The sequence below is a fragment of the Dryobates pubescens genome, chromosome Z (assembly GCF_014839835.1).
Source record: "Dryobates pubescens isolate bDryPub1 chromosome Z, bDryPub1.pri, whole genome shotgun sequence".
NCBI lineage: Eukaryota > Metazoa > Chordata > Aves > Piciformes > Picidae > Dryobates > Dryobates pubescens.
The window spans coordinates 71,828,806-71,900,894 of record NC_071657.1 but is presented as its reverse complement, the minus strand read 5'-3'; the positions used below and the strand labels follow the sequence as shown (position 1 = coordinate 71,900,894).

The 72,089-nt window shown below is 41.6% G+C and overlaps 1 non-coding gene across 1 annotated transcript; it reads left to right on the top strand.

Annotated features, from left to right (window-relative positions):
• The first annotated feature begins 20,763 nt into the window (after positions 1-20,763).
• TRNAK-CUU (transfer RNA lysine (anticodon CUU)) lies at positions 20,764-20,837 on the top strand. The gene has a single exon. It is a non-coding gene; the product is annotated as a tRNA-Lys (tRNA).
• Positions 20,838-72,089: the final 51,252 nt, after the last annotated feature.

Here is a 72,089-nt window from a genome sequence, read left to right as displayed (position 1 = left end):
ACATTTTTTTACCTCATTATTTTGTTTTCATCTTCTGCAACATGCAGAGACTTGCCTGCCCCAAAAGGACATTGAATACATCATGAACAGTTACCCTGATGCACAAACTGTTACTCTTCTTGAAGGTCTTTTCCAACCTGGTTAATTCTATTCTATTCTATTCTATTCTATTCTATTCTATTCTATTCTATTCTATTCTATTCACACAAGCACAAATAGCATGAGGCTATGTCTATTAAAAAACCTCCAACAAACCAAACCCACAAAACATAGACATAGAAATAGTATGAAAGTGCAGGCAGCTCACAGAGAACTAATGGTTCTTTAAAAAAAAAAAAAATCAGCTTTTCTTTGGAGGAAAAGTGTGTGTGGGAAAAAATTATGAAGCTCTGCATGTAAGCTTCATAAGAGGGCACGTCAAGCTTAGTTAACAGTCTGCCTTTTTATCTCCTGTTTCCAGCTACACATCAATATAATTTTGTGAGCTGCTGTCATTAAGCATAGTTGACAGTCTTTACTGGCTCAAACTTGAACTAAGCCTGAAGCTAAAAAGTTCAGTATTGTGGAAAAGTTCTTGCTTTCACAGTGAAATTTCCTTTCCAATTTTTTTAAAGGGGTTTCAGTTTGCAGGAAAATGTGTTTTGAAGCTTGCTATAGAAAAGAGCATTTGAAAATAAAGCCAAACCCTCTTTTGAAATAATCCTAATGTTGCGTTAAAAATTATTTCTTCATTTGCATTAAATGTAAGCGCAAGTTTCATTCAGTCTTTCTTACTTTGTACAGTTATATGAGATTTCTTATGCAATTCTCTGGTTTCTTCCATCACCTACTGTCCTCCAGTGACCTTTGTGTGCACATCAATTTAAAAGATATTTAGATTTACAACGGAAATGCAGTAATTTATATGAGAAATATATAGAATAATTCTACTGTAAATAATATGGTCCAAAAGTACTTTTTTTGTTGTTTTTCTTTTAACTTCGAACATATTTTGTAGCTGAATTTTATCAACTCTTGAACTATACAAACGGGATTTTGAGAAAGAAAAGGTGGAAAGTGCAGAAATGTTTTTCCTCAAAAATATGTAATCTAGAAAATGTTGGTTTACCTTCCAGCAACAGTGTAGCTATAGTCATCAATGCATGCAGCACTGTGCAGACACCAGTAGATGTTCATGCTCAGTGAGAACCCAAAGAATAACTCCTTGAAAGGAAAAGGGCAACTTTTTCAGCATGGGTTCATAATTTCATAGAATAGTTTGGGTTGAAAGGGACATTAAAAATCATCAAGTTCCAACTCCTCTGGCCATGGGCAGGGCCACCTTCCACTGGACCAGGCTGCTCAAGGCTTCATCCAGCCTGGCCTTGAACACCTCCAGGAAGGGGGCATCCACAACCCCCCTGGGCAACCTGTTCTGGTGCCTCACCACCCTCGCCATCAAGAATTTCTTCCTAATCTCCAGTCTAAATCTGCCCTCCTCAAGCCTCTATCCATCCCCTCCTATCACTCCAAGTCCTTGTAAAAACTCCCTCCCCTGATTTGCTGTAGGCCCCTTTCAGGTACTGGAAGCAGTGTGTCTCTTTGGACCCTTCATTTTTGTCTAGCCATCTCTGTCACTATATCCTTCACTTAACACAGCATTCTGCATTCTGCCAAGTATGTCTAAAAGCCAGAAGGGAGATAAAGTAGCCACATTTTCTTTAAACCACCTTAATTTCAGTTTCCTTGGAGTAAAAAGTTATCATGGCTTTAGGGAAGACTTTTAGATTTATCTTGAAGATTTACATATATTTAATTAACAGGGAAATTATAATAATCTCTAGAATGCCTAAATTGGTCTGTCTTCCGATCAGAACCACACCTATTTTGACAGATTTTTCCTTTCTATGTATGGCAATTAAAAGGAACACCTGCCATTAAAACATCAAATCCTACACATTGAAATCGGGGGGGAAACAGAATAGCATTAACAACAAACTGGCTAGATTAAAGCACGTGTCTAAGTCTATTGATCAGCCTCAAACTTTGGATGTAGCATTACCACAGAATCACAGAAAAATTCAGGTTGGAAAAGACCCTCAGGATCACCAAGTGTAACTGACAACCCTACTCTGCAAGGTTCACCCCTAAATCATATCCCCAAGGATCACATCCAAATGACCTTTAAACACATTGAGGGTTGGTGACTCAACCACCTGCCTGGGCAGGACATTCCAATGCCTGACCACTCCTTCTGTGATTTTTTTTTCCTACTGTCCAGTCTAAATCTACTCAGTTGTAGCTTGAGGCCATTCCCTCTTGTTCTATCGTTAATTACCTGTGAGAAGAGACAAGGACCAACCTCTCTACCTTTTAGGTAGTTGTAGAGAGCAATGAGGTCTCCCTTCAGCCTCCTCTTTTCCAAAATAAGCAGCCCCAGCTCCTTCAGTCACTCCTCATAAGACTTATTCTCCAGGGCCTTCACAGCTTCCTTGCCCTCCTCTGCACTTGCTCCAGCACCTCCACATCTCTCCCGTATTGAGATGCCCAAAACTTGACACAATACTCAGGGTATGGCCTCACCATAGCTGAGTACAAGGGGACAATCACCTCCCTATTCCTGCTGGACACAGCATTTCTGATACAAGCCAGAATGCCATTGGCTTTCTTGGCCACCTGGACACATCACTTCCTCATATTCAGTTTCTTGTCGATGAGAACCCTCAGGTTGCTTTCTGCTGGACAGCTTTCCAGCTACACTGCCCCAAGCCTGTATTGTTGCTTGGGGTTATTGTGACCCAAGTGCAGGACCTGGCATTTGGCCTTGTTAAATCTCATCCCATTAATGTTGGCCAGGGATCCAATCTATCCAAGTCCCTCTCTAGAGCCTCCCTACTCTCATGCAGATCAGTAACATGTTTGCCAAAAGGGCATATAAAACAATAGTATCTCATAGTGTTCTGTGCACATGAATGGTTTCCAGATCATGGCCTTTTGAGTCAGAGGTGATATTGCCCTCCTGAACTATATTTAATAGATTTTTTTTCTTCCATTAATTAAATAGATTGGAGCTTATATAAACACCTACTTTTCACTGTATCATATGACAGAGTATGACAGCCTGCATTGTCTGAAGCAGCACTGTTTTTTCTTGTTTTGAGCCTACCACTTGCTATTTCCTATCCCTAATTCACCCTCTCCTACAACTTTGAAAATTTTAGACTTTTAACAGGCCCTGAAATATTTATGTCCACACTGAAGAGTTTAGATTATTTAATATTTTACCATGGATTTTTAGCTATAACAATCTTCAGTGACAGAACTCTTGTTGGAAAGAAATAGACAGAATAGGGAAAGAAGTCACTATTCCACAAATTAGCATGCTATGGATTCCAATTTTGGGGAAAAATGTGGGCATTTGACTGTGAGAACAAGATGGATGCTGATGTGGTCCAGAAAACACAGAAGCAAAAGTAATATACAAAAATACACAGTGTGGATTGTTTATCATTTTTTTTGCCTTTGAAAGATAGCAAGATCTTAAAGGCTAAGAATTTGGGTTTGGTTGTTTTTTTAAATAAGTTTTTTAAAGTGCAAAGCAAATGTAAGGAAAGGTGCATTAGACATCTTTAATTACCTTTTTTAATTTTTTTTTTGTTTTCTTACGGGCATTAATCATGATTATTAGAAGATACCCACATGTAGGTTCCAAACCATCAGTAAAAGAAAAGGCTTTTCAAGGAGAGGAAAGTAATAAAAATGAGAGGTAAAACACTTCAGCAGCTGCACCTGGTTCACAGTATGGCTCACTCATGACTGCAAGACAGCAGAATTCACTGAGGATTAATTGGATTTTAAGGACAGAAATTATTTTCTTATAACATTAGTCAGAACCTAATATTTGATTGAATACACTTTGACCAGTGCCATTTTGGATCAGTACTTCGTTTTTTCTTCATTTTTTTCCTTTTTTTTTTCTTTTTTTTTTTTTTTTGTATCAGAGTTGGTTTTGACAAATAAAAAACATGTAACTTAAGACAATGAAAGATTTTACTGCCTAGCTTCACCACAATTTTTATATGAAATTCCCTTCCTCTGTTTTTCACTTGTTTAGTTGGTTAGTTTTGGTTTGGTTTGGTTTCAGTTTTAATTTGTTTTTATTTAGTTGTTTTTTTGGTTTTTTTTTTTGTTTTGTTGTTGGTTTTGTTATTGTGGTTTAATGGGACATGAAAGTTACTATACAGAATACAATCAGGACTCTAGGAAGCTCTTTCAGTATGTGCATTATTTACCTTGTTTATCATTCTGTCCCTGAAAATTCATTGAGTTTGTCACTGACATTCACCTGAAAAGTGCAAGAATTTCTTTGAGAGGATGAATTACTAGTGAAGACATAAAAATGACTCAACATACAGGCAATGAAGTAAAACTCAATCTATATTGTCTCCATTTCTCATACTAACCAAACAAGCCTTGTCCTATCATTCAGTTTCTGCTTGGGTGTGGTGGGTTGAAATTTCCCATTCACATTAACTAAGCATGACAGCGGGAAGCAAATGGAGGCTGTATTTACAAAGCAAAAACTACACTCTGCAATAGAATACAATGAATGTGCACAAAATATGGGGGCAGGTGTTGATCTATTAGAGGGTAGGAGAGCTCTGCAGAGGGACCTTGACAGGCTGAACAGAGAAGCAGAGTCCAAGAGCATGAGATTTAACAAATCTAAGTGCCAGGTTCTACAGATTGGTCACAACAACCCCATGCAGTGCTACAGGCTGGGGTCAGAGTGGCTGGAGAGCAGCCAGGCAGAAAAGGACCTGGGTGTACTGGTTGATAGTAGGCTGAATGTGAGCCAGCAGTGTGCCCAGGTGGCCAAGAGCACCAATGGCATCCTGACCTGCATCAGGAACAGTGTGGCCAGCAGGAGCAGGGAGGTCATTCTGCCCCTGTACTCAGCACTGGTTAGGCCACAGCTTAAGTCTTGTGTCCAGTTCTGGGCCCCTCAGTTTAGGAAAGATGTTGACTTGCTGAAACGTGTCCAGAGAAGGGCAATAAAGTTGATGAGGGGTTTGGAGCACAAGCCCTGTGAGGAGAGGCTGAGGCAGTTGAGGTTGGGTAGACTGTAGAAGCGGAGGCTCAGGGGAGACCTTCTTCCTCTCTACAACTACCTGAAGAGAGGTCTACGAGACAGGCGGGGGCTGGTCTCCCAGGCAACCAGCACCAGAACAAGAGGACACAGTCTCAAGCTGCACCAGGGGAAGTTCAGGGTGGATGTTAGGAAGAAGTTCTTCATAGAAAGAGAGTGATTTGCCATTGGAATGGGTTACCCAGGGAGGTGGTGGAGTCACCATCACTGGAGGTGTTTAGGAAGAGACTGGATGGGGCTCTTGGTGCCATGGTTTAGTTGGTTAGATGGTGTTGGGTGATAGGTTGGAGTCCATGATCTCAAAGGTCTTTTCCAACCTGGTTAAATCTATTCTATTCTATTCTATTTACAGTATTTACAATATTATACAGATATTTAAGATTAGAAAACAATATGGAAATCCCCCTGTACTCCCTCTGGCTTTCACAGAGAGTAGGGAAGCTTCCCCACTTCATCCCCCACACCTCCTCTCCCCTCCCTGTCATAGAAGAAAAGAGGAGCCAAGAAGAAGGAATGTTGGCTCAAAGCAGCAGTGTTCTTTTCTTTCCTCAAGGCCAGCCAGAAGCAGATATTTATCTCCCTGAGCAAAGCAGAACAGCCAAGACCACAGGTGAAAATGAAAAGGAATGATAATAGAAGTGAAGTGTGAAAGATTGTTAGTGTACATCTACATACATCCCACACATTTTATCCAATGAACTTGTTTAGAATAATCTTTTGTTTTCCTTTTTTACACCCAATAGTGAATTATTTATATTTTTCTACTTTTCTGCTCAAAATCTGCAGCTAATTTTTAAAGGCATAGCCTAAAACTGCCACATCAGGCTGAAGAATTTAAACTTTATTCAAGACAAAAATAATATAAAATTTATAAATCCCTGAAAGCTTTCTATTTGTTGTGAAAACATGTAGAGACAAATTAGAAATGCTATAATTTCTTTGTATAATAGATGCAGCGATCTGAAAAGAAAACAAAAATAATATATTAACAAAATTATTTTAAAAAGTATGTATTTTTCAGGTAAAGCTTCGGTACAATGTAAGTAGAATGATTTGTTTCCACCAATTCAGAACCCTGTGGTAGAAATCTTTTCTTTCACCAAATACAGATTCTGGTCTCAAAGTTATTCTGAAACTGAATTTCAAAGGATATCTCTGGAAGATGGACTCACCCATTCAGATCTTCTCAGTTTCAATTTTCATAGGTTAGGAAATTTAGCATTCAGTCTTCTATTTTTGTTTTGAACCAGAATAAATAACATCTTACAGGTGGAGAGGAGAAAAAGGAGCAAAAATCTGAAGCAAAGAACCTTAAAACAAACAAACCACATGGAGAAGATTGTTTTTAATTCATTTTCTATTAAGAACAAGTGATTTTATTAGGCTCTACATTCTACAAGTCATTTCAACAGTAAAATGCAGTTCCATTTTGCTACCAATGGCCTGTAAAATCTCTTAAACAATGGCTAGGTTGCAAATAATACATAATGTTCATCACAGGGAAATTTCAAGCAGTAAAAGATAGCATTGTTAGAAAACTGGTCATCATTGCTCAGCCCCAAAATACAGAGACAGAAATTAAAAGAGTCACAGTAATGGAGGAGAATGAAGAGTTTCTGGTTTTCATTACTCACATTTAGGGAAAATACTTTAATAGCTACTTCACTGAAAAGTATTTGGAGGAAGATTTTAAGGACACAGTTTAGTGTTCACACATCAGTGCTGGGTCAAGGCTTGGTCTCTTCCAACTAGATGTTTTCAGTGATTTAAGCTGCTTTACTTTTAAGATGACATAATTTAGGTTTTTGAAACTCATGATTTAGGTTTTTGAAACTCAAAATTATGAGTCATCTCATAATTTTGAATTTGTTCCTTGAGACTGAAGAAAACAAATAATAAAAAATAAAATCTAAATAAACAGAACATTTCCAAATCTGAGAACAAAACAGATGTTGCTGAAATTTAAGCAGTGTTTTTGCCAGATCAATACCTTGTGAAGGGAGGGAGGTCTGTACTGTATATCAGTATGGTCATATGCAGCATATGGATGAACTACACCACATCTGCTGAACAGATGTAGCGATGCGATAACTCTGAAATACAGCAGTAGTTGAGCTTCAGATTCTTTATTCAGTTCAGATCATGTTCTCTGAGGGGGGCAAACACTATTAATCGGCAAAATGTGTAATTAAAGGATGGTATAAATCTTTACCTTTCTGTCATTTTTAATATTCTCCCTGCACCTAAAAAATAAACCTCTCCATTTCTCATGTTTGTCGAAGACTTGGCATTTGGCAGTGGAATTAAAATGGAATGACACAGGATCAAACACAATGCGAGAGTAGAATTGGAAAATCAAGTGTTTGTACTTGCTCCTCCAGTTGTAAAAGAAACTTGGAGATGTATCTCCGTGTGTAACTACCTAAGAACTTCTGGATCCTGCAGCCACAACCAAAATGACTTTTAAGTAAAAAGACTTTGGCTGAAACAACTCCGTGCAGTGCTACAGGCTTGGGTCAGAGTGGCTGGAGAGCGGCCGGGCAGAGAGGGACCTGGGGGTACTGATTGATGGTAGGCTGATGGTAGGCCTGCAGTGTGCCCAGGTGATGGTAGGCCTGCAGTGTGCCCAGGTGGCCAGGAGGGCCAATGGCATCCTGGCCTGCATCAGGAACAGTGTGGCCAGCAGGAGCAGGGAAGTCATTGTGCCCCTGTACTCACACTGGTTAGGCCACAGCTTAAGTGCTGTGTCCAGTTCTGCTGAACATGTCCAGAGAAGGGCAACACAGCTGGTGAGAGGTCTAGAGTGGCTGAAGGAGCTGGGGTTGATTAGCCTGGCGAAGAGGAGGCTCAGGGGGCACCTTATTGCCATCTACAACTACCTGAAGGGAATAGGATAGGATAGGATAGGATAGGATAGGATAGGATAGGATAGACCAGGTTGGAAGAGACCATCAAGATCATCTTGTCCAACCTATCATCCAGTACCACCCAACCAACTAAACCATGCAACCTAGCACCTCATCAAGTCTCCTCCTGAACACCTCCAGTGATGGTGACTCTACCACCTCCTTGGGCAGCCCATTCCAATGGGCAAGAAGAAGTATAGGGGACGAGGAAGATGGAATCTAATATTTCTTCACTACCTAACAACATACAAGTTTCTTCCAGTTAAGACTGGTTTCCCACAATTGCATCAAGAATTATTTCACTGTGATAATACTTTTTTTTGTTTTCACTAATCCTGATTAATCACAGCATATTAAAACAAATACAGCCAGTTTACTTAAAGATCCTGTGTAGGAGAAAAAAGTGGTTGTCAGGGATCTGCAAGTAAAGCAGCCAGCATCACTCAGAAACCAATATTGTTCACAGTTACATTACCATTACATGTCGTTGCTTTATAAAGCATCTTGATAACTTGTTTGACAGTAAGTGCAACTTGCTTTCCCATCTCAGTATTCCCTTTTCTATCTCCTATACCTAAATGGTAAGGTAAGGTGATTTAAACACTTGGCGGTCTGAGGGCTCTGGTGTTATCACACTGTATTATCATTTGCCTTCAGTAAGAGCAAGGATTTTCAGTAAGTTTTGGGGTTTTAACTAACTTGGACCATGAACTCTAGCTGCTTTCAAATGGTGGGGTTCAGAATTTGGTGAAATTCACTTTCTATCAGAACTTCACTGTTAACTTGAGACAGATTGTTAAAATGGAGCATTTGCTGTACAAAAACCTGATTTTTTGATTGTCCAGTGCTTGGGATACTGCCATGTGGAGACAATGATGACTATCACTTGGTCCTTGCTTGTGAAAATAAACTAGTAAACACCTCTGTGTAAAACTTAAGAGTGTTTCCCCTAAAAAGAGCTTTAATCCTCCCAGGTTTCATTTAAAAACCACCTGATATATGGCTGAGACTGACCTCATACTTAAATAAAAGTCATCAAGTAAGTTCCAGCTTTGGCTAACTAAGAGCTGTAGATCAAAAGCAGGAGAAAGTAATCATCATTGAGCAGTGGGCTGGTATTCTGGTGGAGACAGGAATTTGTTCCTGTGTCATTGACTGCATCTGGTGATTCATAGCACTTCTCCAGCTGACTGATTCTGACAGAACCTTGAATTTCTTGTTACATCTCAGATGAAAATGTGTCATAACAGATCATGCACAACCTGATTTCAAATAATTCAGTTTTTTATTTAGTTCTTTAGTGCCTGGTGTAAGCAATAATTTAATGCATGCAGACATGAGAGAGAATAGAATAGAATAGAATAGAATAGAATAGAATAGAATAGAATAGAATAGAATAGAATAGAATAGAATTAACCAGGTTGGAAGAGATCCTCAAAATCATCATGTCCAACCTATCATCCAACACTATCTAATCAACTAAACCATGCAACCAAGTACCCTATCAAGTCTCCTCCTGAACACCTCCAGTGATGGTTACTCCACCACCTCTTCGGGCAGCCCATTCCAATGGGCAATCACTCTCTCTGTGTAGAACTTCCTCCTAACCTCCAGCCTAAAACTCCCCTGGCACAGCTTGAGACTGTGTCCTCTTGTTTTGGTGCTGGTTGCCTGGGAGAAGAGACCAACCTCTGCCTGTCTACAACTTCCTTTCAGGTAGTTGTAGACAGCAAGAAGGTCTCCCCTGAGCCTCCTCTTCTCCAGGCTAAGCAACCCCAGCTCCCTCAGTCTCTCCTCACAGGGCTTGTGTTCCAAACCCCTCACCACCTTTGTTGCTCTTCTCTGGACACATTCCAGCAAGTCAACATCCTTCCTAAACTGGAGGGCCCAGAACTGGACACAGTACTCGAGGTGTGGCCTAACCAGTGCAGTGTACAGGGGCAGAATGACCTCCCTGTTCCTGCTGGCCACACTGTTCCTGATGCAGGCCAGGATGCCATTGGCCTTCCTGGCTGCCTGGGTATGGACGACAACAAAGATTAGAATCAATACAGCTGATCAATATGATCTAGTATTGTTCCTTTATTGCTTCAGTGTTGTTGGATTATAATGCAAGCATAGTACAGAGCAGAGAGTAGAGCTGACAGGCTAGTAAGAAGTGCGTAGGAGAAGTGAGTATTAAGAAAACCTTTACAATTTATATAAACTCGTATGGCATTGCTGGCGTGGCTTCATTGGTTCCTCACGAGTGACCACACACTGTACTACTATTGATTATTGGTTGAACTAGTAATAACACGCGAGGTTGTTGATGCACATGTGTGTCCTGTTATTCCAAGATAACTCTCTGCGTTTATAGCTACCAGTGCCCTGCTTTAGTTACACGGTGCAGGCACAGCACTGTTCTGCTACACTGCTAGCTGCTTCCGCACCCATGCTGGACACGGCCTACCACCATGTCAGGCTCTAGGCCTACACTGCCAGATTGATCACACTGCTTATTGCAACCATTACCACATCTGGGCACACTGCAGGCTTGTGTTCAGCCTATCATTGACCAGAACCACTAGGTCCCTCTCTGCCTGGCTGCTCTCCAGCCACTCTGACCCCAGCCTGTAGCTCTGCATGGGGTTGCTGTGGCCAATGTGCAGAACCCGGCACTTGGATGTGTTCAATCTCATGCCGTTGGACTTTGCCCATCTGTCCAGCCTGTCAAGGTCCCTCTGCAGAGCCTCTCTACCCTCCAGCAGCCCCCAGCTTGGTGTCGTCAGCAAATTTACTGATGATGGACTCAATGCCCTCCTCCAGATCATCAATAAAGATGTTAAAGAGCATGGGGTCCAGCACTGATCCTTGGGGCACACCACTGGTGACTGGCTGCCAGCTGGATGTGGCACCATTCACCACCACTCTCTGGGCTCGGCCCTCCAGCCACTTCCTAACCCATCGCAGTGTGCTCCCATCCAAGCCATGGGCTGACAGCTTGGCCAGGAGTTTGCTGTGGGGAATGGTGTCAAAGGCCTTGCTGAGGTCCAGGTAGACTACATCCACAGCCTGCCCCACATCCACCAGGCGGGTCACCTGATTATAGAAGGAGATCAGGTTGGTCAGGCAGGACCTGCCCTTCCTAAACCCATGCTGGCTGGAGAGGTGTTAAACTTATTTTATTGAATTCTTTTGATTGTGTCTCTGTCTGTGTGCATAGTGGAGTGGCAGAAGGAACCACTGAGATTTACAGACTATATTTTCTGATAAGTCTTACAAAAGAAAAGGTCAGAATTTTCAACAGGCTGGAATCTAAAACATACAGAAAATTCTCTCTTAAAAATGCTAAATTTAGGATTGTTTTCATCAATATGCCCTACTATTCCCTTGTGTTTAAAATTCATTTCCCCCCCCAAAAATATAATTATTTTTAGTCCTACTGTATTCATTAGTTTTAATTTAAGCATACTTTTGGTTCAAGAAGATATACAGATTTTCTTATCTATATGTTATTTTGCTTCATTTTGTTTTCATTAAGCAAACTTAGTTTGCAAATGTCAGACCTTAAGTCTGCCTAGAAAAGCTCTTATGAAAAAAATAGAAGGGAAAGAAGAATTCTGCAACATGAAGATGGCAAAGTTCACCCAGAATGAAAAACAAACAGAAGAGAAAAAAGGCAGAAAAATATATTAGTTTTACCCACAAAGTCAAATGAATTCATTAAATTTTAGGAAGTTCCATAGAAAGATTTATCCTAATTCTAGCAGAATTTCATATGATCTTAACCAATTAAACTCTATCAGCAATACCAGAAGATTAGTAAGATCTGAGAAAGGAAGATGAGGTTCCAATTTCACATGAAAGCTATCTGTAAATGCTACAGCACTGCTATTAAAGCAGGTACTAAAAAAGCATGACAAATTAACATTCAGTTCTGCCTATAGCTCTACAACTTCTTCATAGACAGTTTACATCAGATTAAGACAGGCAATCCCTGTTCATTAGTTCAGATAAAAAAAAAAATACAGGAAATGAAAACACAAGTGAAACATAGAACTGAAATCACCAAATGCAACTTGAGAAAATAAAATAAATCAGCAAATAAAATCAAAATTACAGTAAGCAAAATGAGAAAAGTTGCTTAGGAAATCGGTGAAGAAATGAGAAAAAAAGAAATATATTTTAACATTTAATGACATTTAGATGTCATTTACTAAGACACTAATTCATTTGCAATGCATATAGGGAACACTGTAGCAGTTTGGGCCAGGTGCCCCCATGCTGTGGCCACATGAGACACATCTCTGGTGTCCAGAAAGGTCCAGCCCAGTGGGTGGACACAGGAAGCTGAGTATTTCATCCCATGATGTCCTGCCCCCTACAAAAGCCATCTGCAGGGTCCTGCACTTCCTCTTTTCTTCCCTCACTGGTACCTGGTAATGGGGTGAGCCATTCCCCACCTTCTTGGGCCTGGCTTGGCCCAAGGCTTGTGGGGGGGAAGAAAGAGCCCTGGGAATTTTGGGTGTACCCTCTGGCAGGGATGGGATGCCTTAGGGTGTGCTTTGGGATCTCTCTTTTGTCACTGTGCTTGTGGTTCTCTGTAAAATTTTCATTGTTTTTCCATTTAAACTTTCCACCACTCTTGCAATCCATTTGTCTGAGTCTCACTTTTTGCCTGTGGTGGGAGCGTCAGCCTTTTCAACCTATCAGAAACATCTACACTGGAAACTAGTTAAGGCTGGTTTTATATGTTAAGGCAATCTATTCCTCAACATTTTTGCAAGAGAAGCATAATAATAATAATAATAATAATAATAATAATAATAATAATAATAATAATAATAATAACAATAATATTTAAATAACAGGTTGGAAGAGACCTTCAAGATCATCGCGTCCAACCCCTCAACCAATCCAACCCACCTAAACAACTAAACCATGGCACCAAGCACCCTATCAAGTCTCCTCCTGAATGATGGTGACCTCCAATGATGGTGACTCCACCACCTCCCCAGGCAGCCCATTCTAATGGGCAATCACTCTCTCTGTATAGAACTTCTTCCTAACATCCAACCTAAACCTCCTCTGGTGCAGCCTGAGACTGTGTCCTCTTGTTCTGGTACTGGCTGCCTGGGAGAAGAGACCAACATCCACCTGTCTACAACTTCCCCTCAGGTAGTTGTAGAGAGCAATAAGGTCACCCCTGAGTCTCCTCCTTTCCAGGCTAAGCAACCCCAGCTCCCTCAGACTGTCCTCATAGGGCTTGTGTTCCAAAGCCCTCACCAACTTCATTGCCCTTCTCTGGACACGCTCCAGCAAGTCAACATCCTTCCTAAACTGAGGGGCCCAGAACTGGACACAGGACTCAATGTGAGGTCTAACCAGTGCAGTGTACAGGGGCACAATGACCTCCCTGCTCCTGCTGGCCACACTGTTCCTGATGCAGGCCAGGATGCCATTGGCCCTCCTGGCTGTCTGGGCACACTGCAAGCTCATTTTCAGCTTACTATCAACCAGCATCCCCAGGTACCTCTCTACCTGGCCGCTCTCCAGCCACTCTGACCCCAGCCTGTAGCTCTGCATGGGGTTGCTGTGGCCAATGTGCAGAACCCGGCACTTGGATGTGTTCAATCTCTGCTTTCAGACACTGCCCATCTGCCCAGCCTGTCGAGGTCCCTCTGCAGAGCCTCTCTACCCCCCAGCAGATCAACTCCTGCCCCTAGCTTGGTGTCGTCAGCAAATTTACTGATGATGGACTCAATGCCCTCCTCCAGATCATCAATAAAGATGTTGAAGAGCATGGGGCCCAGCACTGATCCCTGGGGCACACCACTGGTGACTGGCTGCCAGCTGGATGTGGCACCATTCACCACCACTCTCTGGGCTCGACCCTCCAGCCACTTCCTAACCCATCGCAGTGTGCTCCCATCCAAGCCATGGGCTGACAGCTTGGCCAGGAGTTTGCTGTGGGGGACAGTGTCAAAGGCCTTGCTGAGGTCCAGGTAGACTACATCCACAGCCTGCCCCACATCCACCAGGTGGGTCACCTGATCATAGAAGGAGATCAGGTTGGTCAGGCAGTGTTGAACTTCGTCTGTCTTGGACTGTGCATAGATAATTATTATTTATTTGTTTTTAAGTAGAAAAAAAATATCACTGGGTTCCAACAGAAAATAGAGGAATGTAGAAATTTGGGAACAAAACAAGTTTTTTGATTTTTTTTTTGTTTATTTGGGGCATTGTGCGAGTGTGTTGATTAGGTTTTGGGTTTGGCTTTTTTTGTTGTTGTTGCTGTTTGTTTCTTCTGTTGTTTTGAGGGGGTTTTGTTTGGTTTTTTGTATGGCATCTTTTTATGTGGCATGTTTTTGTGATTTGGGGTGGGGTTTTTTGTTTGGTTTGGATTTTTGTTGTTGCTCTGTTTTGTTGGTTTTTTTTAAGTTTATTTTGTCTTAAATATGTGTGGTAGGTTGAGAGAGGGCTTAGCTCTCCCTCCTCCACAGAGTAAGAAACCACAGCTAACTCAGTCGAAGAGCAAGCTATATATTTACAAGCATATATGGAAAGCAGGTTATATATAACACAATATATACAGGTATTTACAATATATACACAGAAATACACAGCAAAGACAAATAACACAACAAAAATCCCTCCCTCAGGGAGGGATCCCCTCTTTGGAACCCCCTCTCTCCTCCCCTTACCTCCCTTTTTCCCCAAAAAGGGGTTAGAGAGAGAGAAAGGCAAGTTACTAAGGAAAAGAGTTGTTAGCAAGCTTCAAAAGCCCATGCAGGATTAGTGTTTGCTTATCTGAAGGCCAAGTCCAGCAGTTCGCAGAAGAAGCAGGCAGGGAGAACAGGCTGAAACACCAAACTCCCCCAACTCCCAAACCGAACTGAACTGAGGAAAAAAAAAAAAAAAATTTCCAACCGCTTCACAATCTAAAGCTGAATTTTTGTTTATCAACCAATGAAATTCGTTTAGAATATCAGAATGTTTTGGTTCTAGTACCAAAAACATTAGCCAGTGTGTTCCAGCAGTGTTTGTTCTTAAAGGCACAGCCTCAAACGACCACAGTCCACCCCTTTCTAAACAATTTCATTGGCTGTTCGTACTGTCCATCCAATCCAGAACAATATTTACAGTTCGTAAGTTAAGTTCATCGTCCATTCCGGCTATACTCAGATGTAGATGATTCAGAAGTCCAAGAAAATCCAAAATCAAGAAAATGGAAAACAGTTTGTCTCTCCGCAGACGAAGCGAAGAAAAAGGGAAACAGGGACTCAGGGACTCTCAGTTGACTCAGGACTCTCAGGGTTCGTGCACCGTAGATTCCTCAGGGACTCTTTCCTTTGGACGCGCTGTAGCTGTACAACATTCTGAAATTAAACTCTCTCAGCTAAAGTTAAATCTCTTTGTGGAATACACTGAATTTCACCATTCTCTTGCATTACCCAATAAGTGTGACCCGGACCTTCTGCTGAAACCACCCCTCGGACAGGTTTAGCCTCTCCTGAGGGCGAAAATACCCAAACAGTTTTACCTAACAGATTCTTTTCCCTAACAACAGGAACTCTATCACCTTCTACTTTCTGTAGCAGATCAGAATGTGCAGGTCCAGCTCGGTTCACTGAACCTCTACTGTTCACCAGCCAGGTTGCTTGTGCTAAATGTTTCTCCCAGTTTTTCAAAGATCCACCTCCCATGGCTTTGAGAGTGGTCTTCAACAAACCGTTGTAGCGTTCAATCTTCCCTGCAGCTGGTGCATAGTAAGGAATATGGAAAATCCACTCAATACCGTGCTCTTTTGCCCAGCTCTTTACAAGGTTGTTCTTGAAGTGAGTTCCGTTGTCTGACTCAATCCTCTCTGGAGTTCCGTGTCTCCACAGGATCTGTCTCTCCAGACCGAGAATGGTGTTGCGTGCAGTTGCATGTGGGACTGCGTAAGTTTCCAGCCATCCAGTGTTTGCCTCTACCATAGTAAGCACGTACTGCTTACCAGAACGAGAACGTGGTAGAGTGATGTAGTCAATCTGCCAAGCTTCACCATACCTGTATTTGGACCATCTGTCACCATACCACAAGGGCTTAATTCTCTTTGCCTGCTTAATAGCAGCACAAATGTCACAGTCATGGATGACTTGTGTGATGGCATCCATGGAAATGTCTATGGATCTGTCACGAGCCCATTGGTATGTTGCATCTCTGCCTTGATGTCCTGACGAATCGTGAGCCCACCGAGCTAAGAATATCTCACCTCGGTGTTTCCAGTCGAGATCAAGTTCAGAGTCCTTGTCTACTTGAGAAACTCTTGCAGCTAGATCTGCCTGATGGTTGTGCTGCTGTTCCTCAGTAGCTTTGCTCTTGGGAATGTGAGCATCAATGTGTCTCACTTTCACTGGAATTCTCTCGATTCGATCAGCAATGTCTTGCCACAGTTCAGCTGCCCAGATGGGTTTTCCTTTCCTCTGCCAGCCATTCTTTTTCCAGTTCTTTAGCCAACCCCATAGAGCATTGGCTACCATCCATGAGTCGGTGTAGAGATAAAGCTTTGGCCATCTCTCACGTTCAGCCACGTCGAGAGCTAGCTGGACAGCTTTTACCTCTGCAAACTGACTGGATTCTCCTTCTCCATCCTTCGCCTCTGCAACTCGGCGTGTTGGACTCCACACGGCAGACTTCCACCTTCGCTTGTTCCCGACGAGACAACAGGAACCGTCTGTGAACAAAGCATATTTCTTTTCATCATCAGAAAGGTCATTGTAAGGAGGAGCTTCCTCAGCACGAGTTACTCTCTCCTCTGGAGGTTTAGCACAGTTGGTATCTTCAGGCCAACTTGAGATCACCTCCACCAGACCAGGTCTTTCAAGATTTCCCATTCGAGCTCTCTGTGTTATCAGGGCCATCCACTTAGACCAGGTGGAATCTGTGGCATGATGTGGTGTGGAACCTTTGCCTTTGAACATCCAATTCAAAACTGGCAATCTGGGAGCTAAGAGAAGTTGTGACTCAGTTCCAATTACTTCAGAAGCTGCTTTCACTCCTTCATAGGCAGCTAGAATCTCTTTCTCTGTTGGAGTGTAATTAGCCTCTGAACCTCTGTAACCTCGACTCCAGAAACCAAGAGGTCGTCCACGTGTCTCACCTGGAGCTTTTTGCCACAAGCACCAGGTTGGACCATTGTCACCTGCAGCCGTGTACAAAATGTTCTTAATGTCTGGACCATCTCGCACAGGTCCCAGACCCACTGCTTGGACTACTTCTTGCTTTATCTGGTCAAAGGCTGCTTGTTGTTCAGGTCCCCAGTGGAAACTGTTCCTCTTTCGAGTCACATCATACAGAGGTTTCACAATCTGACTGTATCCAGGAATGTGTAGTCTCCAAAATCCCACTATCCCCAAGAAACGTAGAGTTTCTTGCTTGTTCGTGGGATTTGCCATGGTAGAGACTCTATTTACCACATCCACTGGAATGTGTCGGCGTCCATCCTGCCACTGCACTCCCAGAAACTGGATCTCTGTGGTAGGACCTTTCACTTTGTCTCTCTTGATGGCAAAACCTGCATTCAGGAGAATGTCCATGATTTTGTTACCTTTCTCGAAGACTTCCTCAGCAGTTTTACCCCAGACGATGATATCATCGATGAACTGGATGTGTTCTGGAGCACCACCTTCCTCCAGAGCATCGTGGATTACTGCATGACAGATGCTGGAGCTGTGGATCCAGCCCATTGGCAGTCTGTTGAAAGTGTACTGGATTCCTCTCCAGGTGAAAGCAAACTGAGGCCTGCATTCCTCTGCTATGGGAATAGAGAAGAAGGCATTAGCAATGTCTATGGTAGCATACCATTTGGCCTCTTTGGATTCCAGCTCATACTGGAGTTCCATCATGTCGGTACTGCTGCACTCATAGGCGGAGTTACTTCATTCAGGGCTCGGTAGTCCACTGTCAGACGCCAGTCTCCATTCGGCTTTCGCACAGGCCACACTGGACTGTTGAAAGGTGAATGAGTTTTGCTGATGACTTTCTGACTCTCCAACTGACGAATCAGATTCTGAATGGGCAACAAAGAGTCACGGTTGGTTCTGTATTGTCTGTGATGCACAGTCCGAGAAGCAACCGGCAACTTAATGTCCTGAATCTTGTGTTGTCCCACAACTGCAGATTCATCAGAAAGCTCAGGTCTAGCAGACAGCTTCAGTTTTTGTCCATCAATTTCTACAGAAGCTACTCCAAAAGCCCATTTGTAACCTTTAGGGTCTTTGAAACGCCCTTCTCTCAGAAAATCAATTCCCAAAATACAAGGTGCATCAGGTCCGGTCACAACTGTATGCTTTTTCCATTGTTTACCAGTTAAGCTTATATTAACCTCCACTTTACTTAACTCTTGAGATCCACCAGTGACTCCCAGAATAGTTATGGACTCTGATCCCTGATAATTTGATGGCAATATGGTGCACTGAGCTCCTGTGTCAACCAAGGCCCTGTACTTCTGAAAGTGTGAAGTGCCAGGCCACTGGATGTACACATCCCAATAGATTCTGTTATCTGTATTACCCCTCTCCTCCCCCTGGCGGGAGGCAGGGCACCCCTAGTTATGGGGAACATGTCCACAGGTGCAACGAGCACACTGTGCAGTGTTAGAACTGGAGCCACTGTTGGAGCTACTAGAGTTGTCCTGGGGAACTGTAGAAGTAACAGCTACCCTTCTGGTATTGCTACCTCGGGTTCTGCCACTTTGCAGTTCTCTCAGTCTCCTGAAAAGATTAGAAGTTGGTTGACCATCCCACCTGTTCATGTTCTCACCAAACTGATCACGCAGGGTAATCCAAATAGTCCTACGTGACTGCCTTGGTGGTCTGTTTTGGTTTGATCTGTTTTGGAATGACCTCCTTGGAGGATGTCTATTCCTCACAGATGAAACCTGTACCCACCTGGAGGAAGAATTGGAATCATCTCTTTGTGCCAATTGGGAGATGGTGTTTTTAAATTCATCCTTCAGCTCTTTCATGCAATTCTCCAGTTTTCCAGACAGAGTTTCAATGGCTGAAACCAAAGAAACACGTGTCATGCTATCATCCAATTGTCTCAATTGATCAGTGAATTGGCCAACCGTAAGAGGAGCTCCACCATAATTTCTTGCTACAATTCTGCTTGCCAGAATGTTTGCATAATTAGAAGGAGCAAGCTTGATGAGCTTTTTAGTAAGACCATTTCCTACAGGAACATCATCAGGATTCAGAGATTCATGTTCACCATAGAGTACCTCTCTAACAGCAAATTCTCTCAGACGCTTGATTCCCTCATCTATGGTAGTCCAGGGCTTAGGATTCCATGGAAGATCATCTCGGGAAGGGTATCTCATGAGAACCGCCATTAGAAGGCGTATCCACAGATTAACCTTACCGAGAGCCTTGCCTAGATGTCTATCTATTCCATTATCCTTTGAGAGAGTTCCTAGCTGGGCTGCTGACTTGTCTCCAACCATTAGAGCTGGAGCACCTGTATCATAGCATCTACCAAGCCAAGCGAGAACTGGCTCCTTATCTGCTCTGAGATAGTCTTTTCTTACATTTCTAAGCTCCTCCCGGGGTGAAGAGCAGTCGGTTATGTCATCTTGTTGCTCTTCTGCCTCCTCTTCCTCAACTTGTGGTCCAAACAACCTTTCTGTCACTCTCTCAAGGATCCCTTTAAGCTGAGAGGCACCACCACTAGCTGCTGTCCTACCAAGAGATGCATCTCGATCCTCTGATGATCTCAATAACTCAGCTATATTTTTAAGACAGATTTTCTCTTCCTCCCCAGCAGAAGAACCTTGCTGTGCATCCCCGTCAGCTCCTGAATCAGCTTTAGTCTTACCCTTCCTTGTTGTTAAAACTGCTACTTGCTTTACTGGAGCTGTGTTTGGGTTTCCAGCTGCCTTATTATCAGAAGCTGATAAGCTTTGAGACAGATTAGTTGCTTTGGAGGACGCTTCCGCTCCTGCCATGGAAGAAGGAGGAAATGACTTTGCCTCATTAATGGTGGCTGCCTGGGACACAGGAGCCGCCATGTTTGGGGCTACTGTAGCCCCTGGCTGCTTGCCAGAATCATCACCATTGCTATTCAGAGCTGCCTTGCCGATTGACTTTTTAGCTTTATCTTTAACTGACACAGATTCTCCATTATCATCCTCACTGGATGTTCCTGAAACAGAGCTAGGGTGGCGTTTTCGTCTCTTTGTCCTCCGTCTAATAACAAAACATGCCTTATAAACTTTTCTCTCCCGGTACAGTGTCACTAGCAAATACACATTACTTATCACCAGCAGCAGGACTACACACATCAAGAAAATCAGCTTTGGATCCCAGCCATCACTTAAAATTACCCTTTCACCGAGCGGAATCTTAAACTCTTTTATCTCAATAGGGAGTGTGCTAGATGTAACATTCCTGTACTTTTTAACATAAAAGAATTCCAGGCACTGATCATACAGAAGCCGAATCTTGTACTTAAACCACAAATATAATTTTTGCATTATATATTTACCTATCTTATCGATAATCATACCCAGGCAATACTTGTAGATCAATACACCAAAGACCGAGAAGAACAGACGCTCAAAAAGCCAAAACACCTTCATGTTTGCTCGTTCGACTTAAGCAAGCAATAAATCAAACTAATTTGTCAGCAAGCCCCGAGTTGGGCAGCCAATAAATGTGGTAGGTTGAGAGAGGGCTTAGCTCTCCCTCCTCCACAGAGTAAGAAACCACAGCTAACTCAGTCGGTAGAGCATGAGACTCTTAATCTCAGGGTCGTGGGTTCGAGCCCCACGTTGGGCGCCAATAAATGTGGTAGGTTGAGAGAGGGCTTAGCTCTCCCTCCTCCACAGAGTAAGAAACCACAGCTAACTCAGTCGAAGAGCAAGCTATATATTTACAAACATATATGGAAAGCAGGTTATATATAACACAATATATACAGGTATTTACAATATATACACAGAAATACACAGCAAAGACAAATAACACAACAAAAATCCCTCCCTCAGGGAGGGATCCCCTCTTTGGAACCCCCTCTCTCCTCCCCTTACCTCCCTTTTTCCCCAAAAAGGGGTTAGAGAGAGAGAAAGGCAAGTTACTAAGGAAAAGAGTTGTTAGCAAGCTTCAAAAGCCCATGCAGGATTAGTGTTTGCTTATCTGAAGGCCAAGTCCAGCAGTTCGCAGAAGAAGCAGGCAGGGAGAACAGGCTGAAACACCAAACTCCCCCAACTCCCAAACCGAACTGAACTGAGGAAAAAAAAAAAAATTTTCCAACCGCTTCACAATCTAAAGCTGAATTTTTGTTTATCAACCAATGAAATTCGTTTAGAATATCAGAATGTTTTGGTTCTAGTACCAAAAACATTAGCCAGTGTGTTCCAGCAGTGTTTGTTCTTAAAGGCACAGCCTCAAACAACCACAATATGAATTCACCAGTTTCACAGGGAACAATCTGGATCTCTACAGTTTCTAATAGCTTGGGATGATTTGCAGCTCTCTCAGCTAACAATTTTAATACTATTGTTTTTTAGGACACTTGATAGTGTGGCGATTTTATAGCACAGCTCTGTAGTTAATTTTGTGCTTTCTTGGATTGCAAGACTCTAGTTGTGCAAAGGTCTGGCTCAATACCATCTAAAGAACATGAAAGTGCAGAAGTCCATATGACCTGATGACATCTACCCACAAGTCTTGAGGGAACTGGTAGATGAAGTTGCCAAGCCACTGTCCATTATATTTGAAAGGCCATGGCAATCTGATGGAGGCCCTGATGATTGGAAAAGAGGAAACAAACTTCACAGTATCACAACATATTAGAGGTTGGAAGGGACTTCAAGTGATGCGGCTTTCTTACAGTGCCGCTGCTCACAAATTTTGCCTCATAGTAGCTGTGTCTATGGACACTTTAATTCTGGCAGGTCCTTTTCCTTTGGATCATGCTGCATTATCCACAAACTGGATTATAATACCTGCAGTTCCTGGAGCCTCTCACCAACAGTCAGCACCAGAACAAGAGGACACACTCTCAAGCTGAGCCAGAGGAAGTTTAGGCTCAAGGTGAGGAGAAAGCTTTTCACAGAAAGAGAAATTGGCCATTGGAATGTGCTGCCCAGGGAGGTGGTGGAGTCACTGTCCCTGGAGGCATTCAAAAAAGGATTGGATGTGGCACTTGAAGCCATGGTTTAGTTAGTCGTAAAGTGTTAGTTATTAGGTAATAGGTTGGACTGGATGATCTCTGAGGTATTTTCCAACCTTGTTGATTTTATGATTCTAACTAATCTTATCTTGCCTCTGTAAAAGACTCCTGTCAATTCTCCTTCAGTGGTCAAGCACCATATTGCACCAGGGATTCTCTTTCCCACATATTTTCTGGTTTGCTTAAAATTGTTTAAATTTTTATATTGCCTAAGTATTGTACATTCCTATTGTAAATGTTTATTCCAGCCACACATCAAACCTATTAGTTAGTTTTTGAGTTTTTTTTTCATATTAATAAATATTTATTAATATATTTATTAATATTGTGCTTGTCATATAATTTTTTCTTCATAATCATACCTATTAGAAGGAGCAAGGGAAAACATTCATGTTGATTGAATAAATCTAATAAGCCAATAGATGGAACAATCTATTTTGGTACACGTCTGTCTGGCAACTCTTCAATTGATACAAGAATAGAATAGAATAGAATAGAATAGAATAGAATAGAATAGACCAGACCTTCAATATCATCACGTCCAACCCATCACCCAACACCATCCAATCAACTAAACCATGGCACCAAGTATCCCACCCAGTCTCCTCCTAAACACCCCCAATGATGGTGACTCCACCACAACCTCAGTCTGATAATCAAAGTGGAAAATGGTTTGTACCTACCCCTGATCTTCCCACAAAAGTACAACCTTTGCTAGGAAAGTCTGGGCTGCAATGGTAACACATATTTTAGAGACTGCTATCTCACCAGAAAAGTTTGTGTAGAAATGTGTGTGGCTGAACATGCAAATAATACAGCAGAGACTGAAGAAAAAACATATAGAGAACATTCAACAGCACAAAAGACTGTACAAATTGAGGACACTGTAAGTCAAGAAAATAACCACAAAAATGGATGTATAGTGGTATTTAGCTGTTATACAATGGGAAACTGAAATAAATGGTTATTAAGTTTTAAATTAATTTTTAACTTTCCCCTGAGCAGCCTTTTTTATTACGAATTGAAACAAGGTAGTACAAGTTACAGCTGTGGTACAAGGCAGGTAAACCTCTGTTGTACCATATTGCCACAGTATGTCATTACTAAGACCCAAAGGCCTTAGTGAGGTTTATAAAAGCTTTCACTGGCATAAGTTACCTTGGTCCCTAAAGAATGAGACATCATTGCTGATCTGCCTCTCTTTATTTTCATAGAGCCAATGTTGTGCGTAATGCACATTTGTTTGTGTGTTCTTTTGCGTAGAAACTCTCCTGGTACACAGCTAAAGAAAGAGTGAACAAGGAACAGATAAAAAAATTAAACTCCTCTGAGTGTTACCACAGGAGGAATCTTAGTAAAGAGCAAACATTAACTCAACCATCCTCTGTTAGATTAATAGTGTATTTTGACCTCTTTACATGGAACACTGCTCAGTTCAGAGGAGATGAGAACTTCATGTTTCTTTCTTCCACCCATTAGCTGGATACCTCCCACTGCACCTTCCTTTCTGTTAATCTAGTACACCAGCACAGAAGGGAAAAAAAACTAAACCAACAAACCAACACCAACAACAAATAGTCAGCATATTTTTCTCAGAGCAAAGAAAGAATTTATTGCCTTTGTGTACTTCAGCAATCTTACTTCAGTGAGCTCCAACAAGCTTACTTCAGTAAGCTTCCAGACTTCCACATTCTCAGCTTGGCTAAAAACTGCAAGCCTTTCAAAATCTCAATGTAAGTTTTTATTCTGCCAAAACCAAAGATCCGTGTGAGCAACAGTGATTTAAAAGCTTTCTGTGATACAGAATGGAGACAAAGTCCTGCAAGACAAAAGACCTCCTAGGTCCATTGGCTTAATACGAATACCACTAAGCATTGTGTTTCTCCCAACCCCATCTGAAGCATCCTTTTCAGAATGTGAAAAACATAACAAAATAATATTCTTATGCTCTCCTAAATCACACTTCTCATCTGTGTTCTTAAGATATAGTTATTATATCTATATTATTCTATCCTGAGAGATATTTTTATTTCTATTGAATTATCTGTGCTATGTTTATCTGCTGACCATTATTTATGTACATTATCGAGGTAGAATATCCAATCCCATAAGGTTGCTCAGTTGTTTTGTCAGTAAATTGCAGACTTGGCCATGAATTAACCAATAAGTAGTATGAAATAGTATTCTGCTTCTCAGCTTGGATTAAATGCCAGCTGCTTTGATCAAACATGTAAAAAAATCTATTAGTTTCTAATGAACATAATGTTCTACAATCCACTTGATTTGTATTATGTAGGGAATTATGGTTTTACTCATTGTTGCTGGGAGTGATATATTCCACTACAGCATCATTCAGGCCTCAGAGATAAGAGGCTTTAAGAGTTTAATTAGAAAGATTCTTAGTCTTAAAGATATGCAAAGAAGATTAATACCAGTGGATTTGAAAGCTACATGTGATCTCTGATGACAACTGCTGCTTTGAGGCAAATACTTGTTTTCTAATTAAAACCCACGGTACTAAAAATGCTTTGAAGAGGCCTGTGCAGCCACTTATTCTCCAGTCACAGTGACAATCAAAATATTGACACTAATCTGGAGCTCTGCCCTCAGAGGCAGGGAGAAACAACTGAGATCTACAGCATTTGTTCATGGAAATTTCCCACAGACCTAATGTTTTCAGTATCACAGTATAACTAAGGTTCGAAGAGACCTCGAGGATCATCAAGTCCAACCTGTCTCCACAGACAGCTACAGTCATCATCACAATCTATACATGATCATGACATACACAAGCTATTACTAAAGGAAAACCACATGCATCAGATATTTTTGGTCTTATTGATAAAAATTATTGTGTTTTCTATATATGCATCAATGATTAATAATTAGGAAGGCCTAACACTACCTCAGGACCAGTTGTAAAAGAGCCAAAAAATGCTATTAGTAATTAATGAAATACCATTTTGTCACTTGTAAGCGTTATAAAAACCCCACCAGAAGGATACAAAGATTTTGTGAACTGCACCACTAGAACAGAGATCTTAGGACAAGCACACTACAGTTTGTAATATGGGCGCAAGTTGAGCAATAATTACGCACAAACTGAGACAGGAATGATGAAATCAAATCTAAGAAGCAGAATGTGTGGAGAATAACAGCAATCCAGTCTAATGAGTCTGTGAACTACTTTTCTAAATGCATTTTGTGCTTATGCATAACAGAACATAACACCACAAACCCTTCATATTCTAATCTAGGAGCCTTCTCATATGAAGAATAGTTGTGGTAGATACACCTTGTTCACACAAGACATTAAATAGAAAGCTTTAACAGATGTCTTCCTGGCACTGTGAATGCTGCAAATGTTATAATAAACTTGGCAGATAAATAGTCATAATTAGATGCCAAACAAGAAGTCCTATTTGAATAAATAAAATTTTTCTGTGCTCCAAATATTACATCATAGTGTGTTAAATTTCTATTCTGAAGGGAAAGAGATGGAAATGATTTTGCTGGTGCAAAATGGCATGTCTTACCTATGAAAGCTTTGTATCTGGAAAGTGTAGACACCCACAGGAAAAGAAGTAGCCCACAAGGTGCAAGTGTTTTCTACATCTAGGGCAACTGCTGTCAGCATTTTTAAAAGATGAAAAATGAACAAATGAAGAAAATCAAAACCAAACCCACACAAATGATATAAAAACAAAGTCAGTCTTGTTTCTGTGTGAAATAAATGACTTAAAAATTACTTAATACTAGCCAGAAGCATAAGAAGTTATTTAACTTCCTAAGGGAAAATAATAATAACAATAATGATAATAACAACAATAATAATTAAAAAAAAAGTAGCAAGGGGAAGCTAAACCACTAAGTGATAGATGAAGCTTTTGAAACTTACTGTACTTTTCTTTCCTCCCTATGCATGCACCATGCATGTACAGGCAGCGGACATGAAAACACTTTTGTTGGCTTTTCAGATGACCAGTTGTTCCCAAAGTAATAGAAGAGGAGGAAAAAGGCAAAAAGATTAGATATCAAGGTCACCAGAAATACTACTCTTGAAAGTCAATAAGGATGGCAAAAGAGGTGCTCAAATCTGGTATCAAGAATGTGATAGGTTACACCCATCCTGGGTGGAGGTCTGAAAGAGCCCTGACCCCCTCCCAGAGGACAACAATAACCTGACCCAGGTGAGCAAAGAGGGACTTGCTTTCCCCCTCCCAGGGGGAGGGGTCCCCCAGGTCATAGGTGGTCTATTCCACTCCCCCTTCCTGTCCAGCAAACCTATAAAAAGGAAGACATTTGTTGCCTTTACCCTCTTCTGCCTTGCCTGCTCTAAAGGATATTAGCTGCTGCCAGTTTTCTGCACTGGCCACGTGGTCAGGCCTGGTCCTCTCTCCAAGTTGCATACACACTTTTCTAAAAGAGTGAATCCACTTACATCCAGGGAAATACAAGACCATCCAGGCACAGTTTTATATTTTTTTCCTATTTATCCCTATCCCTTACCCTTGTAAATCCTCCCTGTTACTGCTACATATATATTTTGTTAAAAAATTTACTTCTCTTACTTCCAAACCAACTCCAGATTATTTTTTGTTGTTCTTGTAGATTCACGTCCTTCCATTTTCCCTACCTCTTTTTTTAAAATATTTTCACCTTTTTAGTTTCCCTTTCCTTATCAGGAAAAGGGGGAATGGGGGGCGGGGGGAGGGATTCTCTATTTGTTATCATCTGAGCTCTTAATCTCCAGTTAAGGCTCAAATCGGCACAAGAAGGCATCTTCATCCACTACTGTTTTATCCAAATTAGGATGGTAGGTATTTGTCCCAAACTGTAGGTACTAACTTACTAAAATAGAGAGGGCTGAAGCACCTGTCCTAAGAAGACAGGCTGAGAGAGTTCGGGTTGTTCAGTTGGGAGAAGAGAAGGCTCTGAGGACACCTTATTGTGGACTTCCAATATTTGAAGGGGGCCTACAAGAAAGCTGGTGAGGGATTTCTTAGGGTGTCAGGTAGTGATAGGACTAGGGAAAATGAATCCAAGTTAAATGAGGGGAAATTTAAATTAGATGTTAGGAAGAAGCTCTTCCCCATGAGGGTGGTAAGACACTGGAACAGGTTGCCCAGGGAGGTGGTGGAAGCCTCATCCCTGGAAGTTTTTAAGGCCAGGCTGGATGTGGCTCTAGGGAACCTGATCTAGTGAAGGGCAGGAGAGCTGGAACTAGATGGTCCTTAAGGTCTCTTTCAACCCTGACAATTCTATGACTCTGGAAAACTTGCAACTGCCAACAAACAGTGCTTTATGTTCAAGACTAGTGCCTATTAAATTTCTTTTAAGATGCATGTCAATGATATTAATTCATAAGTAAAACTAATGTGTTTGAAGGATAGATTCCATGTGAAATGCTGAGTACAAACCAGCACATCTCATCAAAGTGCCTAACTTAAAGCAATAGCAAACAGGAGTGAGGAATTCCTTTCCACTAAGAGTGAAGTTTTTCTCTGCCACAGAGACACCCACTCATTGGATTACATTGAGTCCATATAGATAGATAATATGCCTGAACACCTATGGCTACTATTTCTGATTAAATATCTATGCATGTAAAAATGTTCATCTTTTTTGTTGTCATTTATTCTTGACATCTGGTTTTACTTTGCAGTGAGGGAGGAGCTCCACACAGGAAGGGCATTGTACTTAGTTAAAACATGCTGAGTCCTAATAGCATCTGAACTACAGTCTTCCTGAAGTACACCAGCTTGTACAACTGAAGTACACCTCATCAAATGGAGGAAGAATTCCAGTTTAGATAAGACCAGCCCCGGATCTTAGTCTTAGTACAGATGTAGTACCTTAGAGGAGATAGAGTGCAGGGTTCCTTCACAATACTATTTGAACAGTTTGATTCACTGTAGTGATTTGGTGCTGGCTGGTTGCCAGATGCCCACTAAAGCCACTCTATTGCTCCCTTTCTCAGATGAACAGGGGAGAGAGAAGAGGTAACAAAAGGCCCACGAGTCAAGAAAGAAGTAATTTACTAGGACAAAAAAAGACAAATCAAAGGCTGTGCATGGAAGTAAGAACAAACAAAGATCTTATTTTCTGCTTCCCATTGGCAGATGATGTTTGGTCACTCCCTGGGAAACAGGGCTTCAATATGCATAGAAGTTGCTCTGGAGGACAGATGCCATCAACTTATGTCCCCACACTTCCTTCTTTCACTTGGCTTTTATATCTGAGCTGATGTTACATGGCATGGGATATCCCTTTGGTCAGTTTGGGTCAGCTGGCTATACAGTATCCTTTCCCAAGATCTTCCCCATCCCTCAGCCTACTGTTGGCAGGGTGGAATGTTGGAAAAGCAGCAAAAGCTTAGCCAGGGTGCTCGAGGCCAAAAGCTTCAACTCCCCACCAAAAAAATAACAGAGAGATAAGAGCTTGTCATGCTAAGAAGAGACCAGAGAGAGAAAAAGGGCAGAACAGCCTGTGCTGTCCATTTATATAGGGGAGATGCAGGCATGACGGGATGAAATAACAAAAGATTACACTTTCTGGTGTAATCTTTTGCCAACTCATGTCCACTTTTTCATCCACCTGTGTCCCCAAGTCCTTCAACAGCATTTCTTCTCTTCTCTTTTTAAAGAAATTGTTTATGGATGCTACTACCCTAACATTAAATTTGCACAGATGGTGGTAGCACTTTATTTGCTTACTCTTATATTTTCATCTTTCTCTTTCAGGTACATGTCACTTCCTAGTTGTCTTACAATTCATATAAACATAATTCTCCTTGCTAATTAAATCACTGGACTGTTACCATAAATTAATAAAGTTATGGAGGAATTTCCTAGCACATCACAAATAATGTTCATTTTGTGTATGGTCCTAGTGAGGGTGAAAACAATCATAAATTTCAGGATAACACTATACATGGCATGCTGGCTTGCATGTAGTTGGTAACTACAATTCAAGCAGTTAATAACTGGCATCATTTCAAAGCATAATTATCTTTAATGTACATATACATGTAATTATGCAATGTGTAAAACAGATTTTAAATCTCTTCTTAATTAGTAATGGCTATGGGAATTTTCAGATGCCTTGGAAAAAGGTTATGAAATCATCAAGGAGAATCCAAATGCTGGAAAGCATCACCAGGTCTGCATGCTTCCTTGGCATTGGCAGAAACTTCTGTACTCTTGGCCAAGTCATTAAGCTGTGAATGGTTATTGTTCACAGCATTACAGTATTTATTCTGAATGCATAGAAATATTGTACAGCTGGCAGCTCCAGTGCATCAGTTTACCCCTCATTAATGATAATATTTATCTTGTTAAGAGCAAGCTACTGAAAATCCTGTATACATAAAAACCCTGGCATCTACATAAATCTTCAGGCCATACAAACTATTGCTTGCCTCTGATTCTCTTTCCCATTATTCACAGAATCATGAAATAGTTGAGGTTGGAAGGGAACTCTGAAGATAGAATAGAACAGAATTAACAGGTTGGAAGAGACCTTTGAGATCAAGTCCAACCTATCATCCAACACTATCTAATCAACTAAACCATCATATGGTACAAGTCTTACCTGAGCAGGATGAACCAGAGCCAGTTGCCCAGTACTATATCCAGAGGGCTTTCGAACATTTCCAGGTTTGGAGGCTTCACCACCTCTCTATTCCAGTGCTCAGTCACTGTCATGGTATTTTTTTTACAAAAGTATTTAATTTACTTGCTTATTAAATGGGATTACTTTTGGTTTTGAAAGTAACAGTTGTTATTTCAGCATAAATTAATACACAATGATATGACTATTGAGTAAAATGAATTTTTGAAGTGCTTACCAGCATACATAGAGTTAATTAAAACAAAACAGACAAACAAAACCAACCAAAAAAAAAAAAAAGAGAGAAAAATTATAAAATTAAATGAGAATAAAATAGAGGAAAAGTCTGTTGGAAATACTCACTGAAGGTACTAGAGACTGAGAAAAACAAAATTCCTACTAGCTGAGCTTATTTCAAATATCTGAAAGACAGGAACATGGGAAAGGCAATACAAGGGAAGTCTGAGTAACTTAAACAGTGAACATATCCCCATAGATTAGTTTCCCAGTGTAACAACATGTAACTTGCAAGAGATTTATTCCCAGTTTAGGAGCAACACAGGATACTTGGTTGTGATACTCTCTGCTTCTTCCTGTCTTGCCAGATGTGTCACATTTGGTTGAGTTACAATTTAACCTAGCATCCTACGGCAACTCTGCATTGAGTAAGAAGATATTCTTGGCAGTGTTCTGTTTCTAGTTAATTTAGTACTGAGAGACAGGAAAATTAGAAACACAGTAGTGTATAAAAGAAGAAAGGTAGAGAAACAAAAATCTTTCAAGACAGTTTACTTCAAGTATGTGCCAAAGACAGATGAAAGAAATCCATCAGAGATTAAACAAATCATTGGAATAATCATTATTTTATATTTATATAAAATCCGAGCATTAAATACCAATGGAATAAGTTCTACCTGAACTTATAGAAAATTTATGAAGTATGTTGGAAACAGGGAGATGGGGTGAATTTTGAAAGACAAGGTTTGTGTGCTTGGTGCATACTGGTACTCAATTCGCTGCATGGTGAAGACCATGCAATCTTTCATCTTGGTTATAATCTATGACTCATAAAATGGTGGGTTTTGTAGGGATGTTCTTCCATACTTATATTTCACTCATTATCTGCACTTAAATAATCATAGTAAGAGGCTTAAAAATGCAAAAATTTCAGTTTTGCATTATCTTGTTTTATTATTTAACTCAAAATCAAACAGGTGAAGGAAAGCATCTTCTAGAAGAATTCTGAACAAGACTCTTTACTGTCAACCTTACCACTCATTAAAAAGTAAAATGAAAAACTCAAATAATTATTAAGTGATCATATTGAATGAAAGAAAGTAACAAAATGTCTGTTTATTGTGATTTCTGTATTTTTAATAGGTTTATGTAGACCTTTAGATGGCAGACATAGTACATAAGCAATATTCAACTTAGGAGAAAATCCACTGGCTAAAATTTCACTTTTGTGCTTGATGCTTTCTAGAACTTGAGAAACCCTTTCAAAATGACCCCAACAGTTGATAGCACAGCTTAAATATATGCAACATAGGTATATGCTATGCCTAAACAATAACCTCAGCAAATGGAGAGTTTGCTGGAAGGAATCCTTTTACAAGGATGGTTATTTGAGTTTTGTGTTTTGAAAATGACTATGTATACATATTTATTCTGAAATTATATGTGAGACATTGGAATGTCTGCTGTTTGGGTTTTGTTGTTGTTGTTTGTTTTGTTTTGGAGTTGTTGTTGTGTTGTGTCTTTTTTTTTCTCCAGCTGGTTTAAAATAAATGCAAGTAAGATTAAAGGAACCAAAACCACAGTGTGCAATTAAGCAATGAGTTGTAAATTAACAAGCTACTTAAACTAGAAAGTAATCATTTGTAGATAAGGTTTAAGAGAATTATGTGACAAGAGTTTATGTGGAGTTTAAAAACCCAAAGCTTAAATTGTATTATCATATTATTTGAAAAACATCCATCAATTTGGGCAGATAACTCTGTGGGGTACTGCAGAAAGATTTTTCTGAAGTTTGTTCTGAGCTCAAGGAAGATCAGGGAGGCAGAAGAAGTTAGTGCTAGCACAAATTATTTCAGACATGTCTGAAGGCAGAGGGAAAGATTAAGCAGGCCCATGGAAAATGCAATTAAACTTTCAGGCACAATACATGCCTTATTGAAAAGGCTGACACAAATTGCATTGAGGACAAAAAGATACTTCCCTTTACTTCTGGTTCAAGAAGGAGACAGACACAAAAGCCTCTTAAGTGACCAAAACCAAGATTAAGAGGGATGGAGGTCCATTTCCTGAATTCTAAAAATTCTTGGGCTATTGTTCAAGTGATTCTCTATTCTTGAAAAATTATGAAGCCTGATTTTTGCCATTCCAGTCCTTAACTCTGTTTTTGGTATTTTGGTTTTGTTTTGTTTTCTAATTAATTTCTTGTCATTTGATGGACACTTACCCATGTCCCTTGTTTCCTGGTATCAGTTACATGTTGCCTCACAAAAACTAATGAGTTGCTGGAGTCTATCAAATAAGGTCACCCTCTTGAGGTCATGCTTTTCTTCCATGCCTGACAATTAAAACCTAATGTTGATAAGCTCAGCTCAGTATTCAAACAGTAAGATCTAAGCCTTCACACAAGCACAATAAAAATGCTCTCAAAAAACCAATTCACTGCATATACAAAATTTAACTATTTTGAATCAGGTTTCTCAGTGCTTCACACAACTGCCAGTATCAATGGTGGATCATGACAAATTTATCTTGTCTTTGATTCATAAAAGTAAATATACCCTACCCTTGTGCACAGTGGAAGACAGATCTCTAACATGCTTTTCGAATTTCAAGTAAGCCACTTTTCATTTTGACTCATTTTAACACGTCAGAACATTTGCATAATTTTACATCTGTATATTGCAGAGGGTTTCAAACAGATGCTTATGAAACTTTCTCCCTGTTTTAATATTCTCAGTATTGGCAGAAAATATATCAATAGACAGAGATGAAACAACTCAGCCCTACCTCTTCGATATTCTCAGCAGCTGAAATGTAGGTGCAGTCTGAGACAAGGTTTACTATGTAATATCAGGCATTTGAAACCAAAACACAGGATGGCAAGAGAACTAAATATATACACATGACAGACTACAGAAACTGACAACTACAGGCAGTGACATTATCACTGATTAGTTTAAAACAAACTAAATAACCCTTCTCCTCTGAAAGTGAAAGGTTAAAAAGTTGATGACAGCCCCCGCATATTGAGCTCTGCCTCCTATTTTACTATCAGTTTGATCAGTACGAACAGGAGATAATTTTTATCAGCCATGGCCATGAATCCAATGGGACAATAAAAATTAAAATATAAACAAGGAAAAAAAAAGTCCTGCATTGGAGAGATTTCTTCAATGCAGGAGGAAAAATATTGTGTGAACTGCAATATAAATCAAATAAATTCTCTACAATAAGATATGCAATTCTTCCATGATTCATTTAAGTTTTCATAGGAGTCCAATATAAATCTTTCCTTAGCATGACTTTCTAGGCAAAAATTTTCCCTTAATTCTGAATTGTCTGAATTTCCAAGATGCCTGTAACATCCCTGCAGTTTATCATTCTCTCATTTAGGTTTTTTATAAACCAAACTGAGTATTTTTCAACAGAAGGTCTATGGTTTCTAAATGTCCTTCAGACATTGATTATATAATATAAATGTGAAGAAATATATTGAAGCATGACAGTTCTTTTCAATGGCATTTTGATATATTGATATATATTGCCCCTGTACTCTGCATTGGTTAGGCCACACCTTGAGTACTGTGTCCAGTTCTGGGCCCCTCAGTTTAGGAAGGACATCGAGACACTTGAACGTGTCCAGAGAAGGGCAACAAGGCTGGGGAGAGGCCTTGAGCACAAGCCCTATGAGGAGAGGCTGAGGGAGCTGGGATTGTTTAGCCTGGAGAAGAGAAGGATCAGAGGTGACCTCATTGCCCTCTACAACTACCTGAAAGGTGGTTGTAGACAGGAGGGGGTTGGTCTCTTCTCCCAGGCAACCAGCACCAGAACAAGGGGACACAGTCTCAAGTTGTGCCAGGGGAGGTTTAGACTCGAGGTGAGGAAAAAGTTCTTCACTGAGCGAGTCATTCGTCATTGGGATGTGCTGCCCAGGGAGGTGGTGGAGTCGCCGTCCCTGGAGGTGTTCAAGGGGAGATTGGACGTGGCACTTGGTGCCATGATCTAGTTGTGAGGTCTGTTGGAACAGGTTGGACTTGATGATCCTTGGGGTCTCTTCCAACCTTAGTTACTGTGATACTGTGATACTGTGTGATTTTCATTGTAAAAGAAATATTGTGCCAGATGCAAAATGAAACATTATTTATATAGAGAGATTTAGAACTCATAATCTTAACTTCCTAGAATTCCTGAAGCAAGTACCTTTTTTTTGTGGAATAACAGAACCACAGAATGTTAGGGGTTGGAAGGGATCACCAGATATCATCTAGTCCAAGCTCCTGCCAGAAGAGGATCACCTAGGGCAGGTCACAAGGGAATGTAAATAGGTGGTAATTAATATCTCCAGATAAGGAGACTCCACTACCTCTCTGGGCAGCCTGTTAAATGTTTACACAGGCAGAGGTTGGTCTCTTCTCCCAGGCAACCAGCACCAGAACAAGAGGACACAGTCTCAAGCTGCACCAGGGGAGGTTTAGGGTGGAGGTTAGGAAGAAATTATACACAGAGAGAGTGATTGCCCATTGGAATGGTCTGCCTGGGGAGATGGTGGAGCCACCATCATTGGAGGTGATCAGGAGGAGACTTGATAGGGTGCTTGGTTGCATGGTTGATTAGGTGGTGTTGGATGATAGGTTGGATGTGATGATCTCAAAGGTCTCTTCCAAGCTGGTCTGGTCTATTCTATTCTATTCTATTCTATTCTATTCTATTCTACTAAGAAACATGCATTGTTTAGTGCAAACAATCCACCATAAATGAATTGAAATAAATAAATAATGTATCTACAATGTCCTCCACATTACACAAGAAAAACAAGTGTAATATATTCTAATGTCAAAACTAATGAGAAAACTCTAGATTTTTGGAGTGTTGCTAATAAAACCCGAATGCTAGAGAGAAAAAAAAATATGCAAAAATCACCTTGTGTGTATAATAGAGTAACTTGTAATGATAAAATATACTTTTCATTTTCAGTTAAACTATACATTTCATCTCTGTAAATTATATATATTTCAAATAGAATAACAGCAGAGTACAAAATTCCAGAAATACAGTCTCACAAATAGTAGCAAGTGTACAGTCAAAAGACCAAAACCAATCTATTCCTATTAGATCAAATGCAATTAAACTTAATACAGCTGCTCAACAGTATGCATGCTATGAAATAAATAAGCAGGAGAAAAAGCAGTGTAATACTTTGGTGCAAACCCACTAAATTTATGTTGTAAAAGCATGTTTCAGGGGCACTTCAGTGGTATTTTTAGCTCTTCTGACTTGTCAAGATAAGTTGTTTCAAGACTCAGATTTTCAAAGACCACAACAAGGTGTAACCTTACTGTTGACCCTGCTTCATCAGAATTTTTGACTAAACAGTTTCCTGACATTCCTTCCATCCTGCATAATTCTGTGACTCGTAATATTGAGAAGATCTGGGAGGAGGATCATAGAATCATCACAAAATCATAGAATCAATAGGGTTGGAAAAGACCTCAGAGATTATCAAGTCCAACCTATCACCCAACACCTCATGAATAACTAAACCATGGCTTCAAGTGCTGTGTCCAGTCCTTTTTTGGACACCTCCAGGTATTGTGACTCCACCACCTCCCTGGGCAGCACATTCCAATGGCCAATTACTCTTTCTGGGAAGAACTTTCTCCTCACCTGGAGCCTAAACTTCCCCTGGCGCAGCTTGCGACTGCTGAGGATGGAGAACTGATTTCTTTAAAATCTGAAGTATGAAACATTTCAATGTAAGAATGGCAGCTCTCTACATTTTACCAAGATGACTTGTGCCTATGCTCAAGGATCAGACAATATTCATGTAAAATAATAAGAAATGTGAATCAGCTGAGAGAAAATGGAGCAAGAGTATCTATTGGAAATAAGAGACTAAACCATAACAAGTCAAGAGATGAGATGAACAACTCAGGTTAGATGGAACAGTAGAGAAGGGAACTCTATATTGTAGAACCTGGGAATGAGAAGTGAACACCAGTAGGAGGGCAAGAGGTTGTAGGACCATAATGGGCAAAGAAGACTTTGAGATAAAAAGAAAGAATTGTTAAAAGAGAAGGTCACAGCTTACTAGATCAAGTGTAGTGGAAGATAGTAAGCAGAGCAGTTCTGGTAGATAAGTTACTTGAGATTACTACAATGAGTTAAAGCTGAAAACCAATGTGATGTTTCTAATATCCTTTTTTTTTTTTAATAAATAAAAATCCATCATTTGCAATAAGTAACGAACCTTGGAGGCACTGATTAACATCTACATTCTGCAGTGTCACCCACAAATTTGGGTATGCCAGGCTTCTTACTCGTGATGTATGGAGCAATTAGAGAAATAGTGTCAAAGCATCAGAGCCAGAGATTAAGTGTGGAGATGGTTTTGTCAAAAACACTGAGTGTAAAATATTAAGAAGCATGTGCAGTTGATCTGAATAAGGAGAGACACTATTTTTGTCTAGTGACTGATGATGTTATTAATTAGAAATAATTTTGTACTTTTAAAGCCATGGTCACAAATTAAAAGTTAAGATCAAGACTATAGGAGTTTTAGAGAAATGTATATATATAAAAATCAATCCTAAATTTGATGTTTCTACAGGATGAGTATAAAAATATCTTAACTGAATTTAATTAAACTCATATCCTCCCTACCAATTAGTCTTGAACTCCATGCACCTGTAAAGTTTATAATTTAGATAAACTCACAAGATTAAGACTGGACATTAATTCAGATGGAATACAAAATCAAAAATGATTTTATTTATAATTGTTATTTTTCTAGATCTAAGTTAATATGCAAGAACTTTTTTCTGGAGTCCCAGAATTCTGACTCCTATATATCTTAGGATAATAATCTAGAAGGAGAAAGAGATTTTATAGCATGAGCATATTTCTGTCCAAGTTGAGTCACAAAATATTTTCTGAACTAAATTATTAACAACAACATAATATTTTTAGGGGGTTTTTGTTTGGATTTTTTTTTAATAGCCTGAACTAGCTCTTAGACCATTTTTACCATACTGATGTCATTACACTCATTAGCAAACTTTGAATACTTTGAGTATTTCTCTGAACTGAGTGTTTAAACATCTATACAGGTGAACTCTAGCGCAGTAATCTCAACATTGAACACTGCATTCTTTGTGTGTTGCACAAATTTTTTATGATAGCTTTGAGTCTTACTTTAGAAACCCACATTGATTGTACACAGCATTATATACAGTAGGCTGCGCAACTAAGCAGCATGTGGTGTTAAAGGAATATTACTCATTTTCCTTGAACTAACAGGAAGTGGGGGAAAAAAAAAGATATTAAAGAACAAGCTTGTGGAGTGTGGTTCTTTTGAAAGCAAATTACAAAAAACAATAACATCTCATCACTTCTGAATTCAAGGTTGTGATTTCTTGCTTAGAACTTATTGTTTCAATTAAGCAGTGTTCCCATTCTGACATAATTATCCCTATACATGTTGTTACTTTATTTTCTAATAGAAGACTGGAGATTGCTCAGCTACTGACTAGAAAGAACAGTTATGGTTTTATGTAAACAAATATGCCAAGAACAAAAAACATCCTTGCACTGCCTGCCAGAAATACTTTAAGTGTACTAAGGGCTTTAGCAGTCATTCTATTGCAATTGCTGATAAAAGTGCACTATCAAATATCATATATTTCAATATCTTGGGCAAATTCTGTGGATCTGTGGAGCTGAAAACTGTAAAAATGAAAGACTGTACCTTCCCTTGTGTTTTCCACATATGACATTCCCACTAAATTAACTACCTTTATCCTGGTTTTCACTGATATTAGAGTTCATTTATCAATCAGTGCCACACAATGTGTTTCCTATATATTTCCTTTAATTTTCCTGGTGCCTTATGGCCAGAAACCTGCAACATTTTTTTTTCCCCTTTGTTTTTGGGGGGGTTGGGGAGAAAGAAATTAAATCTGGAGAAAGGGGTATACAGTGAGGCAAAAAAATCAGAAATGGAATAACTTTCTTTTTGTACTCAGCACTCACAGTGCATGGATAATTCACACCTCCAGGAAAGGGAAAATTCCATGGGTAAGCAGGGAAAATGTCATTATACCCAAATATTAGTACACACATACTGATTGACATATAACCTCTTTTCCAGAACTTGCAACACATCTATTGTCCCTGGGAGAGACCAGCAGAATTCTCCTACTGCAATGGATCAGTCTTGACAGTATCTCATTAGTCTAAAAAAAACCAAAACCCAAACCACCACCAAAAACCATACAAACAAACAAAAAAATAACAACAAGAAAACATCCATTTTCTACTCACAAAAATGTGAAGATCTCTGTTTAGGATTCTCTGTTTGTTTCCTGAATGGCAGAATTTCAAAAGGATGGTAGGTAAAGCAATCACATTAAGTAAAAGATAACTCATCTAATAAAATTATGAAATATTTTTAACACATATTTAAAACTTACTAAGAAAATAAAATATTAAGACTTGAAAATAAAATACTACTTTTCTATCAGGTATTTTAGAATGCATTACTAAGTCAGTTTGACCTAAACATATTTAGGTTTGTTAACTACAGTTATAATCCAGTTTATAAAAAAGGAAAAGTAAGCAAACTTTCAAGTTGTCTGAGGCATCAGAGAGGTTTTGATAGAGGTAGGATCAAAGATCCTCCTCTGATATAATCTGCAACCCATCTTGTCATCTTCAGCTAATCCAGCCAATTGGCTAGGTGTTCATCACCAATACAGAGTGATGAATGAGTGTCTATTACTGAAACTTGGTGGGATGATTGTCATGACTGTAATGTAGGAGTAGGAAGGTACAAGCTCTTTAGGAGGGGCAGGCAGGGTAGCAGGGGACAAGGTGTTGCTCTCTATATCAATGGACAGCTGGAATCTGTGGAGCCCCCTCAGAAAGGAATCAAGTGAACTGGTGACAAGTGACATGGAGAAGGCTGAGGTTATCAAGGACTTCTTTACCTCAGTCTTCACTGGCAAGGGCTCCAGCCACACTCCCAGAATAATGGAGGATAATGGCACGGACTGGAAGAAGGAACTACCCATGGTGAGTGAAGATCAGGTCTGTGACCATCTGAAGAACCTGAAAGTGTTCAGTTCCACGGGACCTGATGGGATACACCCACAGGTGCTGAGGGAACTGGTGGAGGAGGTTGCTAAACTGCTCTCTATCATATTCCAAAAGTCATGGCAGCCTGGGCAGAGGTACTTAACACCTTCTTTACCTCGATTTTTAATAGCAGGATAGGCTGTCTTCTGGACAACTGGCCTCCTGAGCTGGCAGATGGAGGCAGGGAGCAGTATAGCTCCCCTGTAATCCAGGAGGAAACACTTAGAGATCTGCTTAGCCACTTGGATCCCCACATATCCAAGGGACTGGATGGGATGCAACCTAGGGGGCTGAGAGAGCTGGCAGATGAGCTGGCCAAGCTGCTCACTGGAGAGGCCCCAGATGACTGGAAGCTGCCAACGTGATGCCCATCCACAAGAAGGGCCAGTTGGATAAGCCAGGGAATTCCAGGCCTGTCAGCCTGACCTCAGTGCCAGGCAAGATTATGGAACAGGTCATCTTGAGTGCAATCACACAGCACTTCCAGGATGGCCAAGGGATCAGGCCCAGCCAGCATGGATTTAGGAAGGACAGGTCCTGCCTGACCAACCTGATCTCCTTCTATGATCAGGTGACCCGCCTGGTGGATGTGGGGCAGGCTGTGGATGTAGTCTACCTGGACTTCAGCAAGGCCTTTGACACTGTTCCCCACAGCAAACTGCTGGCCAAGATGTCAGATCATGGCTTGGACAGTAACACTGTGTGCTGGGTTAGGAAGTGGCTGGAGGGCCAAGCCCAGAGAGTGGTGGTGAATGGTGCCACATCCAGCTGGCAGCCAGTCACTAGTGGTGTGGCCCAAGGATCAGTGCTGGGCCCCATCGTGTTCAATATCTTTATTGATGATCTAGATGACAGGATTGAGTCCATCATCAGTAAATTTGCAGATGACAGCAAGATGTGGGCAGGAGTTGATCAGTTAGAGGGTAGGAGAGCTCTGTAGTGGGACCTTGCAAGGCTGGACAGGTGGGCAGAATCCAAGGGCATGAGATCTAACACATCTAAGTGCTGGGTTCTACACACTGGCCACAACAACCACATGCAGTGCTACAGGCTGGGGTCAGAGTGGATGGAGAGCAGAAAGGCAGAAAGGGACCTGGGGGTACTGGTTGATAGTAGGCTGAACATGAACCAGCAGTGTACCCAGGTGGCCAAGAAGGCCAATGGCATCCTTGCCTATATCAGGAACAGTGTGGCCAGCAGGAGCAGGGAGGTCATTCTGCCCCTGTACACTGCACTGGTTAGGCCGCACCTTGAGTACTTTGTCCAGTTCTGGGCCCCTCAGTTTAGGAAAAATGTTGACTTGCTGGAACGAGTCCAGAGAGGGGCCACAAAGCTGGGGAGGGTTTTGGAGCACAAGTCCTATGAGGAGCAGCTGAGGGAGTTGGTGTTGCTTAGCCTGGAGAAGAGGAGGCTCAGGAGAGATCTTATTGCTGTCTATGACTACCTGAAGGGAGGTTTGTAGTGAATGGTGGTTATGGCCAGGATTGTGCCCCAGATATTACCAGAACATGATTCTGTGTGTGTGACTCCCTTTTTCCCCCGTCTCTTCTGGAGTTGGCAGGGGGGGACATTGGTAACCCTGAGTCCAGGTAAACAACCTGCCTGCTCATGGTTCCATCCTTGTGCCTAGCAAGGAGCCAGGCTACATGTTTGTTTACCCTGTTTACAGCATATGCTTATGCTGTATTTCATTGGTTAATTTTTGTGTTAGCAACAGATGCTCATTGGAGCAGTATTCATTGGGGCAAATGGTAAATATGGGGTTGTTTGGTAAACAAGTGCCTCCCATGCTTGTGTTCATGCCTGTGCCTGTACGTGTGTCAGTGCTGCTTTGGTCTTCCTTGCCCAGGACTTGAACCAGAGCTCCAGAAGGCCTCACTGCACATTGCCACCGTCGGTTGGCTGCTAGCAGTGCCGTGGACCATACCCCGTGGGGTCAACCGCTGTGTGACCCATTGCCATAGGGGAAAACCATGGTAGCCCATGTGCACCACTGTTCCTGAACCATCACAACCCCCAGAGCGGGGAAACTTTGTACTCTGGGAGAAGCAGCAACTACATGGCACAGCCATGCGGTCAGCACCATTTTCTATTTCCTTATTAGGGCACATCTGTGCCATGTTGCCCAAACTATAAACACATTGTTAAGAAAAGATTCCACGAAGTTCTCAGCTTGTGAGTAAGCCAAGCCTTTTCTTTATAGAATTTTAGCTAAGGTAGCACTCAAACCATTCTGGGTTGAGAGTTTGCCGGTCACTGACAACCCCCTCCCCTGCTGCTATTTGAATCAGTTTCAATTCTAAATTCTATCAATCATTTGATTTGTTTGAAGTGCCCATGCACAGACATTCTGTATAGAGGTAGTTCCACCAACCGAATATTGATACCTGTGAATAACGACTGCAAATAACTCTGCTGCATAGTTTGCATATAAATAAAGTACTAATATATATATTCATTGATATCTTTGCCACTCATTCCTGAGGGCACATCTATGACAAGGTTATAGCCAGGTGGGTTTTGATCTCTTCTCCCAGGCAACCAGCACCGGACAAGAGGACACAGTCTCAAGCTGTGCCAGGGGAAGTTTAGGCTGGATGTCAGGAAGAAGTTCTTCACAGAAAGAGTGATTTGCCCTTGGAATGGGCTGCCCAGGGAGGTGGTAGAGTCACTATCACTGGAAATGTTGAAGAAGAGACTGGATGAGGCACTTAGTGCCATGGTTTAGTTGATTAGATGGTGTTGGGTGATAGGTTGGACTCGATGATCTCAAAGGTCTTTTCCAACCTGGTTAATTCTGTATTCCGTAACAAGACCAAGTGCAAGGTCCTGCATTTGGGTTGGGGCAATCCCAAGCACAAATATAGTCTGGGCAGTGACCAGCTTGAGAACAGCCCTGAAGAAAAGGACTTGGGGGTTCTGGGGGATGAGAAGCTCAACATGAGCTATCAGTGTGCACTTGCAGCCCAGAAAGCCGATCACATCCTGGTCTGCATCAAGAGAAGCATAGCCAGCATGTTGAGGGAGGTGATTCTCCCCCTCTACTTCACTCTGGTGAGACCACACCTGGAGTACTGCATCCAGTTCTGGGGCCCCTATTACAGGAAGGATCTGGATGTGCTGGAGCATGTCCAGAGAATGGCTATGAGGATGATCAGAGGGCTGGAGCTCCTCTCCTCCTCCTCCTCCTCCTCCTCCTCCTCCTCCTCCTCCTCCTCCTCCTCCTTCTCCTCCTCCTCCTCCTCCTGTCCTGTCTCCAGAGGACAGACTGAGGAAGTTGGGGCTGTTCAGTCTGGAGAAGAGAAGGCTCAAAGAAGACCTAATTGTGGCCTTCCAGTATCTGAAGAGGGCTTACAAGAAAGCTGGGGAGGGACTATTTTAGGGTGTCAGGTAATGGTAGGACTAGGGGAAACGGAACAGAAATAGAAACGGGTAGATTCAAATTGGATGTTAGGAAGAAGTTCTTCCCTATGAGGGTGGTGAGACGCTGGAACAAGTAGCCCAGGGAGATGGTGCAAGCCTCATCCCTGGAGATTTTTAAGGCCAGGCTGGATGTGGCTCTGGGCAACCTGCTGTAGTGTGAGGCGTCCCTGCCCACAGCAGGGGATTGGAATTAGGTGATTCTTGAGGTCTCTTCCAACCCTAGCAATTCTATGATTCTATGTCTTAGTGCTCCTGAGACAAAGATACGATGCAAGCTGCCCTTCTCCACAGCAGTTAGCATACTCTACTCTTTACCAAGAAGCCATGTCAGGACTAGAATATGAAACACAGTGTCTGTGAAGTGTTCCCTTATAAAATTATTGAGATGACATCCATCAGGAAATGAGCAGTCATTTGACCATTACCATGTCAAATCACTTATAGAACAGGAGCAAATTACTTCAAACAAATGACTACCTGGGGAGGAGGCTTAAGCCTTTTTAGCTGTCCTGGTAAATCTGCACCTGACATTGAGGACAGCTGGCAAGGTTTCACCGCACACCTTCTAAGCCTTTCAGGAGGAAAGGGTAACATTTTTGGCAGGAGCTCCTCACAAAACCATGTTGAGTGGGATGATCAAGCAGCTTTAAAGCCAAAATGCAATTTCCTCGCTGATCCTGCACATTATAATATCATCTTGGCTGCACCCTGAGTCCTTTTTTCAGGCAGCAAATATCTCCTTAGGGAGAAAGCATGCATCAAACTGTATTAATAATCATGTTTTTACTGTCTCAGGGATCATTTCATGGGTGAGGAGAGCTTAGTTCAATAAGACCCTAGTTCCAGCAAAGCTCATAAGCTTGTGCTTAACATCAGCCATATGAATATTTACAGTAAAGTCCCAGAAAACTTGAAGTTTAACATATTCTTGAGTCAGTCAGTTTTATCTCAAGGAAAGAAAAACAGATGCTAACATCATATGAGTCTAAATAAAACAAATTACCAAGATTTATGTGTCAAATAGGGAATGCCATGAGAAACTGATATAGTGGGTGCAGTCAGGAAACACTTAGAATCCCCTTTTTCTTTGATGAGATTTCTTGTTTAGTAATGAAAGCTATGATTATAGAGGCATTTGCACAGACTGAATTGGGGATTGTATGCACATTTACATGTGTGTGACACCAGATATGCATGCAAGGCAGGAATATTGACTTCTCTAATTTTGAATTCCATGAAGGTATACTCTTGGTGTTTGGATTCTGTATGAGAAGCTCACATTCATACAAAACAGTACAGAGTAACTTGTACTGATTTTGCTGTGAGAAGCTAAGTTTAAATGTCTTACTAACAACAGACTGAGTCTCCTTTAGAATCACAAATTGAGGAATGACATTCACAGTCACATTTTCAGAACTGATTAAAAGTATTATGTGAATCATCTTCCATGCCAAGCTTTAGGGTATTGAGAGGGCTGTTCAGTGTGAGTTTTGCACATAGAAGGACCTAGTGAATTTGTTTCCTTTTATATTCAGCAGAAGCCCTGTGTCTATATCTGAGCAAAGTTAATACTTAGAACTGTAATTCTGTACTCCTACACTGACGCTGAAACAATGTGTTCAGATCTACAAAGCATATCCATTTTCATAAGAGATAATATATATCTCTAAGGGTTTTCCTAATTGCATTAAGCCCATTTAAAGCTCCGATTACTGCAGTGAAAATGTGTATTCTTTAACGGATCAAACAGAGCAGCTTCCAGAAGCAGATGAAGATACTTAATTCAGTTTGCAGTTTCATTAATGCACACTTCAAAATAATTTAGAGACATACTCAAAAGGGGCAATTCCCCTGAGGTTTTATTAGAGATGTCTTTACCTTTGATTCATTATCATTATTTAGTACTATTTCAAAGGTAAAAGCAAAAGCGTTATTTTGCACTTCACATTGTATTTGTCTGATATATAATAGGGATAATGTTGTATGTACTTATAAACTGGTTTATTTGCAAAACTAGTGACAAAATTCGAGATCAAATGATGGCTACTGTAATGCATCTTTGTGTTACATTTCTCTAAGAAAATGGTTGCTTGAAAATTTGTTTCTTTTCATGTAGATATTCTCCTTGACTACTGTTAATCTTTATCCTTGGATCCACTTATGTCTTTTACAACCCTTAAAAAACATCCAGCAGTTATAAAGACCCTGGGACACTGCTTGTCAGCACTGAATCCTGCAGTGAAGATAACTTTATACCTATATTTTAAGGTAGCTTGGATTTATTCCTGTAGAAAAGGCAATAACCCTGTAGTTAGTGAAGATTTCACGTTCATAAATTCTTCACAACCTCATTCCTGGCCATAAAACCTCATAAAAACATTCAGATTTATGTTCTGATTCAGCACAAAAGTTTGAGAACTGATTTCATTGTCAGGATTGCAGAAGTTGTGAGAAGAGTTGAACAACCAGAAGGCAAGAAAAACAGCTGGGTAAATTTTCAGCCCCTAAATGTATATGTGTGTTTGGCTTCAGATACATGAAGATAAACACAACATAAACTATGAGGTCAATATAGAAAAGCAATCAATTTTCCAAAGGAAAAGAAGGTTGGATACTCAGCTCCTGTATGTCTTTAACAGCAGTGGGATTCCAATGGAAATGGGATCCTAAGTGCAAGAATTTGCTAAAAAAAACGAACAAAACCAAAAATCCCAACAAACATTGCCTTTGGTCTTACCCAATGAATTTATAGAATCATAAAAGGAGAATGACAGAATGGTCAGGGTTGGAAGGGATCTCCAAAGGTCATGTATAGTTCAACCCCCTCTGCAGTCAGCAGGGGCATCCTCCACTAGTTCAGGTTACCCAGAGACCTGTTGAGCTTCACCTTGGTATATATCCAGGGATGGGGCCCCAGCTACCTCACTGGCCAACCTGTTCCAGTGTTCCAATCCTCTCATGGTAAAACACTTGTTCCTAAAGTCCAATTTATATCTATTTTTCTCTAGTTTGAAACCATTGCCCCTCGTCCTATCACCACAGGCTTTTGTAAACAGTCTTTCTCCATTCTTCTTGTAAGCCCCCCTCAGGTACTGGAAGGCTGCTATTAGATCTCCACAGAGCCTTCTCCTCTCCATGCTGAGCAAGCCCAGTTGCCTCAGCCTGTCTTTGTACCAGAGGTGCTCCAACCTCCTCATCTTTTTTTGTGGCCCTCCTCCATCAGTTCTATGTCCTTCCTGTATTGAGAGCTCCAGACCTGAATGCAGTAGTCCAGGCAAGGTCTCCCCAGAGCAGACTAAAGTCACAGAATCACCTCTCTGCATCTCCTTGCCATGCATCTTTTCATGCAGACCAGGATGCCATTTACCTTCGGGGCTGCAAGCACACAGTGTCTGCTCATGTCCAGCTTCTCATCCACTAGCACCCCCAAGTCCTTTTCCACAAGGCTGCTTTCTATCACCTCATCCGCTAGCGTGTTTGATAATAAGGATTGTTCCAGCTCAGGTGCAGGACCTTACACTTGCTCTTATTGAACCTCGTGAGGCTTACCTGGAAACACCTCTTCAGCTTGTCCAGGTCTCTCTGGAGGCCATCCTGTCCCTCTGGCATATCAACAGCGTCACTCAGCTTGGTGTCATCTGCACACTTGCTGATGGTGCACTCAATCCCACTGTCTATATAATTGATATAAATATTAAACAACACAGGTCCCACTACAGACCCCTGAGAGCTACTACTTGTCACTGCTCTCCATCTGGACAGAGGACCACCCTCTGGATGTGACCATGATAAGGTTTGAACTGGTACCTAGCTTAGACATTAATTGTAAATAGGAATTTTCCAGAGACTTTGAATAGAAGATAAATAATGTTAGAGACTGGACACAGAATGATAACAATAGATAAGTTAATCTCATTCCATTGGACATTGAAAATCCTATGGTTTTGCAGCACAGCTTGTTCTTCTCTCTTCTCTTCTTTGCTCTGGCTGATGCTGTGGCTTTTGCTTGGCTTTGCCCACCTTGGCTGAGATTCTTGTTATGCCTAAGTAGCAGTGGGACTCACTCTTGGCTTTCTTTCTCTTTCTCTTTTACAGTAGAAGGTGAGGGTGGAAGACCTATTGCTTTCTGGATGGAGGGTGGGGGAGAAGAGCTGAATTTGGAAAAGGGAGTGTTTCTGGAGTTCTTGAATACACATAAATATATCCAGTATATGTTTATTCTCTTTTACACTTTTGTATTTAATTCACTTTTTGTAAATATACCTCCATTTGGCTTCCAAACTTCTGAGCTAGTCTGCTGATTTATTTCAGGGGTAAATCTCCATTCTGGGAGTGAATCTTCAATTTTGTTGGGGGGCAAATTTAACCCACAACAGACCATACAACCAATTCCTTATCCACTGAACAGTCCACCCATCAAATCCATATCTCCCCAGCCAGGTGAGTAGGACATTGTGAGGGACTGTGTCGAAGGCCTTGCAGAAGTCCAAACAGATCACATTCAAAGGTCATCCCTTGTTCACTCACATAGTCACTTGTGGCCGTTTGACACTGTGCCTTTAAGAAAGGGACACACTGGCTAAATGTTTATAAAATATTTTGGTAGTCTAAACGAATTTCATTGGCCAAGGAGGTGGGAGGTGAGATTGGACCCAGGGGAGCTGGGAACTTTCTCTCAGTCTTCCTTCTTTCGCTGTCCGTCTCGGCTGGATCTGCTTCTGGGATTCTGGCCAACTAAGATAAGATACTAACTCCCTGTGCAAGGCCTTTCTTCCTTTCCTGCCCTGTTAACTGTCCACATCTCTTTTCTACCTCTTTTGGGGGAAAAGGGAGGTAGGGGGGTGAAGGGGGCACAGGGGGAAGCCCCCTCTGTGGGGGGTCTGGTTTCTGGTTGAGTTCATTTGCTGTATATTCCTGTATATATTGTAAAATACCTGTATTTGTTGTGTTACATAGAATCTGTTTCCTTGTAAAATATAATCTCATTTCTCCGACTGGGTTTAGCCGTGGTCTCTTTCTCAGTGGGGGAGGGAAAGCAGAGCCTTTCCTTTCAAACCACCACACACTCCTTTTTTTTACTGGCTCACCAACGCGGGGCCGGGTAATTAAGTAATTAAGTTGATTTATTGCTTGTCTCAGTTGGAGAAACGAAATGAAGGTGCTCTGGGTTTTAGAACGTTTATTCTTCTCGGTCTGTGGCATGTTGGTCTACAGGTACTGCATCGGGTTGATGTTAGACCAAATAGGAAAATATTTAATGCGTAAAATCTATTTGTGGTTTATGCATAGGATCCAGCTGTTGTATAAACGCTGTTTGGGGTTTTTTTGGCTCACTAATTACAGCAATAGAACGTCTTCCACTTTGCCAATCGAGATAAGGGAGTTTAACGCTTCAGGAGGTCAAAGAGTAACTTTAAGTGCTGGCTGGAATCTTAAGGTGATTTATTTGACGGGTGTAATCCTGCTGTTGCTGATAATTAATGTCTATCTGCTGTGGGCTCTACATAGAGAGAAAAAGGTTTCTCGACCATGTTTTGTGATTAAGCAAAAATCTAGAAAGCGTAGGCGTTCCTCTAAATCTGCCCCAGAGTCCTCAAGTGATGAGGAAGGGGCTGTGTCAGTTAGAAAAATAGCAAAACCTATTGGCAAAGCAGCCTTAAATGCTCCACTCTATGACTTTGGCAAGCAGCCAGGGGTGGCTCCCATTCCCAAGATGGCGAACGGTAGTGAGGCAAGGTCATTTCTGTCCGCCATGACAGGACCGGAAGGGCCCCCCACGGCGGCTGGTTTAGATCAGGACCTGCCAGCTTCTATCAGGATGGCTGTAAATTCAAACACAGCTCCAGTTAAACAAGTAGCAGTCTTAAAGACCAGAGGTGGAAAGGCCAAAGCTGATCCAGGAGCTAGTGGAACTAATGGAGGAGAAGAGCAGGAGACTGATCCCGGTGAGGGAACCTCTGCTAGACAGGCTGATCCCGGTGAGGGAACCTCTGCTAAACAGGCTGATCCTGGTGAGGGAACCTCTGCTAGGAAAGGGCCTGCTGGAGATGAAGAAAAGGTTTACCTTAGAAATATAGCTGAGTTATTGAGATCATCACAGGATGGGGATGCAGCTAAGACAGCAGCTGGCAGTGGCGCTTCTCAGCTTAAAGAGGTCCTTAGGAGAGTGACAGCAGGATTATGGGGACAAAACGTTCAGGAAGATGTGATAGATGAAGAAGAGGATGACGTGCAGAGCTGCTCGTCACCGAGGGAGGAGATTCGCAATGTCCGCAAAGATTACCTCAGAGCAGATAAGGAACCCATCCTATCTTGGCTTGCTAGGTGTTATGATACAGGTGCTCCAGCTCTAATAGTTGGAGACAAGTCAGCAGCTCAGCTAGGAACTCTCTCAAAGGATAATGGAATAGATAGACATCTAGCCGGAATTCTCGGTAAGGTTAATCTGTGGATACGCCTTCTAATGGCGGTTTCCCTGAGATACCCTTCCCGAGATGACCTTCCATGGAATCCTAAGCCCTGGACTACCATAGATGAGGGAATTAAGCGTCTGAGAGAGTTTGCCATTAGAGAGATACTCTATGGTGACCATGATACTCTGAATCCTGACGATATCCCTGTGGCAGCTGGTCTTGCTAAAAAGCTCATCAAACTTGCTCCTTCCAATTATGCCAACATTCTGGCAAGCAGAATTGTGGCAAGAAATTATGGTGGAGATCCTCCTACAGTTGGCCAATTCACTGATCAACTAAGACAACTGGATGATAGCATGACACGTGTTTCTTTGGTTTCAGCCATTAAAGCTCTGTCTAGTGAGATAAAGGATTGCATGAGAGAGCTGAAGGATGAAATCAAAGATTCCATATGCGAATTGGCACAAAGAGATAATTCCAATTCTTCCTCCAGGTGGGTACAGGTTTCAGCTGTGAGGAATAGACGTCCTCCAAGGAGGTCATTCCAAAACAGGCCAAACCAAAACAGACCACCAAGGCAATCGCGTAGGACCATTTGGATAACTCTGCGTGATCAGTTTGGTGAGAACATGAACAGGTGGGATGGTCAACCAACTTCTAATCTTTTCAGGAGAATGAGGGAACTGCAAAGTGGCAGAACCCAGGGTAGCAATACCAGAAGGGTAGCTGTTACTTCCACAGTTCCCCAGGACAACGATGACATCACTTTATCATAGAAAGACACTAAGTTGGCCAAGCAGGATTTGCCTCTAATAAAGCCATAATGGCTGTCTTGAATCACTTCCCTGCCCTCCATGTGCCTTAGTAAGTCATCTAGGAGGATTTGTTCCATGATCTTCCCAGGAATTTGGCCCTTAAGTTCTTGGTTCATCTTAGACTATAAGTAAAAGGGACTTTGTAGCATATTATCAGGAATAATGAGCTTCAAACTAGCTCTGTAGTACCTGGAATGATTTATTTGTCACTGCTATGGAGCTGCCCTTGGATTGAAGCATGCCATACAGAAAAACAAAGTCAAATTTTCTTTTCAAAGAACTGAAAGCTATCTGAGAACCATTCTTATACAGAAAAGCAAGGCAATTAATGAAAAACAGTTTTGATGTATGCTTTGATTTAACTCCAGCCAGCAACTAAGCACCACTCAGCTTCTTGCTGATTACACTCCCCTCCAAGTGTGATAGGAAGGAGAATTGAAAAAAAAAACACCAAAACACTGAACTTGTGGGCTCAAATGAAAATGGTTTAATAACTAAACAAAAATATAATACAATAATAACAATAATAAATAACTATAACAATGAATACAAATAATATAACAGAAGAGATAATTTAAATTAAAAAAAAAAAAAAAACAAAAAAAAAAGAAAAAGACAATTGATGCACAATGCAATTGCTCATAACCTGCTGGCCTATGCCCCAGCAGCATTCCACCTCCCATGTGGCCAGCTCCTTCCAGTTTATACACTGAGGATGATGTTCTATGATACTGAACATAGATATAGCACTGTACCAGCTGCTAGTAAAAAAATTAACTCTGTCCCAGGTGAAACCAGAACAATGAAACATGGAATCATTTGGGTTAGAAAAGACCTTTAAGATCATCAAGTCCAACCAACCATTACCTAACTCTACTAAGTCTGATGCTAAGCTGTGTTCCTAAGTACCACACCTCTGCATCTTTTAAACACCTCCAGGGATGAGAATCCAACCACCTCCCTGGGGAGCTTATTGTGGTGTTTGATAACGTATTAGAGATGACATTAAATCTGGGGCAACCTACCATATGTCGCTAGCAATGTATTAGAGAAGAAATCTGATGGTGTTCAACTTCAGATAATCATATTTATGTGGAGTTGAAAATATTGGCACAGACTTGCCATCACTCAAATAAACAATAAACTAGCTGACTTCAGCACAACAGCTGTCACCTCAGTAGTTGGTGATGACAAAGAGTCACAATTCTTGCCCTGCTGTGTTAACTTTAGTTTGAAAGCATATGGATTTGAAAGCATTGGAAATCATCGTGGAAGGACACTAACACAGGGAATGTTTATGCTGAGGAAAGGCTGTAGGAGCTTTGTTTGTCGGAGCTTCAAAAAGAAGTTGAATGAAATCTAACTGCAGTCTTCAACTGGTATAAAAGCACAGAAGAAATAACAGAACTCAAAGCATTACAACTAAAAGATGAGAGGCACACAGTTTGTATGAAGTAAAATTTCGGTTGCATCTTTGTATTAAAGAGAAGCATTTTTACAGTTAGGGTGGTTAAATACTGGGGCTGGTCCCAGAGAAGTGGTGGAATCTTTGTCCTGGAAATTTTTTGTGATTTCTTGAACAGACAGGCCCTGAGGACACTAAGCCTGAAATAAGTTTTGCTTTGAATAACACAACCCCAGAGGTCCTTCCCTGTCTGCACTATTTTATGATCAGATCTTACCATCATAGAATCACAGAATAACAGAAAACTCCCGTTGGGAGAGTCCTCAAAGATCATCCAGTCCAACCTTCAACCCAGTTTAGGGTGAATCTTAAACATCCCTGAGTACCAGGTCCACAACTGTGTAAATACCTCTGGGGATGGCATCTGCACCACTGCCATGGGCAGACCATTCCAACGTTTGATAACCCTCTCTGTGAAGAAATATTTCCTAGCCTCCAGCCTCCCTGGCACAGATTGATACCAGTACCAGAACAAGAGGACACAGTCTCAGGCTGCGCCAGGGGAGGTTCAGGCTGGATGTTAGAAAAAAGTTCTATACAGAAAGAGTGATTGCACATTGGAATGGGCTGCCTGGGGAGGTGGTGGAGTCGCCATCACTGGAGGTTTTTAGGAGAAGACTTGACAGGGTGCTTGGTGCTGTGGGTTAGTTGCTTGGGCGGAGTTGGATTGGTGATGGGTTGGACGCGATGATCTTGAAGGTCTCTTCCAACCTGGTTTATTCTATGTATTCTATTCTATGTATTTCCTCTAGTCCTGTGGCTTGCCATCAAACAAAAGAGACTGGGCCCCTCCTCACTCCAGCCTCTCTTAAGGGAGTTGTAGACAGCAATGAGGTCTCCCCTCAGCCTCTTCTTCTCCAGACTGAATGACCCCAGCTCCCTCAGATGCTTCTCATAGTCCATGTACTCCAGGCTCTTCATGAGCCTCGTTGCCCTTCTCTGGACATGCTTCAGAACCTCAATGCCTTTCCTGTAGTGAGAGGCCCAGCACTGAACACAGTACTTGAGGAATGCCCTCACTAGTGCTGAGTACCAGGGATAATCACCTCACTATTCCTTCTGGCCACCATGTTTCTGATACAAGCCAGGACGCCACTGGCTTTCTCAAGCACCTGGGCACACTGCTGACTCATTTAATCAACTGTCAGCCAGAACCCCCAGGTCCCTCTCCAAGTCACAGCTTTCCAAACACACATCCCCAAGTCTGTAGCTTACTATGGGGTTGTTGTGACCAAGGTGAAGGACCTGGCACTTGGCCTTTTTGAACATCATACAGTGAGCCTTGGCTCATTGGTCTAACCTGTCTAGGTGCCACTGCAGAGCCTCCCTACCCTCTAGCAGATCGACACAGCCACCCAGTGTGGCGTCATCTGCAAATTTACTGAGGGTGCATTCAATCTCCTCATCCAGATCAATGGTAAAGATATTAAGGAGGACAGGACCCAGTACTGAACCCTAGGGGACACCACCAGTAACTGGGCATTAGCCAGACTTAACTCCATTCACCACCACTCTTTGAGCCTGGCCATCCAGCCAGTTTTCAGTCCAATGCAGAGTGCATTTATCCAAGCCTTGTGCCATGAGTTTCTGAAGGAGAATGCTGCAGGTGACAATGTCCAAGGCTTTACTAAAGTCCAGGTAGACAATATCCAGGGCACTTCCCTCATGCACTAGGCAGGTCACCTTGCAGTAGAAGGAGATCAGATAAGTCAGGACCTGCCTTTCATAAACCTGTGCTGACTGGGCCTCATCGCCTAGTTGTCTTATAAGTGCTGTGTGATGGCACTCAGGATGACCTCTTCCATGACTTTTCCTGGCACTGAGGTCAGACTGACAGGCCTGTGGTTCATTGGATCATCCTTCCAGCCCTTTCTGTAGATGGGCATCACATTTGGCAGTCTCCAGTCAGCTGGGACCTCCCAGGTTCACCAGGAATGCTGCCAAATAATGCTGAGTGGCCTGGTAAGCACATGTGCCAGCTAATTAAGTACACTTGGATGGATCCCATCTGGTCCCATAGCCTTGTGCACATCTAAGTAGCCACAATACGTTATTGACCATTTCCTTCTGGATTGTGGTGGCTACTTTCTGGTCCCCATACTTGTTTTCCAGTTCCAGGAGCTGAACCCTCTGGAGCAACTGGTGTCGTTGACAAATACTGAGCAGCTCAGCCTTTTCCTTGACTTTGGTCACCAGGTTCCCTCTTTCATTCAGCAGTGGGTGGATGTTCTCCCTAGTCCTTCTTTTGCTATTAACATAAAAGCTTTGTGATCTTTAATGACACTGGCCAGATTGAGTTCATTTTGAACTTTGGTCTTTCTAATTTTCTCCCTATATATCCTTGCAGGAGTCTTGTACTATTCCTGAGTTGCCTGCCCCTCTTTCCTTTTCTTCCTGAGTTCTAGCCAAAGCTCCCTGCTTAGCCAAGCCAGTCTTCTGTCCCGCTGACTTATCTTCCAATGCATGGTGACAGCTTGTTCCTGTGCCTTGATGATTTTCCTCTTGAGGAACGTCCAGCCTTCCTGGACTCCCTTGTCCTTCAGGCAGATCATTTGGACTCTGCACATATGGAGCTCAGATCTACCTAAAACCACATATTCTTAATCACAGAACTCATTATATGTCTACATACATAAATACATACATAGACACATGCATGAGTGGAAGAAGAAAGTGGGAGACAACCATCACTAACATTTCTCCACAGGATCACAGGATCAGAGGATGTTAGGGGTTGGAAGATACCTCCAGAGATCATTGAGTCCAACCCCTCTGTCAGAGCAAGACCATAGAATCTAGCACAGGTCACACAGGAATTCATCCAGATGGGTCTTGAAAGTCTCCAGAGAAGGAGACTCCACAACCTCTCTGTGGAGCCTGTTCCAGTGCTCTGCGACTGTCACAGTGAAGAAGATCTTCCTCATGTTGAGGTGGAACCTCATGTGCTGTAGTTTATATTCATTGCCCCTTGTCCTACCACAGGGTGCAGCTGAGCAGAGCCTGTCCCCTCCCTCTTGACCCCCAGCTCTCAGATATTTATAAATATTTATTAAATCACCTCTCATTTTCTTCTCCAGACTAAACAGCCCCAGAGCTCCCAGTTTCCCCTCACAGGGCACATGCTCCAGTCCCTAAATCATCCTCATAGCCCTCCACTGCACTCTTTCAAGTAGAACTCTTGAACTGGGGAGCCCCAAACTGGATGCAATATTCCAGGTGATATTTCACCAGGGCAGAGTACAGGGAGAGGAGAACCTCCCTGGATCTGCTGGACAGATTCCTCTTAACGCACCCCAGAATCCCATTGGCCCTCTTGCCACAAGGGCACATTGCTGACCTATGGATAACTCACTATCCACGAGGACTTACAGGTCTTTCTGCAGGGGGCTGTTCTCTAGCAGATCACCTCCTAACCTCTACTGGTGCAGTTTATTGCTCCTTCCCAGATGCAGGACTCTGCACTCTGTAGAGATGAATAAAAGGTTACCGAAGTCTCATATGCAGAGCATGCCAATCATGGAATTTCTCTTAGAGGTCAAAGTATGAAGCCAGTATATTACACAACTTACATATTTGGGCAAGATATTTTCAGTTTGTTACACTTTGCTATCAGTGTTGTCCAAAATACCTGCAAGCATTTGTGTGTCATATATTGCCTCTATCAAAGAAGAAAATCCCCCAGATGAGCCAATAGCTAGTTTTCACTTGAGATGTTCTATATAAAATGAAAATAATGTTAATTTTCAAACACATCTTATTTGATTCTAGCAGTCATGAGGAAACAACTAGCAACTGTATGCATATGCTCTCTAGCATTGCCTATGCAAGTTATATATGATTAGAGTAAACTTGTGCTGTCATGCTTTGACTGGATCTTAGAGAGTAGGGAGAAATATTGATATCTTAAAGCCTCAAGCTGATATGGTTGGGTTTTTCAGGACATTCAATATAATGAAATATATGATAAGCTGGTGCACAAATCTGAATGTAATAGTAATCTGGTAAAAATCTGTAAAAATCCAGCTGTAAAAATCTGTAAAAATCCAAGTTTACAAGAGGTAAATGTTTTCAAGCCAGGTCCCTTTGGTAAGTCAAACCAGAACAAGAGAACACAGTCTCAAGCTGCACCAGGGGAAGTTTAGGCTTGAGGTGAGCAGAAAGTTCTTCACTGAGAGAGTCATTGGCCATTGGAATGTGCTGCCCAGGGAGGTGGTGGAGTCACCGTCCCTGGAGGGGTTCAAGAGGGGATTGGACATGGCACTTAGTGCCATGGTCTAGTCATGAGGTCTGTGGTGACAGGTTGGACTTGATGATCTTTGAGGTCTCTTCCAACCTTGGTGATACTGTGATACTGTAAAATAGTTGCCCATTTCTGACAATTCACATAATTTTTCAATGTCTCACAGAACAAATGAATCATTATGTAAGTAGGAGTGTAAAATGAGGAGGTTTATTAAAGCCTGATTGAATCTATGTAGTCCATCTTACCACAACTTCCAAGTTAAAAATTGGTAATTTCATATTATAGCTTTTCTTTCCACATCTTGAATCCTTCCAGTTTGCTGGAGGCCATTTTGATAACTTTTAAGGTGATGATATGTGTTGTGTAATAAAATCTATTATATTAAGTTCATATTTCTTTCTTTCATTTCTAACAAATTCTCCTTTTATAAATAGATATGTGAACAATAACATTTTAGATTAATTTGAAGAAAAACTACCTATTTTAGAATAAACAGTTCTACTTATATAAGAATTTGTCAGTGGCATCATAATTAAATATTTTTATTATAATCAAATTCCAGTAAGGACTATGATCATGAGACTTTTGCAAGTTATTCTAAGACTTATGACAGAGTCTGAAATATCTTTGGGGTAAAAGAACCTAAGTATGAACTGAGAAAATACTATACATAAACCTGAAAAAAAAAAAAGTATGGAATAGAATAGAATAGAATAGAATAGAATAGAATAGAATAGAATAGAATAGAATAGAATAGAATAGAATAGAATAGAATTAACCAGGTTGGAAAAGACTATATAATCAACTAAACCATGGCACCAAGCACCCCATCCAGTCTCTTCTTAAACACCTCCAGTGATGGTGACTCCAAGACCTCCCTGGGCAGCACATTCCAATGGCAAATTACTCTTTCTGTAAAGAACATCTTCCTAATATCCAGCCTAAACCTCCCCTGGTGCAGCTTGAGACTGTGTCCTCTTGTTCTAGTGCTGGTTGCCTGGGAGAAGAGAACAACACTCGCCTGGCTACAACCTCCCTTCTGGTAGTTGTAGAGAGCAATATGGTCTCCCCAGACCCTCCTCTTCTCCAGGCTAAGCAACCCCATCTCCCTCAGCCTCTCCTCATAGGCCTTGTGCTCCAAACCCCTCCCCAGCTTTGTTGCATTTCTTTGGACTCGTTCCACCGTAACTCAACATCCTTACTAAACTGGGGGGGCCCAGAACTGGATACAGGACTCAAGGTGTGACCTAACCAGTGCTGAGTATAGGGTTAGAATGACTTCCCTGCTCCTGCTGGCCACACTGTTCATGATACAGGCCAGGATGCCATTGTATTCACAGAAATGTTGATGTAATGCATGTATATCTGTTTGTAAAACATGTCTGAAAATTTTTATTTGACAACTTAGTTTTTTCCTTTCTTTTCCTTGGGGAAAATATTCTTAATTAAAGCTGACAATGTCCCTTGTCACAAATAAAAATTTCGTAAAAATTATGTGGTTTTCTTTTCAATTAATTTATCCACAGTTTGCAATTATAAAGGACATTCAAAAGGAATAAATGTTAAGAAGGTAAATTCTACATAACATATCCAAGACCTCTTTTAATCTCTTAAGTAGAAATAAAAGCTTATGATCATTTTCAGATTGGTTTCAGAAGTCTCAGAACAAAGAAACAAGATAAAATGTAAAGCTTTTAAATTGAAGAAGCAACAATAATTTTTTTTCTTCACAGATATTTGAATTCCATAACATATTCTCTTATTAACTTCATATGAACCATACAATCAAAAAATTACTTCTAGAGTCTGACTCCTTTATACAGAAAGGAATTGTGCTTTTTCAAGCAGTATGATCTTGAAAAAGGACTTGTGAGTCAAGGGCCTGAGAGAAATTTTCCCAGAATAGGTCACATACCAAAATTGGTTCAAATTTTTCACTCATAAGCACAGTTGGTTGCAGCTGAGACAGTCAAGATTTCTCAGGTATTGTCATTGTTAAAATCCTTTGCTTGCAGGAAATGCAAAAAAACCCTCCCTTAGTTCCAGCAGGTGTTAAAAATATTTGCTAACTTTTTATAGGGAGGTCATTGTGCCCCGGTACTCAGCACTGGTTAGGCCACACCTTGAGTCCAGTTCTGGGCCCCTCAGTTTTGTTGACTTGCCCAGAGAAGGGCAACAAAGCTGGGGAGTGGTTTGGAGCACAAGCCCTCTGAGGAGAGGCTGAGGGAGCTGGGGTTGCTTAGCCTGGAGAAGAGGAGGCTCAGGGGAGATCTTATGATTAGGTGATGTTGGATGATATGTTGGACTTGATGATCATGAAGGTCTTTTCCAGACTGGTCTATTCTATTCTATTCTATTCTATTCTATTCTATTCTATTCTATTCTATTCTATTTGTTTTAGGTAAAATTAGGAAATCTAACATGCAACAATAATAACAAGCAGAATAGAATTTTGCAAATAATTTTGGTGGGGGTTTTGTGTTTGGTTTTTTGTTTGTGGGTTGTTTTTGGGGTTCTGGTTTTGGTTTTTTGTTTTTTGGTGTTTTTTTAGCTAGCACCATTTAAAATAAACATCTTCCTAAAATGATACATACTTTGTTTGTGATCATTACATGCTCATCCATCTTGAAAAGGACTTGCATTGTTTGATTCAGGACAGCAGAAATGAAGTTTTAAATCAATGAATATTTTATAAGAAGTTTATTCAGAAAGAATTTCTCTCTCTGTGACTAGGCAGTCAATGCTGTTCTCAAGATAATAGAAATCAGAGAAACCTAAGAGGGTCCCTAAGCAGCTTAGGTCAATTCTCTTTTCCAGAGGAAGCTCTGGCTGCTATTCTTACTCACATGAAATATTTTTTTTGTATTGCTGGCTTCACTGAGTTGGGTTACTGGAAAAAGATATCTGTGTAAAGCTGTATAACTTGTAAGCAGCCTTTCAATAAAAGGGCTGTCTGTGTTCCTCAAACTAATGAACAATCTGGTTTAATAGCTATTTCAATATCTGATGTTTCTTTTAAGATAGAATTCTAATAACTCACTGAATTAGACCATAATTAAATAAAAATTATTTTCCAATTATAATGTGTTTTCTTTCCTTCTCATTTCCCTTAATAATTTCTGATTTTTCCCCATCTCTTTTATGTCTTGAGCTGGTATACATTCTCTCATTGGACTTTAAACATGGTTAACTACCAGTCTTCTGCAAAAATAAATAAATAAGGTTTGAGACTAGTAATTTAAACTTACTTCTGCTTAATTGGGTAGCTAATGGGAGGAATTTTCATCAGAGCTACACACTTACTGCAAACACAGCTTTTGCATAGCTCTGCCAATTCAAATATATTTTGCTGGGTACTGGAAAGTTGGAATGGCCAAATTAATTAGAAAATCAACTACTTAACTGGAGAAGTAAATTAAAAATCATTTATTTTTCCATGTAAGGGCAGACAAATAAAAATGTGCCTGTCTAGTTCCCCATGGTCCAGTAAGATCTGGTCTATTGGCAGTTGGCATAGATTAAAGTAACCTTCATGCTCTTAGCTATCCAAATTAGTGGCTGATTTCCTACTAAGAATTGCTAATATCAAGCTTGATAAAGAAAAATTCCTGTTATTTATGGAACTGAACTTTCCTAGTGTACATCTGAACTAGCACTTAATTTCTAGGGATTATTTTAGGATATTAAACATTAATGTGGGCACCATCTGCCCAAGTATAACTAAACATACTTTGTGTCTTATTATAGATAAGGCAGGTCCTCAAAGTACTGAGGAAATCAAACAACCTAGCTTTATTATACAGCCACAAGAAACACTGGGGAACATGAGTCCCTAGCTAAAGAAAAAAAAATCTAAAGAGTTGAAGTACAGAGTAATAGACAGGTAATTTAGCTGAGGCAGTTTGGAGAAATCAAAAGTCTTGTAAGGGCCTATTCTAATGGAAAAGAAGATTGGCTTACTCTCTTTCTCCAAAGCAGAAGTTAGATGGTGAGTTTGTTCACTCATTTCTGGTTTTCAGAGGATTACACTGCATGATTTCATGCTTTATATACTTTTCTTTTTCTCTAATAATTTAGAACAAAGTTAACTTTTCTAGTCTGACAGATATTGCCTTCTATAATGGTAGAACCACTGGAATCATCTTGTTTTGTAGACAGAGACAGTCTAACAGTGAACAGTCTAATTACTTTGACAACATCTTAAATGCATTCATGCAAATTGATTCAGTATTAAATAGATGATTAGGACACAAACTTCAGTAAGTTAGAATCTAATCTGAATGTCTTTCTGTCAAATAGCTGTGTGTATCTGTTTCTTGCCCGTTTCTTGTCAATCATCAGACTTTTAGGTATTGAAGAAATAACATTGTAGTACTGCTCAAGACAAGCTAGGTTTGTGGGTAGTAATGGGTTGTACGCATTGTAATTCTTTTTGCTGATAACATGTGGAGATAGATGTCAGTCAGACAAAGTTAAAACCATGAACCTGATGGTACAGAAATAATTTTTCTTGCTACTTGAGGAAAAGAAAAACCATGGGCACCCTTTAGGTAGCTGGAATGCTTCATTATTTACCTCATTAGCCTCTGCAGGATGTGGGAAAAGAGATCAGAAGGCTAGTCAATTATGTCTAGCTAAACAGAAAAAATGCATTTAATTTCCAGCATGGTCTGTACCTGAAAATGGGCATTTGGTGAGCATTCATCTCTTTTCAGAACCTGTTGTAATGAGATACAGAATGTTTTACTATTGTCTCACAATTAAAAATGCTCATGAATGATTTTCCATGAACTTTTCCACCATATACATGGCAACTGTTTAAGCTGTAAAAATATTTTCTGACTAGAATCATGGTTTGTACAAAACTCATAGGTAGTATCTCAAAACAAAACAACCAACCAATCAACTACACAAAAACCCCCAAACAAACAAAACCAAAACCAACCAACTGACCAAAACAGCCACAACAAGAAGACTTTAGAAACTGGAACTTTGTTTTCATATGTACTTGAAGTCTCCCTTGACTTCCCCTTCCTTTGCATACTTGCCAGCGACCAGCAGTAGCTAAAACTAAATCAAGAGAACTTATAGAAAGCTAGTAGTTAACACTTCAATAAATCACATTATTTAGGCATTGGTAGTGCCTAAATATGAATGTAGGTCAGAAACCAAAGATGTACAGTTGGCATTATAAAAAAAAAAAACACACCCTCTTTAAAATCCTTTAATGCTCTTTCACCCTTTTTCTGAAATGATCTTCGTTGGTTAAAAGTTGATACAATTTCATTCTTAATTGATATTTTAATATTGTCATCTGTGGAAGGTTGAAAGAGGGCTTAGCTCTCCCTCCTCCACAGAGTAAGAAACCACAGCTAACTCAGTCGAAGAGCAAAAGCTATATATTTACAAGCATATATGGAAAGCAGGTTATATATAACACAATATATACAGGTATTTACAATATATACACAGAAATACACAGCAAAGACAAATAACACAACAAAAATCCCTCCCTCAGGGAGGGATCCCCTCTTTGGAACCCCCTCTCTCCCCCCCTTACCTCCCTTTTTCCCCAAAAAGGGGTTAGAGAGAGAGAAAGGCAAGTTACTAAGGAAAAGAGTTGTTAGCAAGCTTCAAAAGCCCATGCAGGATTAGTGTTTGCTTATCTGAAGGCCAAGTCCAGCAGTTCGCAGAAGAAGCAGGCAGGGAGAACAGGCTGAAACACCAAACTCCCCCAACTCCCAAACCGAACTGAACTGAGGAAAAAATTTTCCAACCGCTTCACAATCTAAAGCTGAATTTTTGTTTATCAACCAATGAGATTCGTTTAGAATATCAGAATGTTTTGGTTCTAGTACCAAAAACATTAGCCAGTGTGTTCCAGCAGTGTTTGTTCTTAAAGGCACAGCCTCAAACGACCACAGTCCACCCCTTTCTAAACAATTTCATTGGCTGTTCGTACTGTCCATCCAATCCAGAACAATATTTACAGTTCGTAAGTTAAGTTCATCGTCCATTCCGGCTATACTCAGATGTAGATGATTCAGAAGTCCAAGAAAATCCAAAATCAAGAAAATGGAAAACAGTTTGTCTCTCCGCAGACGAAGCGAAGAAAAAGGGAAACAGGGACTCAGGGACTCTCAGTTGACTCAGGGCTCTCAGGGTTCTCAGGGTTCGTGCACCGTAGATTCCTCAGGGACTCTTTCCTTTGGACGCGCTGTAGCTGTACAACATTCTGAAATTAAACTCTCTCAGCTAAAGTTAAATCTCTTTGTGGAATACACTGAATTTCACCATTCTCTTGCATTACCCAATAAGTGTGACCCGGACCTTCTGCTGAAACCACCCCTCGGACAGGTTTAGCCTCTCCTGAGGGCGAAAATACCCAAACAGTTTTACCTAACAGATTCTTTTCCCTAACAACAGGAACTCTATCACCTTCTACTTTCTGTAGCAGATCAGAATGTGCAGGTCCAGCTCGGTTCACTGAACCTCTACTGTTCACCAGCCAGGTTGCTTGTGCTAAATGTTTCTCCCAGTTTTTCAAAGATCCACCTCCCATGGCTTTGAGAGTGGTCTTCAACAAACCGTTGTAGCGTTCAATCTTCCCTGCAGCTGGTGCATAGTAAGGAATATGGAAAATCCACTCAATACCGTGCTCTTTTGCCCAGCTCTTTACAAGGTTGTTCTTGAAGTGAGTTCCGTTGTCTGACTCAATCCTCTCTGGAGTTCCGTGTCTCCACAGGATCTGTCTCTCCAGACCGAGAATGGTGTTGCGTGCAGTTGCATGTGGGACTGCGTAAGTTTCCAGCCATCCAGTGTTTGCCTCTACCATAGTAAGCACGTACTGCTTACCAGAACGAGAACGTGGTAGAGTGATGTAGTCAATCTGCCAAGCTTCACCATACCTGTATTTGGACCATCTGTCACCATACCACAAGGGCTTAATTCTCTTTGCCTGCTTAATAGCAGCACAAATGTCACAGTCATGGATGACTTGTGTGATGGCATCCATGGAAATGTCTATGGATCTGTCACGAGCCCATTGGTATGTTGCATCTCTGCCTTGATGTCCTGACGAATCGTGAGCCCACCGAGCTAAGAATATCTCACCTCGGTGTTTCCAGTCGAGATCAAGTTCAGAGTCCTTGTCTACTTGAGAAACTCTTGCAGCTAGATCTGCCTGATGGTTGTGCTGCTGTTCCTCAGTAGCTTTGCTCTTGGGAATGTGAGCATCAATGTGTCTCACTTTCACTGGAATTCTCTCGATTCGATCAGCAATGTCTTGCCACAGTTCAGCTGCCCAGATGGGTTTTCCTTTCCTCTGCCAGCCATTCTTTTTCCAGTTCTTTAGCCAACCCCATAGAGCATTGGCTACCATCCATGAGTCGGTGTAGAGATAAAGCTTTGGCCATCTCTCACGTTCAGCCACGTCGAGAGCTAGCTGGACAGCTTTTACCTCTGCAAACTGACTGGATTCTCCTTCTCCATCCTTCGCCTCTGCAACTCGGCGTGTTGGACTCCACACGGCAGACTTCCACCTTCGCTTGTTCCCGACGAGACAACAGGAACCGTCTGTGAACAAAGCATATTTCTTTTCATCATCAGAAAGGTCATTGTAAGGAGGAGCTTCCTCAGCACGAGTTACTCTCTCCTCTGGAGGTTTAGCACAGTTGGTATCTTCAGGCCAACTTGAGATCACCTCCACCAGACCAGGTCTTTCAAGATTTCCCATTCGAGCTCTCTGTGTTATCAGGGCCATCCACTTAGACCAGGTGGAATCTGTGGCATGATGTGGTGTGGAACCTTTGCCTTTGAACATCCAATTCAAAACTGGCAATCTGGGAGCTAAGAGAAGTTGTGACTCAGTTCCAATTACTTCAGAAGCTGCTTTCACTCCTTCATAGGCAGCTAGAATCTCTTTCTCTGTTGGAGTGTAATTAGCCTCTGAACCTCTGTAACCTCGACTCCAGAAACCAAGAGGTCGTCCACGTGTCTCACCTGGAGCTTTTTGCCACAAGCACCAGGTTGGACCATTGTCACCTGCAGCCGTGTACAAAATGTTCTTAATGTCTGGACCATCTCGCACAGGTCCCAGACCCACTGCTTGGACTACTTCTTGCTTTATCTGGTCAAAGGCTGCTTGTTGTTCAGGTCCCCAGTGGAAACTGTTCCTCTTTCGAGTCACATCATACAGAGGTTTCACAATCTGACTGTATCCAGGAATGTGTAGTCTCCAAAATCCCACTATCCCCAAGAAACGTAGAGTTTCTTGCTTGTTCGTGGGATTTGCCATGGTAGAGACTCTATTTACCACATCCACTGGAATGTGTCGGCGTCCATCCTGCCACTGCACTCCCAGAAACTGGATCTCTGTGGTAGGACCTTTCACTTTGTCTCTCTTGATGGCAAAACCTGCATTCAGGAGAATGTCCATGATTTTGTTACCTTTCTCGAAGACTTCCTCAGCAGTTTTACCCCAGACGATGATATCATCGATGAACTGGATGTGTTCTGGAGCACCACCTTCCTCCAGAGCATCGTGGATTACTGCATGACAGATGCTGGAGCTGTGGATCCAGCCCATTGGCAGTCTGTTGAAAGTGTACTGGATTCCTCTCCAGGTGAAAGCAAACTGAGGCCTGCATTCCTCTGCTATGGGAATAGAGAAGAAGGCATTAGCAATGTCTATGGTAGCATACCATTTGGCCTCTTTGGATTCCAGCTCATACTGGAGTTCCATCATGTCTGGTACTGCTGCACTCATAGGCGGAGTTACTTCATTCAGGGCTCGGTAGTCCACTGTCAGACGCCAGTCTCCATTCGGCTTTCGCACAGGCCACACTGGACTGTTGAAAGGTGAATGAGTTTTGCTGATGACTTTCTGACTCTCCAACTGACGAATCAGATTCTGAATGGGCAACAAAGAGTCACGGTTGGTTCTGTATTGTCTGTGATGCACAGTCCGAGAAGCAACCGGCAACTTAATGTCCTGAATCTTGTGTTGTCCCACAACTGCAGATTCATCAGAAAGCTCAGGTCTAGCAGACAGCTTCAGTTTTTGTCCATCAATTTCTACAGAAGCTACTCCAAAAGCCCATTTGTAACCTTTAGGGTCTTTGAAACGCCCTTCTCTCAGAAAATCAATTCCCAAAATACAAGGTGCATCAGGTCCGGTCACAACTGTATGCTTTTTCCATTGTTTACCAGTTAAGCTTATATTAACCTCCACTTTACTTAACTCTTGAGATCCACCAGTGACTCCCAGAATAGTTATGGACTCTGATCCCTGATAATTTGATGGCAATATGGTGCACTGAGCTCCTGTGTCAACCAAGGCCCTGTACTTCTGAAAGTGTGAAGTGCCAGGCCACTGGATGTACACATCCCAATAGATTCTGTTATCTGTATTACCCCTCTCCTCCCCCTGGCGGGAGGCAGGGCACCCCTAGTTATGGGGAACATGTCCACAGGTGCAACGAGCACACTGTGCAGTGTTAGAACTGGAGCCACTGTTGGAGCTACTAGAGTTGTCCTGGGGAACTGTAGAAGTAACAGCTACCCTTCTGGTATTGCTACCTCGGGTTCTGCCACTTTGCAGTTCTCTCAGTCTCCTGAAAAGATTAGAAGTTGGTTGACCATCCCACCTGTTCATGTTCTCACCAAACTGATCACGCAGGGTAATCCAAATAGTCCTACGTGACTGCCTTGGTGGTCTGTTTTGGTTTGATCTGTTTTGGAATGACCTCCTTGGAGGATGTCTATTCCTCACAGATGAAACCTGTACCCACCTGGAGGAAGAATTGGAATCATCTCTTTGTGCCAATTGGGAGATGGTGTTTTTAAATTCATCCTTCAGCTCTTTCATGCAATTCTCCAGTTTTCCAGACAGAGTTTCAATGGCTGAAACCAAAGAAACACGTGTCATGCTATCATCCAATTGTCTCAATTGATCAGTGAATTGGCCAACCGTAAGAGGAGCTCCACCATAATTTCTTGCTACAATTCTGCTTGCCAGAATGTTTGCATAATTGGAAGGAGCAAGCTTGATGAGCTTTTTAGTAAGACCATTTCCTACAGGAACATCATCAGGATTCAGAGATTCATGTTCACCATAGAGTACCTCTCTAACAGCAAATTCTCTCAGACGCTTGATTCCCTCATCTATGGTAGTCCAGGGCTTAGGATTCCATGGAAGATCATCTCGGGAAGGGTATCTCATGAGAACCACCATTAGAAGGCGTATCCACAGATTAACCTTACCGAGAGCCTTGCCTAGATGTCTATCTATTCCATTATCCTTTGAGAGAGTTCCTAGCTGGGCTGCTGACTTGTCTCCAACCATTAGAGCTGGAGCACCTGTATCATAGCATCTACCAAGCCAAGCGAGAACTGGCTCCTTATCTGCTCTGAGATAGTCTTTTCTTACATTTCTAAGCTCCTCCCGGGGTGAAGAGCAGTCGGTTATGTCATCTTGTTGCTCTTCTGCCTCCTCTTCCTCAACTTGTGGTCCAAACAACCTTTCTGTCACTCTCTCAAGGATCCCTTTAAGCTGAGAGGCACCACCACTAGCTGCTGTCCTACCAAGAGATGCATCTCGATCCTCTGATGATCTCAATAACTCAGCTATATTTTTAAGACAGATTTTCTCTTCCTCCCCAGCAGAAGAACCTTGCTGTGCATCCCCGTCAGCTCCTGAATCAGCTTTAGTCTTACCCTTCCTTGTTGTTAAAACTGCTACTTGCTTTACTGGAGCTGTGTTTGGGTTTCCAGCTGCCTTATTATCAGAAGCTGATAAGCTTTGAGACAGATTAGTTGCTTTGGAGGACGCTTCCGCTCCTGCCATGGAAGAAGGAGGAAATGACTTTGCCTCGTTAATGGTGGCTGCCTGGGACACAGGAGCCGCCATGTTTGGGGCTACTGTAGCCCCTGGCTGCTTGCCAGAATCATCACCATTGCTATTCAGAGCTGCCTTGCCGATTGACTTTTTAGCTTTATCTTTAACTGACACAGATTCTCCATTATCATCCTCACTGGATGTTCCTGAAACAGAGCTAGGGTGGCGTTTTCATCTCTTTGTCCTCCGTCTAATAACAAAACATGCCTTATAAACTTTTCTCTCCCGGTACAGTGTCACTAGCAAATACACATTACTTATCACCAGCAGCAGGACTACACACATCAAGAAAATCAGCTTTGGATCCCAGCCATCACTTAAAATTACCCTTTCACCGAGCGGAATCTTAAACTCTTTTATCTCAATAGGGAGTGTGCTAGATGTAACATTCCTGTACTTTTTAACATAAAAGAATTCCAGGCACTGATCATACAGAAGCCGAATCTTGTACTTAAACCACAAATATAATTTTTGCATTATATATTTACCTATCTTATCGATAATCATACCCAGGCAATACTTGTAGATCAATACACCAAAGACCGAGAAGAACAGACGCTCAAAAAGCCAAAACACCTTCATGTTTGCTTGTTCGACTTAAGCAAGCAATAAATCAAACTAATTTGTCAGCAAGCCCCACGTTGGGCGCCAATAAATGTGGAAGGTTGAGAGAGGGCTTAGCTCTCCCTCCTCCACAGAGTAAGAAACCACAGCTAACTCAGTCAAAGAGCAAAAGCTATATATTTACAAGCATATATGGAAAGCAGGTTATATATAACACAATATATACAGGTATTTACAATATATATACACAGAAATACACAGCAAAGACAAATAACACAACAAAAATCCCTCCCTCAGGGAGGGATCCCCTCTTTGGAACCCCCTCTCTCCCCCCCTTACCTCCCTTTTTCCCCAAAAAGGGGTTAGAGAGAGAGAAAGGCAAGTTACTAAGGAAAAGAGTTGTTAGCAAGCTTCAAAAGCCCATGCAGGATTAGTGTTTGCTTATCTGAAGGCCAAGTCCAGCAGTTCGCAGAAGAAGCAGGCAGGGAGAACAGGCTGAAACACCAAACTCCCCCAACTCCCAAACCGAACTGAACTGAGGAAAAAATTTTCCAACCGCTTCACAATCTAAAGCTGAATTTTTGTTTATCAACCAATGAAATTCGTTTAGAATATCAGAATGTTTTGGTTCTAGTACCAAAAACATTAGCCAGTGTGTTCCAGCAGTGTTTGTTCTTAAAGGCACAGCCTCAAACGACCACATCATCAAATATCTCTACATTTCTGGCGGAATACAAGAGCCTAGAGCACATGGCCTACAGAAGTGTCTGAGGCAGCTGGGGTTGTCCAGTCTGGAGAAGAAGAGGCTGAAAGGAGACCCCTTCACTCTCTACAACTACCTGATGAGCCCCTGTTCTGTTCTGTTCTGGAGCTCTATTACAGGAGGGATCTGGACATGCTGGAACATGTCCAGAGAAGGGCCATGAGGATGATCAGAGGGCTGGAGCACCTCTCCTATGAGGACTAAAGGAGTTGGGGTTGTTCAGTCTGGAGAAGAGAAGGCTCAAAGAAGACCTAATTGTGGCCTTCCAGTATCTCAAGGGGGCTACAAGAAAGCTGAGGAGGGATGTTTTAGTGTGTCAGGTAGTGATAGGACTAGGGGGAATGGAAAAAACCTAGAAATGGGTAGATTCAGATTAGACGTTAGGAAGAAGGTCTTCCCCATGAGGGTGGTGAGACACTGGCATAGGTTGCCCAGGGAGGTGGTGGAAGCCTCATCCCTGGAGATTTTTAAGGCCAGGCTGGATGTGGCTCTGGTCAACTTGATCCAGTGTGAGGTGTTGCTGCCCATGGCAGGGGGGTTGGAACTGGATGATCCTTGAGATCCCTTCCAACCCTAACAATCCATGATTCTATGATTCTGTGAGACATTGGAGCAAGAAGGGGACAAGCCTTTTCTCCTTGATGGCAAGCCACAGGACTAGAGGAAATGGTTTCAAGCTGTGCCAGGGGAGGTTGAGGCTGGGTGCTAGAAAACACTTCTTCAATGAAAGGTTTATCAAATACTGGAATGGTCTGTCCAGGGCGGTGGTGGAATCAGCATCCCTGGAGGTGTTTAAGCAGTGCATGGACCTGGCACTTAGCGACATGGTTTAATGTCAACCCTTCAGTGCTGGGTCAAAGGTTGGACTGGATGATCTTTGAGGTCTCCTCCTACTGGATGTTTTCTGTCATTCTGTGATTTGCAAATGCTGGGCCGCAGTTTAGAGAGAAAAGGAGAGTTTATAGTTATTAGAAGAAAGGGTCAGACTACTCAGAAAGACATACAAGTTTGTCATGAGGCTATGCAGGGAGAAAACTAGAAGAACCAGAGCCCAGTTGGAAATTTGTCTTCATCTGGTAAAGACAATAAGAAATCCTCCTGCAAATATATTGGCAACAAAAAGGGGACTACAGACAAGCTCTGTCCATTGTTGAGTGCAGGGGGGAACTTAGTGGTCCAGGATGCGAAAAAGGTTGAGGTACTCAATACCTTCTTTGCTTCAGACTTAGGTAGTAAGACCAGCTGTTCACTGGATACTCAGCCCCCTGAGCTGGAAAATAGGGATGAGGAGCAGAGACAAGTCCCCACCAAGAAGAGATGGTTAATGACTCATGGCACCACTTATATACCCACAAGTCAACAGGGCTGGATGGCATCCACACAAGCCTACCGAGGGAGTTGAAGACGCACACCTGAGGTGCTCAAGGCCAGGTTGGATGAGGCCTTGAGCAACCTGATCTAGTGGAAGGTGTCTCTACCCTATTCTGTGATTCTAGAATTCTTGTAAAAAAGTTGCACCCATTTCCACCTGGTTAATGGGAATAAACCTTAATCATTAGAACCTGAAAACATAGTTCAAAAAGACAAAACCCTTCAGTGCTGCATGTTGAAAATCCTTTCCTTTACACCAAAAATGTCAGGGTAGGGTTTTTTCTTAATCTGGCTAAATTTAGGGTTTATTATCATCACCTATAGCACATATGTCATCCAGATGGCTTCATTTACTTTGAACTGAAAATTTTTGGTTGGCCTAGCCTAAAGGAATTTACTATTTAATTCTTTCATTCCATTTTAATTTAAAAGAGAAGATTTCTTCAAATAGATTACATTTATACTGTCATCCCAAGTCTTTATACATGTCTGGGATTCATCCCAGTTCTTCTTTCTCACTTCTCTCTTCTCCTCCAGAAATAAACTTGAGAATGAAAACCTGAGTGTGTAAGCTGCAAGAAGTTATAATAGATTCTAAGAAATTCTGCAGTTCAAATAGTCAAGAGTAGTTTTGCTATTATTTAACCCAAGATTGGACCTGCAGAAATGGAAAAGAAACAGTAATTTAAATTTCTGTCATATTTCAGTCTGAAATCACTTTAGAATTCTCCAGCATCAAGCTCACAATTGTGGAAAATGAACACCTTGGAGTAGCAGAGAAAGGATCGAATGGATTAATTTTGTTTTCAGAGTCAACTTTATACACCATTACAACATACATTCCTTAAAATACTTAATCTTACTTCAGAAAACAAAACAAAACAAAACACATTTGCAGAAAAAATATAATATTCAAACTCTTGAATTTAGATGAAGGTATGCATTGTGTGTATTTACACAAAACTTTTGCTGTTTCAGAGCACCTTACTAATATGAATCATAGAATTATAGAATTGTTAGGGTTGGAAGGGACCTCAAGGATCATCTAGTTCCAACCCCCCTGCCATGGGCAGAGACTCCTCACACTGGATCAAGTTGGCCAGAGCCACATCCAGCCTGGCCTTGGATCCTCCAGGGACAGGGCAGAGCCCTACAGTAACATCACCTTCCCCTGTCTTCCCTTTAATCATCACCCAGGAGAGGCTGAGGGAGCTGGGATTGTTTAGCCTGGAGAAGAGAAGGCTCAGGGGTGATGTCATTGTCCTCTATGACTACCTGAAAGGTGGTTGTGGCCAGCAAGGGGTTGGTCTCTTCTCCCAGGCAACCAGCACCAGAACAAGGGGACACAGTCTCCAGCTGTGCCAGGGGAGGTTTAGGCTGGATGTTAGGAAGAAGTTCTTCATAGAGTGATTTGCCATTGGAATGGGCTGCCCGGAGACGTGGTGGAGTCACCATCACTGTCCCTGGAGGTGTTCAAAAGGGGATTGGATGTGGCACTTGGTGCCATGGTCTAGTCATGAGGTCTGTGGAGACAGGTTGGACTTGATGATCCTCAAGGTCTCTTCTAACCTTAGGTATACTGTGATACTGCAATATGTTCTCAACTAGCTCATCATCCTTCCCTAGATGGAGCTCCACTGATTCCAGCTAGTCACTGATATAGAGAGCAACACCCCCTCCCCTCCTCCCCTGCCTGTCCTTCCTAAAGAGCTTGCACCCATCTATCCCTGCATTCCAGTCATGGGAATCATCCCACCAGGTTTCAGTAATAGCCACTATGTCATAGCATTCCAGCAGCACAGTGGCCCTGAATTCATCCTGCTTGTTGCCCAAGATGTGTGCATTTGCATGGATGCACTTCATCTGGGCTGGCTCTGTCACCATCCCCCTTGATTTCCTTGGGGTGTCCCAGTGCTTCATCCTTGGCTTGCCTCAGGGCAACAAGTGGAGAGCCCTTGCTAGCACTGCATGCCTCTGTCTCTAGTGAGCTGCCCCAATGTTTGTAACAGGCAAGCATGAGATTAACAGCTCCTACCCCCTCCCAATCTAGTTTAAAGCCCTATAAATTAGCCATGCCCACTCCTGCCCTAGAATCCTTTCCCCCCTCTGAAATAGGTGCATCCCATTGGTTGATTGCAGCTCTGGTGCCAACAGTTTACACTGAGCCATGATCATAAAATCCAAACCCTTGTCGATAACACCAGTCCCAGAGCCATGAATTGACCTCTTGGCTCTTCCTAAATGTTTCCTTGTCCCTCGCTGATGTCAGAGGGATGGAGGAGAACACAACTTGAGCTCCTGATCCCTTTAGCAGTTGCCCCAAGGTCCTGAAGTCTCTTTTAATTGATTGTGAGCCTCTCACTGCTGCATCATCACTACCCACCTGAAAAACTAGAAGCTGGTAATAGTCTGAAGGACTCACAAGGAATCCTATCTTGTTTCTTATTCTGTTGATTATCATGGAGGTTAAGTTTAACAATCAAGTTCTAAGTGTTTTGTTGTGTTTGCCATACAAATTAATTGATGCTGCACTATTGCCTGTTCCTAGCAATATTTTATGATTGGCATGAGATAAAGAGTAGTCTTCCTTGTCTCTGGTAGTTTTCGTCACAGGGAGGGGTTATTACATTTTTATGTTTGTGTAATCTATTTTTGTTCTCATTACCTTCTCATTCATTTGACAAAAAAACCCCATGAACAGTACTCAAAATGGCACAAAATGAATCCATTATTCTGACAGGCTGTGAAATCATTAATTTTAAAATGGTTATGGAATAACAGTGTAGTTTACTATTTTGAGGTAAATTGCTTATGATGTGGAAAGGGTGATATTATCAGACTACTTTTTTTAATAAATCATTATAGGAATAAATAGGTATTGATGCTGTGAGGCTACAACAGCACTAAGGCTTTACAACCTAC